Raw genomic sequence first — 72,089 nt, 5'->3', positions numbered from 1 at the left:
AGGTGTTCCCGGTGAACCCTCAGGGAATGAATGCAAGTCTGGAGAAACTGCCATTTCAGTTGGCCAGATCGAGTTTTGGATATTTGGGAATACATACATAGAACAGTACAGCACAGAACAGGCCCTTCGGCCTTCGATGTTGTGCCGAGCATTGTCCGAAACCAAGATCAAGCTATCCCACTCCCTGTCGTTCTGGTGTGCTCCATGTGCCTATCCAATAACCCCTTGAAAGTTCCTAAAGTGTCCGACTCAACTATCACAGCAGGCAGTCCATTCCACACCCTAACCACTCTCTGAGTAAAGAACCTACCTCGGACATCCCTCCTATATCTCCCACCCTGAATCTTATAGTTATGCCCCCTTGTAACAGCTACATCCACCCGAGGAAATAGTCAACTGGGCATTGTTGCATAAGCTAAACCTGTCTTGTGTGGTAGATGGTGGCCGGGATTCTCCGATCCTGTGGCCAAGTTCTGACGCTGGCATCAAAAGCGGCGCATGCCATTCCGGCATCAACAGGCCGCCAGGCCTGGGTATGCACCCCTTCCTCGGGGGCTAGTATGGCTCCACAGTGTTGTCGGCTGGTCCGGCGCTCGGAAACCGGCGTTCCACGGTCGTGCGAGTCCGCGCATGCGCCCCATGGCCGGAGCGAGTCTGCGCATGCTAGTGGGTTCCCATCTCCGCGCCGGCCCCCGGGCAATGTGGTGGAGCCGTACAAGGGCCCGACGCGGAGGAACAGGCCCCTCATGGAACTAGCCCGCCCGCCAATCGGTAGGCCTTGATCGCGGGCCAGGCCACAGTGGAGGCACCCCCCGGAGTCGGAGCCCCCACCAGGACAGCCCCGCAGCCAGAACTCCGAGGTCCCGCCGGGAGGGACCATACGTAACCCACACCGGTGGGACTCGGCCTTACTCGGTGGGCACTCGGCCCGTCGAGGCCCGGAGAATCGTCTGGGGGGGCGGCGCGGCGGTGATCCCGCGGTTGGCCGAGAATCGGCCCCGGAGAATCGGCGGGCCGGCGTCGGGACGGCGTGGCGTGATTCTCCCGCCCTCGCCCCTCACCCCCCGCCACCAATTCTCCAACCCAGCGTGGGGTCGGAGAATCCCGGCCGGGGTGTTTCAAGAGGTGGAATGCTCCCTGATATTTATGGGCAGGTGTTGGAGAGGGAGAGGGTTACACTGGAGGAGATAAAGAGAAAATGGGATGAAGAGTTAGGCTGTTCATTTGAGCGGGGTGTGTGGAGTAAGATCCTACATAGGGTAAACTCTAGCTCCTTGCATGCGAGGATGAGCCTAATCCAGTTTAAAGTGGTGCACAGAGTGCACATGACTAAAATGCCCATGAGTGTTTTCTTTCCAAAGGTAGAAGATAGATGGGAGTATTGTTCAATGGGCCGGCAAACCACTCGCACATGTTTTCACCCTTCCCATAAATTAGGGAATTTCTGGCAGTCCTTTTTCGAGACCATGTCAGAGATTTTGGGGTGAAGCTAGCACCGTGCCCACGAGCGGCAATATTTGGGGTTTTGGATGAACCGAAGCTGCAGGAAGGGAAAAGGGCTGATGTTTTTGTCTCTGCCTCCTTGATAGTCCGGAGGAGGATTCTGTTGGGGTGGCAACTCCGGAGTCGCTGAGGACGACGACTTGGGTGGGAGATCTATAGGAGTTTTTTTGCATCTGGAGAAAGTTATGTATGTCATTAGGGGGATCGAAGGAAGTGTTCTATTCAAGCTGGAGGCTGTTTATCTCCTCCTTTAAGGATAGGTAGTCGTCCACAAGTAGTGCAGAGGTTAGATAGTGCGGGGGTGGGGGGTTGCACTAAATGGGGGATTAAGGGGTGGGTTGGTGGGTTTTTTGTTGTAAAAATTATATAAAGTTGAGGGATATTTGTGTATATTGTAAAATGGAAAATGTCCTGAATAAACATATTTTTTAAAAAGTCAAGAACAGGAAGAGAAAATGGTCAAAAATCCAATACAATGCTGGCCTTTATACCTAGAGGAATAGAATACAAGGGACAATAATTATGTATCAGCTATTCAAAGCCCTGGTTAGACTATACTCACAGCATTCTTTTTTTAAATAAATTTAGAGTACCCAATTATTTATTTCTCAAATCAAGGGGCAATTTAGCATGGCCAACCCATCTAACCTGCACATCTTTGGGTTGTGGGGGTGAAACCCACACAAACATGGGGAGAATGTGCAAACTCCACACAGACTCCTGGGGCTAGGATTGAACCCGGGTCCTCAGCGCTGTAAGGCATCAGTGCTAACCACTGCGCCACCGTGCTGCCACTATGCCGAGCATTCTGAGCAGTTCTGGGCACCACATCTCAGGATAGATATATCGGTCTTGGAAGGAGTGCAAAGTAAATTGACCAGAATGACACCTGGACCCCAAAGGTTAAATTACAAGGAGGTACACAAATTAGGGTTGAATTTCCAGGAATTTAGTAGGTTGAAGCGCCATTTGATCCAGGGTTTCGGGATTATAAGGGGATAGGATAGGAAGAGAGAAACTCGCTTTGCTGGTTGGGTATCTAGGACTATGGGTGTGTCAGCCAAAATTGGAAACAAACCTTACAAGAATGACATTAGGAAACATTTCTGCACACGAAGAATGGTAGAAATTTAAAACACCCTTCGATGAATGGCAATTGACGCCAATTTGTAATTCTAAATCTAAGATTGATACATTTTTGTATAAAAAGATATGAGGCAAAGGGTATATGGAGTTGGATTGCAGATCAGCGATGGGTGTACCTTCACCAGGTGGACTGCTGTGGTTCAAGAAGGCAGCTCATCACCACCTTCTTAAGGGCACTTATGAATGTACATTGCTGGCGTATTCCAAGGAGCGATCCAATTAGTTCTACTTCTCTGCATTCCCTCATAGCCCTTTAATTGGAAATAGTTTTCCTTCACTTACTCTAGCCAACTGCTTCATGATTTTAAACACCTCTATCAAATCCCTTAACAATCTCTGCTCACGGGAGAACAACCAGTCACTACACAGGCTGCATTTTATGGAGGTGACCAGGGCCAATAGTGAGGGAGCAAACCCACTTTGGTGGTCACAGGACCTGGGATCACATTTAGCAGCGGCAGTATGAGGGCGCATCAATGGAGACCCATCCCCAAAGTCACCTAGTGGGGTCTAGGGGTGACAGGAAGGCAGCTCACCACCACCTTCTCAAAGGTGACCATGACGGTCAATAAATGCTGGCCCAGCCAACAGTGCCCACGTCCTGAAATTTTGAAAAACTTAAGCAGCTCAGCTGTGAGTGGGTCATCTGACACCTTTCCTACCATTGACTAAATAGCATGGCGGCGGCAAGACAAAGGGCATATGTCATGCCCCACCTGCCCGTGCTATTTTGCCAGCCTTCCTGCATCCCAGTCTGTTCCCAAAGGGCTGGTAAAATCCAGCGTAATATCACTGTGATCTTTCATCCTTGGAATCATTCTGGTAAATCACTCCTGCACTCTGTCCAAAACTAAGATTTCTTCCTAAAGTTTCTGCGTGGAATCAGGTGCAATCCTTCTGCTAAAGCCTAACTAGTGGCTTATAAAGGCTAGCAAAATCCTCGCTTTTGCACTCCATGCCTTTATTCATAAAGCAGTCTTTATTCATAAATCTGTCTTTTTAACGGGCTTCTCAACTCTTCTGCAATTTTCAAAGATTTCTGTACACAAACACCTCTTTGTTCCTGCATCATCTTTAAAATTGCTTCTGTGGCGTCTTCTCATTCTTAACCATCTTGGCCATCAGTCCTAACCTGCCTTAAAGATATGTTTTGTTAAAGACACTATGTAGATGCAACTTGTCCTTTCTTTCATCCTCACCACCTTAAACTTCATCTTTATCCACCTGATAGCTGCCGTATTGTTTGCTAGATCAATTAAATTGAATTGAAATCAGCCTTCACCTGAATACCTTTTTGTGTGCAATTGTTTTTTGCCCTTTCCCATGATCATCTAAACCGTTATCCACGGTCCTTCCACATGCTCGATTTGTTCCATTCAGTTCCCCCTGAATTAGGTTCCGCAGCGATGCTCTCCTCGTCTGGCCGAAAGTACAAAAAAGAATTAAAACAGGGCTCGTCCGGGATTTGAACCCGGGACCTCTCGCACCCTAAGCGAGAATCATACCCCTAGACCAACGAGCCAATACGATGAGATGTTCTACCGTTATTCCATTTTTAGTATTATCCTGCGATGTTAATATTCCTGCAATCTGTATGTGCTAATTAAATGCACCTAGTTTTGTTGAGTGATACTGGTTGGTGTTGGCGGGGGAGGGTCCCGTCGCAGGGCAACAAAATACTGTTCCTTCCCTAATCCAGCGAACACCACGAAATGTGATCACGTTTATTATTTGAATTAAAGTCGGTAAAGAATGTTTTGCAATTGTGATTAGATCTTTCCCATGTGAACAATTGGTGCATGTAGCTGGGGACAGAGAGCAGTGTGCTGCATTGTACTGTATCCTCAGCAGCTCCTCAACCTGGGACTTGCTGTCACTGCAGCAGCTCCCAGTGCTCTGAAACAGCAGCTCCCAGTGCTCTGAAACAGCAGCTCCCAGTGCTCTGAAACACCGGCTCCCAGTGCTCTGAAACACCGGCTCCCAGTGCTCTGAAACACCTGCTCCCAGTGCTCTGAAACACCGGCTCCCAGTGCTCTGAAACAGCAGCTCCCAGTGCTCTGAAACAGCGGCTCCCAGTGCTCTGAAACAGCGGCTCCCAGTGCTCTGAAACACCGGCTCCCAGTGCTCTGAAACAGCAGCTCCCAGTGCTCTGAAACAGCGGCTCCCAGTGCTCTGAAACAGCGGCTCCCAGTGCTCTGAAACACCGGCTCCCAGTGCTCTGAAACACCGGCTCCCAGTGCTCTGAAACAGTAGCTCCCAGTGCTCTGAAACACCAGCGTGCTGAGAGTGTAGGGCAGCTCCCCACAACCGGATGCTGCTGCTGCAAGTCCAACCCCAAACCACTATTTTAATTTAACTGGGTTTTTCACTGATATGGGAATAACCCATATCAGTTGCCAGAACATTAATACTGTCCCCGGGACTGAGAGTGCGACGCAGAGTGTATTACAAAACAACACAAAGCTAATGTTTCCAATGTTGCCGGAGTTAGTATCATTAAAAATGCAACATTGAGCCCTCGCCCGGAAATCGGTGTGCGGGACCCGGACAGTGAGTGCTGCAAAGCTGCGGTGTCCTCTTACATTCATCTACTTCTTTGCGAAGCAAGCAGCAAAAGTCCCGTTCTGTTGATATTGTAGTACCGTTAACTTTAGCACTGCGGTGCGATTTCTAGGTCGGCTCGTTGGTCTAGGGGCATGATTCTCGGTTTGGGTCCGAGAGGTCCCGGGTTCAAATCCCGGACGAGCCCTTATTTTCTAGAATTAAACTTCCAATAATTATTTTCAAGGGGCCTTTCTGATATTTTTTAATTGATAAAAAAAAGAAAAGAAAAGCAAAGGCTGTCGGGGATTTGAACATAGCATTTATCATACTGTAAGCCGGCACGTTACCCCTAGACCAACACAGTCGATACATAATGCAGACTCGATTTTAGTCCCACTGGGGATTTGTCATTCTATTGTTATGTTGCAATGCTTGTTCTGCAATGTTGGGCTCAGCGCTGGCGATGGGCTTCCTTCTGTGCTGTAATAATTCTAAGATTTGATTCTATTACCGTTCAATCTGAATTTAACGCCTTGTGATAACACTGCAGTGGTGTTTATCCATGTAATGGTGAGACATTTTTGCACAGCAATTCAAACTCGGAGCGGCACTTTGTTATGCAGCGCCTGTCACAATAGCATGTATTTTAACCACTTCTTTGTCATTATTTTAATGTAAAATTGCAACTGCGAGGATTTTAATGTAACCCCACTTTCGCTCCTTTCTTTTTCAAATGCATGTTTAATTTGTTTTTTTACCCCCTGTTTTAAGATGCAAGGTACATACAGTCCAGTATTTTTTCGTAATTTCTGGAAACGCTTGAGCAGAATCTGTTGACTTTGAGGAGAAATGTTGGAGTGTCGTTTCAAGGCGGCAACCTTTGATCAGACCCAGGTCAGCCGAATTTAACAGCACGTCCCCCCCCCCCCCCCCCCCTCTTGTTATGTAGTAATTGCAAAATAGCAGGTCCCTTACTCCAAACCTACCCTATCCGCGCTGTAGTTATTCAACTTATTACTGACACAATTTATCAACTTTACAATTAAGGAAACATTTTTAAAAGTATAAGAGAAAACTGAGGTTCATTAACTGATTGATAATATCCACATTCATGTATAAAATTGGTCAATTTTCCCAAAATGTATATCATGTTGATAAACATCTGAGCGGGCATTCATACGAATGGGTGGCACGGTAGCACAGTGGTTAGCACTGTTGCTTCACAGCACCAGGGACCCGGCTTGGTCACCGTCTGTGCAGAGTCTGTACGTTCTCCCCGCATCTGCGTGGGTTTCCTCCAGGTGCTGGGGTTTCATCCCACAGTCCAAAGACGTGCGGGTTAGGACACTAAATTGTCCTGTAGTGTCCAAAAATTAGGTGGGGTTGCTGGGTTACGGGGATGGGTTGGAGGTATGGAGGCTGAGGTAGGGTGCTCTTTCAGGGCCGGTGTAGACTCAATGGGCCGAATGGCCTCCTTCTGCACTGTAAATTCTATGACTATCTATGGTGACTAGCAGCTGCCCTGTGAAATGTAGCCATGCTGGCCACGCAAAATGGACACTGAGCCACACTAAAATGGAAGACAGCAGGGAAAGCCTGTTTAGTGAGAACAGACAGCCTGCTCTCAACTAATTAGCATTTTGCAAGCAGCAAACCAGTTTTCTGGCCAGGTGCAGATCTCCAAGCCAAAGGTGTTAATGGCAAAGCGCTTAACATTCTGATGAGGCGGCCCAGATCCAGGCACACACAATGGCAACATTTCCATCTCAATGTAGCACTTAATTGGTGGAGCAGACAGGATGGCACCAGAGTAACGAATATCGAAACCACCCCCCAACATCGAGGGAAGCCCCGCATTGGAGGATTTCGAAGGTAGCCGTTTGGAAACGTTCCAATCGGTACCGAAAGGTAGAGCCCGCCTAGAAGGGGGCAAGGACATTAGAGAGGGGTATAAAAGCAAATTCCCCACAGAGCCCGGTCTGTTAAACTCGTGCTCCGGCTCTGACTGACATCTTGCATCCTGACTCCAGCCGTTGAGCACCAGCCGCCGAAACCGTAAGTTCAACGCTCGCTACGCGATCCAAGCCCACTAGACTCCCAAGTACCAGAACGCTTGCTGAAGGCTGCAGTACCAAACCAGGACGAAGGCCTCGTTCTCTGACCTTGCCTGTTCCTGTTAGATAAGTATTCTGTTCACTTAAGTTTAGTTATAGCTTAGTCTCTTAGTGTGTGCGTGAGTATTTATTATAACTGTATAATAAATATTGATCGTTTGAACTTTACTAATCGGTGTATCGTCTTTATTACTTTGAACTTGACCTTGGAATACTTGTGACGTTGCCTATACGGCAACTGGCGACTCCAGAGCTAAATAATTACATAGAACAGAGCCTAGTAGTGTTAAGCACACGTCGAACTCGGAGGCGTGTTAATACACTCCAATAAACGCGTTTTACGCCCATAGTAAAACGTGCAACATTTAGTGGCGACTCCGCCGGGACACGGTTGTAAGTGGAAACCCCACACCGTCCAGGACCCTGAAATTTGAATTAGAACTCCAAATTGCAGAGAAAGAAAGAGATCACAAGTATTCAAGGTGTTCAAAATAATAAGCGAAATTCGGAAGTGTGTTTAGTGCATGCGTACTAACAGGGCTGTAAGGTAAAACTGAAAGCTTTTTGTTGCGACAAACTTTCGGCAGTTTTGTGATCGGAAAATAGCGTAAGCCGTACCCGTTTCTCGAAACACCACCCCAGCAACCCCCTGTTCCAAATTATAAAAAGAGAGTCAGAGGAAATGGCCATGCAGGCAATGGAACGTCTGATGGATCCAGCAAAGTTTGTGGTCGCAGCGACCAGCAGCAGTAGCAGAGTAGGCCAGTGTCCCACGTGGGAGCTGGAACTCCGCAAATATTTACAAGGAAAGGGTTGGCCCCTTTGGAAAGAGTTTTGTGCAAATGAGGAGACAGGTCCCGGAAGTATAGGTCATACTTGGTGGGAGAACCTCTCTCAAATACACAAAAAGAATTTAGGTAAAACACGCAAGCCGATGGCGATTGTGTCCTGCTTGGCACAGTTGCGAGGCGCAGAGGAGGTCATCAGGACGCTCCGGACAGATTTAGAAGAGAGGAATAGGATGAGTAAGGTCGATGTCAGGGACATCGAGAAAGAAAACCTGGAATTAAAAGGGAAGTTGGCAGAGAAGGATAGAGAGGTGGATGATGCCAAGAGGGCTCATCAGTCTTGTCTAGCTCATCTGAACAGTTCCCAGACCCAGTATGAGAAAGCCTATCAGGACGTGCAACGTGCCGTTCTGATAAGACAGGAATCGGAAAAGCAGGTGGAGGCATTGCAGAGGCAATGTTCCGATCTCAAAGCAGCTTTGAGAGCACTCCATGCTGCAACGACCGAACAAAGACAAAGCACAGTTGACCACGCGAAATGCAGGAAACAGATTGCGGAATTGCAATCTCTGCTTTCGGTGCAGAATGGCTTCCAAAGCACCTTTGGAGCACAGTTAGATGGAGAAAACGCCCCAGATTGGCAGGAATTAAGCGAGACAGCGCAGCGTTATGTTCAGGGAACATGTGCGCCCGTAGCTCAGCAGAAACGACAGGCACCCCAACCCCCCACAGCTCAGACCATAACCGCACCCATGAATCCCGTAACCACGCAGAGAAAAGCCGAATCCGAAGGCGCCCCAGACATAACTTACACCACCCCTTTAACAGTAACCCAGCTAAGGGACGCTTGTGAAAAGATCACTCCGTTCCTCCCCACCGCAGACCCCCACCAGTTTTTCGCTAAAGTAAAGCAGCAGGCTACCATGTACGGCCTGGATGAGAGAGAGCAGGTTAAGCTCACCGTGCTGAGTTTAGACCAGAGTGTAGTAGCAGCCCTCCCCGACCCACAGAACGTGGCAGGAGGCAGCCTAGAGGAGATGCACACCGCCATTTTAGATGCCATCGGGTACAATAGAGGTGACCCCGTAGAAGGATTGAATAAGTGCAGGCAGAAGAGATCCGAACACCCCACAGCATTCGCAGGACGGCTGTGGATTCATTTCAGCGCAGTTTTCGGACAGTTAGATAGAGCGCATTTAACCCGTGAAAACATGGTTAAGTGGACGCGCACAATTATCTCACACGCAACAGAAGCAGGACAGAGCGCTTGCAATAGCTATGACCCCTCAGAAGAGGCCCATAACGAAAAATGGGTCCTGAAAAGATTGTCCCGCGCTTGGGAGCAATCGCTTCAGGGAAAAGGAAAAGTTAGATCCCCAGAAGAGGCTCAGGCTGCTGCAGATATCCAAGCAGTCAGAGAGCACCAGAAGCCCGCATGGGTAAATGAAGGCAAGAGCAGCCCTCAGCAGAAAGGACAGGAATGCTATAACTGTGGACAGTTAGGGCATTGGGCAAAAGAGTGTAATGCACCCCAGCGATCTCAGAGAGGCCAGCAGACAGGCACTCTGAACCGCAGTAAGGCAAAACCCATCCACAATGTAGCAGTACAGTCAGGACCCACCAATGTGGACGAGACGAACTGACGGTGTTCGGGCTCCCCCACTTGGGTCTGTGACACACTATGGGACTCATCAGGGAGGCCCGTAGTCACGGCGAAAGTCAAAGGGAAGCCCATAGAGTTACTGTGGGACACAGGAGGATCCCGCACCACCATTAACTCCACAACCACGGCACACTCAGACACGTGGCCGACCACCTCCACCATTACACTTAGCGGGTTCACCGGACACTCGCAGCAGGGACATATCACAGCACCCGTAGCGATCCAGCTAGGGAACATTAGCACAAGGCACCCCGTAGTTCTAGTAAATCTTCCCCGGACAGCAGAGCACATCCTGGGGATAGATTTTATGAACGCTCATAGCTTGTCGTTCGACCCAGTGAACCAGTGTGTCTGGCGAATGGCTAGATCAGACAGAGCCCCAGCCACCCTCACAGTAGGAGACTACGCTAATCGGATTAGCGCAGTGGGAGAGTACTCATTCGACCTGACTACACTCCACACCGACCGACAAATTAAGGCCCTACTAAACAAACACAGGACAGCATTTGCAAGTCACCGTCATGACTGTGGCAGAATGACTGGACAAGTTCATGTTACCGGACAGGACCCCCGACCGCAAAAGCAATATAGATTTCCCCTCGAGGCAGAGGTGGAAATAGAAAAGGTTATAGTTAGCTTGTTGGACCAAGGTGTACTGAGAACGGTAGCCTCCACCAACAATGCCCCTATTTGGCCAGTGAGGAAGCCCGATGGATCATGGCGTCTGACCATCGATTATCGGGAACTCAACAAAGTAACCCCCGCAGTAGCCCCAACGGTAGCTACTAGTCCCGAGACCATGCTCAAGCAGGGTCTCAACGCCAAGTACTTCACGGTATTGGATATCAGTAACGGATTCTGGTCCATACCATTGGCAAAAGCGTGCCAATACAAATTCGCATTCACTTTTAAAGCTCAGCAGTACACGTGGACATGCCTCCCACAAGGATTCCACAATTCACCCTCCATTTTCCACCGACAGCTGGCAAGTGGATTAGAGAAATTTTCCCGACCCGAATGTCTGGTACAGTATGTAGACGACCTACTACTGCAGACAGACACAAAGGCAGAGCACATTTCGCTTCTGGCCGAACTCCTGGAACTCTTGACTGAAATTGGCTGTAAAGTTAACCCGAAAAAGGCCCAAATATTGGAAAGTAAAGTGATGTATTTGGGATCAGTCATCACGCACGGCAAACGCGAGATCGAATTCAAAAGAATTGATTCGATTGTCAAATTGCCCCTTCCCCAGAATGTTTCAGCCCTCCGGTCGTTTTTAGGACTGGTTGGCTATTGTCGGAACCACATAGACGGATTCGCGACAAAAGCCGCCCCACTTTCAGACCTCCTTAAGAAAGGAGCCCCCTGGGAATGGCTTCCGCAGCATACAGGCGCTGTGGAAGAGTTAAAACGAGCCCTTAGTGCAGCACCCGCGCTGCTAGTCCCCGACCAACTTTCCCCGTACGCAATCGAGGTAGCGAGCACCGATCTGACCCTCTCGGCCGTGTTGCTTCAGGAACGGCACGAGCAGCTAAGACCAGTGGCTTATGCCTCCCGACTGTTAGACCCGGTAGAACAAGGATTTTCAACCTGTGAGAGGCACCTCCTTGCTGTCTTCTGGGCAGTACAGTACTTTTCATACATAACCGGACTAAACCCCATCACCATTCTAACCGAACACACACCCACACAGCTACTACTAGACGGTCGACTGAAGGACGGTTCAGTTAGCCAGATTAGGGCAGCTAGGTGGACCCTACTTTTACAAGGACGGGACATTACTGTAAAACGGACACGCACCCACACATACTTAGCAGACAACCTCCAATACCCCGGACAGCCCCATGACTGTGAAATTGTAGCTCCCCTGCATAACACAGGACCCTTTTTAGCAAAAACACCCCCCAGGAAGATAGGGAACCCAAAACAAAGCCCCCAGCCCACAGACACGTGTGGACCCTTGAGGATTTATGTAGACGGTTCCTCCACAGTTTTAAATGGTGAGCGTATCACAGGATGCGGCATCTACGTAGAGGACGCGCAGGGGCGCGCTCTCGAAGAGATAGCTCTTAAGTTACCAGGTCACTTAGGCGCGCAGGCAGCAGAGCTAGCAGCCATAGCGTATATAGTGGACCACCCCGATTCTTTCCCCAGCCCAGCAGACATATATTCAGACAGCTTATATGTCTGCAATAGCCTAACAGATTTTCTGCCCCTGTGGAGGACACGAGGTTTTGTCTCCGCAGACGGAAAACCCCTTCCATCAGCCCCCTTACTCCAGCATATCCTAGAGAAAGCGAAGGACAGGACCTTCGGCATAATAAAAGTTCGCAGCCACCATAGGTCATCACCCCCTGGGAATGTAAAAGCCGACGCATTGGCTAAGGCAGGTTCCAGGAGAGGACACTTATGGACCCCCCCAGCTAGCGCACCTGTGAGTGCAGTACAAGTCTCACAAACAGAGGTTAAAGATCTCGTAGCAGCACAGAAACAGGACAGAGACCTCAGGGAGGTTTTCAAGGGAAACTTTGTGCCTGCGTACGAGCACTTTAAACACACACTGACCACACATGAGGGTGTGATCATTAAGGACCAACTTTATGTGGTCCCGAAGCAGGACAGGAATCAGATGATTGCCTTGTTCCATGACGGACACGGGCATCAGGGAATTGATGCAACAACGAGGCACCTCAGGCAACTCTGTTGGTGGCCTAATCTCAGGACTGATGTCACACATTACATTGAGAATTGCCTGATTTGTGCTCAGAATAACCCGGAGCGGTATTCTAAGAAAGCACAACTTCGGCATACTCGCCCAGTTAACGGCCCTTGGACAAACCTCCAGATCGACTTTATAGGTCCATTGCCCCCTTGTCGGAATGGCTATAAATACGTTCTGGTGGTGATAGATACCTTTACCAAATGGGTAGAGGCATTTCCCTCACGAACAAACACAGCAAAGACAGCTGCAAAGATCCTGACCCACCACATCTTCACGAGATGGGGTTTACCCCGAAGTATCGATTCGGACCAGGGATCTCACTTTACAGGACGGGTCATGAGGAACGTCCTGACAATATTCGGAATCAAACAGAACTTCCATATTGCGTATCATCCACAGTCCAGCGGGATTGTGGAGCGCATGAATCGGACCCTAAAAACTACCCTTAGGAAAATGGTTCAAGAGAATAATTCCACATGGGATTCAGTGCTCCCCTTTGCACTTATGTTCATAAGGAACACTGTCTCCACATCGACAGGATACACACCACATACACTCATGACCGGACGCCCTATGAAAGGTACAGAATTCCTTTTAGGACTGGACATGACAAGCCCCGAAGTGACGGCCCTCACACATGAAAAGGCAGTTAAAGATCTAGTTGAGACTGTGAGGTCTGCACAGCTCGCAGCCGCAGTCCAGCTAGGGAAACGCCGACAGCAACGTACTGCCTGTTTCAATAAGACCGTCCACACCACAGAATTCCAGGTTGGGCAACAGGTAATGTTATCTGTTTATAACCCCAGCAGTTTTTTGGCTCCAAAATATTCCGGTCCCTACTCAATTTCGGACAAAATTAGCCCCTCCGTTTACAGGATCAAATATCCTAATGGGAAGACCGCGTGGTTCCATATAAACCAGTTAAAGGCATATGGAACACAGGCCAACCATGCTCACCATGTCCTGCTGGATGCAGCAGAACACTTCACTCCGCCCACCAGAGACACTTTTCCACCATCCCCCTCACAGACCAGTTCATCCACGGACTCGCCCAAGACTCCGCCCCCAGACCACTACAGACCACGCCCCGACACGCCCACAAGCTGCCACAGCAGAGACAGTAGGACAGACACTGACTCTGAAGACAGCGACAGCACACAGCCATACAGCCCACACTGCACCAACTACGACCCCGACTCCAGTGACCCCATGGAAGTCACTTACCTCAAATATCCAGAACCACCGCCCGACCCCGACTACCCCGACAACCCACTCGACACTACACAATGGCACAGGGACAATTCCTACAGACTTGTCCGCAATGATGAAAGTGACCCCCGGTCACACAATTCCAAAGTTTCATGCCTGATCCACACAAGGGTGTGGGATCCGGGAGAGCAGGACGACGCAATGTCTGAATCCCGACACGGCAACCCCTTTGTGACCCTGTTCACAGAGGCAGAATCAAAGTGAGGTGTCCAGATGATGTAAAATAGGAATCGTTTGAGGGAAACGATGTCCTTTCTGATGGAACCTGCACGTATGTTTGTCTTCGTTTTATGTTTGTTTGTCTCAGGATTGTACATTGTTCAGCTGGAGGATGGACATCTTCTTTTCAGCTGAAAAGATTGTGACCACCTCACATACACGTTAGCTTGTCCGCAGATACCTTTGAGAACTTCGGTTTGATTGGAGATCTTTTCCAAAGTTGTAAGGCCACACGCCACATAGTTTATCTGCAGATATCTCTGAGAACTTCAGTGATGTCCTCAGTTGGAGCATCTTGGCTCCCTTGGTTTTTTAGGTGCCCCTCTATTCGGCGAAATAGAGGCTGCAAGTCATGGTCAACACATTCGTACCCGTTTCTTTCCAGGTTACTCAGGCAGTGGACAAACGGCACTGAGGACCCGCCCTGTCTGAGAAACAACCCTTGGTCAGCCAAGCTCGGGTATGGCACAGCACGCCCTACCCGGGGATCCCATCCAACTCGTACCCGTCGCGGCCCATACGCAACTCATTCGGATGTTTGTTTCAAAGTTTGTTTTCATTTTACGTTAGGTAGCCCTTCGGCCACCATCCCACATGCTATTTACATCCGGGAACATTCGGATGGTAAATCAGCAAAGCCTGCGAGACGGCTCGCAGAAGGAAGGATTGTTAGGTGTATGCTGGTCTTTAAATTTGCTTTTTGAAAAAAAATGAGGGGAGTCACAGGGTGTGACTTAGCCAGTCATTTTAAAAGGGTCAATTGGGTTTTGAAAGACAGATGCACTAACAAGTAAAGGTCTTAAACTGTGTATTGACAGATACTGTGCTTGATCCCAAAGGTTTCAAAGGACGAGACAGAGGTCGAAGCCAGGATTGTCAATACCGGAGGAAGAAGGAAGAGAAAGAAGAACAGCAAAATGATGGAAGCCCACTTATTACTGTTTAATGTCATATGTATATGTGTGGAAACAAGACACGTTTCCCCCACAACCCCCATCGTAAATGTTTCAATTACAGCAAACCCCCAGTGCTCAGCTCTGATCAGCGAGGTTCAGACCTGGTGTACTAAATTCATGACGTGGTACTCCATGTCCTATATAATCGAATCACTGTTGGTGATCGCGATCCTCATCATACTAGTGCAGACCCTCAGGTTGAGGAAATGGAAGAGGAGAGCCTCTCGTTCCAGCACCTCACCCATCTATAGAGTTCAATCCCCCATCTTCGGATTCCACCAAACCCCTCAACCCCTCACTGATTACAACACTCTGTAAATAAAAATTCAGCCATGTATTATATTGTTCCATACTCGACTGCCGAGTTGGGAAGTGTGATGTTGTGGTGTGAATGGTTAAGATTTTAGAGTGATGAAATGTTAAGTTAAGGTTAAGGTTAATAGTGATAGGTAGAGGTTCCCAGTTGTAGTAATGCATGTCCCTTTGACATAGGGCCAAGTAGAGATGTTAGTTAAAAAAAAATTTCTTCTTCCCATAGTTTAAGATAGAGTAGAACAGGAACTGGCAAGAGGTCAGAACACAAGGAAGGCAAAGTACATAGGTGATCCTTCACAATAGTATGATTGTGAGGATCACAAGGAGGGAATGTAGCCATGCTGGCCACGCAAAATGGACACTGAGCCACACTAAAATGGAAGACAGCAGGGAAAGCCTGTTTAGTGAGAACAGACAGCCTGCTCTCAACTAATTAGCATTTTGCAAGTAGCAAACCAGTTTTCTGGCCAGGTGCAGATCTCCAAGCCAAAGGTGTTAATGGCAAAGCGCTTAACATTCTGATGAGGCGGCCCAGATCCAGGCACACACAATGGCAACATTTCCATCTCAATGTAGCACTTAATTGGTGGAGCAGACAGGATGGCACCAGAGTAACGAATATCGAAACCACCCCCCAACATCGAGGGAAGCCCCGCATTGGAGGATTTCGAAGGTAGCCGTTTGGAAACGTTCCAATCGGTACCGAAAGGTAGAGCCCGCCTAGAAGGGGGCAAGGACATTAGAGAGGGGTATAAAAGCAAATTCCCCACAGAGCCCGGTCTGTTAAACTCGTGCTCCGGCTCTGACTGACATCTTGCATCCTGACTCCAGCCGTTGAGCACCAGCCGCCGAAACCGTAAGTTCAACGCTCGCTACGCGATCCAAGCCCACTAGACTCCCAAGTACCAGAACGCTTGCTGAAGGCTGCAGTACCAAACCAGGACGAAGGCCTCGTTCTCTGACCTTGCCTGTTCCTGTTAGATAAGTATTCTGTTCACTTAAGTTTAGTTATAGCTTAGTCTCTTAGTGTGTGCGTGAGTATTTATTATAACTGTATAATAAATATTGATCGTTTGAACTTTACTAATCGGTGTATCGTCTTTATTACTTTGAACTTGACCTTGGAATACTTGTGACGTTGCCTATACGGCAACTGGCGACTCCAGAGCTAAATAATTACATAGAACAGAGCCTAGTAGTGTTAAGCACACGTCGAACTCGGAGGCGTGTTAATACACTCCAATAAACGCGTTTTACGCCCATAGTAAAACGTGCAACAGAATGCAGCCCAAATACCAAGTGAAGCTCTTGAAATCATTGGGATAATGCGGAATTAAACCCTCTGGGAGAGATGTAAACTCACCTGATTACACCTGATTTACATTTAGTATGAGTGTTAAATGGTTTTTGGCTTTGGACCAATAATAAACTTATGGAATGTGAGTTCGCCATAATAAAGAACAATTGACAAGCACTGCAGCCTCACAGCACCAGGACCCGGGTTTGATATCAACCTTGGATGACTGTGTGGAGTTTGCACGTTGTCCCCATGTCTGCATGGATTTCCTCCGGGTGCTCCAGTTTCTTCCCACAGTCCAAAGATGTGCAGGTTAGGTGGACTACGATGCTAAATTGCCCCTTAGTGCCCAACGGTTGGGTGAGATTATGGGGTTACAAGGATAGGAGGGTCTTTTGGAGGGTCTGTATGCACTCGATGGGCTGAATGCCCTCCTTCTGCACTGAAGGGATTCTATGAGGCCGCTGAGTGACCTGGCATGAAAATAATGACTACTGTCCTTACTCATTGGTTCTGTCAGGGACTATGATTCTCATAAACCAACCTCCTGTATCAGAAAAAGCAGAGTAATAGCTTCAATGTGCCTTGAAACACATGACAACTTTATATAGTGCCTTTAACATAGGAAAATGTCCCAAGGTGCCTCATAGGAATGTGGTCAGATGTAACTTGACACCAAGCCTTAGGGAGGATAAATTGGAATGGGTGAATAAAATGTGGTTGGAGGGGTAGGTTTTACGATAGATCAAAGTAGAAAGAGAGAGATGGAGAAGCAGAGAGGTTTAGGGAGGGAACCTTGGAGCTCAGGATCTGCACAGCTGACAGCACAGATGTCAATGCTGAGGTGATAGGGGTGAGGGATGAGCAGGATCAGAGTTGGAGGTGCTTTGAGTTCTTGAAGGATGTTACAAATATAGGGAGGGGTAAGACAATGGAGTGATCTGAACTTGAGGATAGGAATGTTTTAAAATCAAGGTGTAGCTGGACCAGGAGCAAATGTGGATCAGTAAATGCGTAGTGATGGGTGAGGCGAACCTGGTGCAAGTTGGGGGCAGCACGGTAGCATTTGGATAGCACAATCGCTTCACAGCTCCAGGGTCCCAGGTTCGATTCCGGCTTGGGTCACTGTCTGTGCGGAGTCTGCACATCCTCCCCGTGTGTGCGTGGGTTTCCTCCGGGTGCTCCGGTTTCCTCCCACAGTCCAAAGATGTGCAGGTTAGGTGGATTGGCCATGATAAATTGCCCTTAGTGTCCAAAATTGCCCTTAGTGTTGGGTGGGGTTGCTGGGTTGTGGGGATAGGGTGGAGGTGTTGACATTGGGTAGGGTGCTCTTTCCAGGAGCCGGTGCAGACTCGATGGGCCGAGTGGCCTCCTTCTGCACTGTAAATTCTATGTAAAAAAAAAAGTTAGGATGTGGGCAGCAGTTTTGAAGGTGGAAGATGCAATGCCAAGCAATAGAGAAGACGGAGGTAAAATGCAACAGCAATGGTTTTACCAGTAGATGTGCTGAGGAGGGGTGAAAAGTATATTTTAAAACTGAACTTTTCCCTATAACACCCTAAAATATTGTATTACAGAGGTGGAAGCTGATGATCTTTGTGATGGAGAGGGTAAAGATGGAGAAGCCCAGCTCATGTTAAATGATATTCTGAAGTTGATAAACCCTGGTCCTACAGTTTAATTTGCTGAATTTACTCCTTTTTGGTGTTTACCTTCTCTTTATTTCCTTCCTACCTTCAAAACCGTCTTCTTCAGTTGTGTCTTCACTTACTAAGCTTCCCATTATACTATTTCTTCCAATCTGCTGAGCAACCATTGTTTTATTTTCCCAGAGTTATAAAGCGCTTTAAGAATGCATTTTTATTCATTCAAGGTATATGGGTGTTGCTGACTCCGCCAGCAATGATTGCCCATCCCTAATTATCCTTGAGAAAGTGGTGGTGAGCTGCCTTTTTGAATCACTGCAGTCCATGTGGTGTAGGTACACCCAATGTGATATTAGGGAGGGAGTTCCAGAATTCCGGCCCAGCGACAATGAAGAAACGGCGATATATTTCCACATCAGCATGGTGGCTTTGTAGATAACGCGCATTGCAAAAAATGTATGTACTTCCATATCTGTAAGATCTCTAGTCGGCCACTCCATTTCTTGCTAAAAGTCCACTTATTTCATGTCTTTCTTCAAAATCAGTCCTATGACAGTGGCAATCAGTCCCACAGTATCAAAAGCTTAAATATTTGGCTTGGGTATCATTGAGTACACTGTACGCTGATCAAAGTATTGTACAGTTTAAGCATATGTGTCCATGTCTCTGACCTTTCATACTGACTTCCTCCTTCCTGTTGAGTACCTCATGCTACTGCTGCACATTTTTCCAGCTGTATTTCTCAGTGCACTGTCCACCCTTCCAAGCTAACTCTGGTCTTTTTTTTTCTGTGTCTCCCCTTCCTCTAATTCACTATGGAGGCCGAGCCTTCACTTTGATTCACTAGAATCCCTTTGTAAATGGTTCCAGTTTACCACAGTTCTCTTCAGAACCTTCCCAGCCATATGCTGTTGGCCACCGACCCCAATGCATCCCCCATATTTCTGTTTGAGCTTATGGAAATTTCTGTCATCCAATCTCTCCTTTCACATCCCAGCAGGCATTCCCCTCCATTGCTACGAATGTAATGTTTATTATGTATTTTGTATCCATTGGGATGTCAAAGGTATTTTCAGATGATACAGCTGAAGAATGTTCCTGGTGCTATAACTGTGTACTAAGCCTTGAGGGCGCTATATTCCTGAATTAATCAAATACAGTGTGGCCCCCATGAAAATAGGAAATTAGACTTTGAACAAAGACTAAAACAAAAGTTGAATGTGCATGATTTTTAAAAGCGCAGAGAATTTAAAAAGTAGCCTTCCAAGGTCGGTAAAATTGCTTCCAGAAATTATTCCCACAATAGAAGTTGATTCTGACTAACCCATTTCCCCTTCTGCACCAAGGACTGAACATAATGCCAGTATATACAATGACCTTCATGAGGCATGGCCATTTATCTAGATACATTGATATTACATTATTAATATTCCCACCCAGATACCTGGCAGAAGCTATTATTACCCAAACGCTGCTAGTTCAGAAATAGTCTTGACCGTATCATCTTTAACAAATAAAAGTAAGGATGTACACTGAAGATGCATGTCAGAAGTTAAGATGGACTCGACATTCCATCAATTTTACAACAGAGTAGGGCAACACGGTTAGCACTGCTACCTCATGGCGCCGAGGTCCCAGGTTTGATCCCGGCTCTGGGTCACTGTCCGTGGAGATTGCACATTCTCCCCGTGTCTGCGTGGGTTTCGCTCCCACAACCCAAACATGTGCAGGCTAGGTGGATTGGCCACGCTAAATTTCCCCTTAATTGGAAAAATGAATTGGATACTCCAAATTTTTTTTTAAATGGTCACAGAGTGAGAATATCTAAAGTACAGAAACATGCAGCACTGGTGGAATTAGAAATGACTGAATACAGATGGGAGGAAGTGCCTGTGATTTATTTGTTGTAGTCCAAATAGCATTTTTGTTCTAAATTTACATAAAGTAACACAAAGTGCTATTCAATTGGTCCTGAAAGGGAACTGCCCCAAGGTCTATCGATGAAGCATCACCCGCTATGGTGGGAGGCAGGATCGGGTCATAGTGACCAAGGTGTCGGTGGAGAGCAACATCTTCCTGATAAGAGTGAACACATGCTTTTATTGGGAGCCCCAATTCCACGCCTTTTCTTTCCTGAGCAGGTGTCTCAATGTGCCAAGCAAGGCAAAACTTCACCACATGGTTTATCATCATAGGCGATGCTGGAGTTCGGGGAATTGATGGGAAAGTTGGTGATCACCTTGATTTAGTGTGGGTCTGCTGTGACATTTGTATTGCTAACAATGTGGCCCAGGAAGTGGATGGAAGCTTTGGTAAATGCACATTTATCGTTCAACATCAACCTTGCTTCTTGCAGCTGCTCCTAAACTGCTGTGAGCCGTTCTCATGTCTTTCCAGCGTGATTCTGTGAAGCAAGATATTGTACCAGTGGCAAATGGTTCCCTGAAGACCCTGCAGGATGTCTGACATAATGCGTTGGAATATCTTCGGTGCCAATGTAAGCAGGAGGTTGAAGCAAAATCTTCCAAAAGGGGTAATAAATTTAGTTTCGGAGGAGGGAGTCCTCATTGAGGGGAAGCTGCCAGAACCCGCTGTTAATATTTGGTCGAGATAATACTGTGGCCCATGAAAGCTTAGTCAGGTTTTGGTCCATTGAGGGGCCTGGGATGGACCTCCCGGGTTATGTTCTTGCTAAGCTGTATGAGGTTGATGCAGATATGGAGAGACTTATTCAGGTTTGTCTGGGACTATCTCCCGAGCACCATGTGGCAGGTTGCTTGACTAGGGAAATGACTCCGGTGTTGAGCTTGTTGTTCAGCTGTTGCCACATTCTCCTTGAGGGATTCTTTGTGGAATGAAGAGGCATTCTGAGTTGGCATCACCCCTGAGACTAGCCCTCCATCCAGCCCTACTGCTCTACCCCCCCCCCCCCCCCCCCCCCCCGACACCCCTCTCCCCCACTCCAGTCCTGTGACAAGCTTTGGAAACTCTTGTCTGTATTTGGAGCCAGGCCCTTGTCGGTAGATTCAGCAAGAGGCTAAGCTCGATACAGGCATTGCAGCTTTACAGAGCATAGTCCTGATTGTGGACCACAAAGAGGGCTGTTTGGATTGTTTTTTTTGTTCTTGTCCCACAGAGTGGTCTGCAGGGAGCCCTTTCCTGGAAGGTGGTGTTCTCCTGGCATGTGGGGCCGAGTGTCCATTGTTCAAAGTTTGAAATCTTTTAGCCATGGATCATTGGCTGACATGACTATCATGCTGGCTTAAAATCTAATTTAAAATTAGTTAGATGACCAGGATGTCAGCATTCCAAAATGGAGTGCCATGGTGGATGACCTTTGGCCTACCTGTGAGGTACTTGCACAGTAGTGTCACAGTCAGTTTAAGTAGAAGTATTGGGCAGTGCCCGCAGGACACTGATATTTCCTAATGAGGGTGCTTTGTATCGCACAGCCGGTAAGGTGACTGCTGAGCGGCTGAGGAACTGCTTTTCCTTGACCTGGATGGTTCCTGGTGTTTCTGTGACCTGATGGGGTGGACTTAATGTTGATTTCCGCCCCAAGTAGCGTTCACTCTGCTTAGGATGGTCCTGTGTTGTTCACCCATCTCACACAGGGTTGTCGTGTTCCGAGTAAGATAGTCTCTATCTTACAGGTCTGCAGAATCTTTCCTGAAGCCTGGAGAAATGGTGTCCCATAAATTATATCCCTCCAGTGACTCCAATTCTGTGACTGGGATTGGAAATGGCTGAATCCCAATGGAGCCTCAAGTGTGAAATTGTGATCCATTTTGAAGATTTTCAGAAGTGTGGGTACATCTATCGCTGGCCCTACATCCAACCCGACTGCTCCACCCTCACAGTCACAACAGTATAAATATCACCCTATTTCCAGTCTTCTTTAGCTTTGATGAAGAGTCTTTCACACTTGAAATGTTAGCTCCCATCTCTCTCCACAAATGCTGTCAGACCTGCTGAGATTTTCCAGCATTTTCTGTTTTTCTCTCCATACATCTGTCCATTTCTAGACTGACCCTGGCACTGGCTCTTGGTCATGTGCCTCTTACATTGGTAAAGTCGCCATAGTCCCAGATGACCATCGGCTCCTTTCCCCTTTGAGAGCTGACTGGTGGCGGTTTAACCTGACGATCACCACACAGGTCAGGCAAGGGGCAGGTTTGAGAAGGAGGGACCTTCATGAATAATCTCAGCCTGTACAGGAATTGAACCCGCACTGCTGGCCTTGTGCTGCATCACCAACCAGCTGTCTAACCAACTGCACTAAATCGGCCGCTTCTTACATCACTGTGTGGGCAGTGCTGCACTCAGTCCTACATTAATCCTATACGCACCATACCCTACCACAACACCTGAGGCAGTGTCCAATCAGAGACGGAATTAGTGCCCAAGGAATGGAGTTTGTGGCTGAAGCTGAAGACAATGGCATCAGTCTTCCTCGTGTTTCATTGGAAGAAGTATTGAGTCGCCTCGGACTGGATGTGGTAGGGGCAATTTGACAACAAATAGACGCTGGAGAAATCGAGAGAGAGTTAGTGATGAGGCAGGGCTGAGTGTCATAAATGTACACACGGAATGTAATGTGTTATCAGATGATGTTGGCAAAACATTAATTTACCTCTTCCTCTTTTAGTTGTTGATCAACCTGTTCATTTCAGACATTTTCTATTTTTAAAACCTTAAGGCACATGAGGTTTGCTATTTATGTTGGCCATAATGGTGCAGGAATACTTTGCATGTTTTTATGATATTCCTCTGTGCAGTATTGTAACAATGATGTTGACCTGTTAAAATAGCAGAGAAGAGTCATGTGAGCACACTGATCATTCATCTGCTATTTCGGCAACTGAGAGAATGAGCCTATCTTGCTCTTTTGTCCTGTTAGGTAAAATAAACCTTTTTACGTGTACGCTTTTAAAGAATCTAGATGCCACAAAATCAGAAACCGTCATCAGCACTCTGGAGGATCTGACTGACTGTCCAGTCTGAAGTTCACAAAATTCCTATTGATTGATAGTCTGACTGAGTACATTTCCTCACATCTTCTGAAACCAGACAGTGTGAGCTTCCTTTCCACAGTGCCTGTACTGTAGCAAAGGAGCTATCGTCACAGCCTTCATTATCCCTGCTACACATAACCCCCCCCCACACACACACCATTCACGACCATCCAACTCACTCCCTCAGGCTGAAACAGACCTTCAATTTCACAGCATTCAATTTTATATATCTATTATGAAGTTCACATTTACTGTCTGTACTCTCACACGAACAATGGCATGTGGGACAGCTATCACACTTTCAACAGTTTACTTGTTTCCATGAGTCAACAAATGTTGCAGAAAGAAAGATTTGCATTTGTAGAGCACTTTTCACTGACACAGGCTATCCCAAACTATTTTACTGCCATTGAAGTACATTTGAATTATAGTCACTGTTGTTTTGTAGGAAATGTGGCAGCCAATTTGTGCACAGCAAGGTCTCGCAAGCAGCAAGGTGAAAATAACCGGGTAACCTGTTCTTGTGAAGTTCGTTGAGGGATAGATATTTGCCGGGGCACAAGAGAGCACTTCCTTGCTCTTCTTCAAAATGGTGGCATTAAATCTTTTACACCCATCTGGGAGGGCAGAAAGTTTACCAACCATCTGAAAGACAGTCCATCTGTCAGTGCTGCCCTCCCTCAGTACTGCACTGGAGTCTCAGCCTTGATTTTTGGGTTTAAATCCATGTGTATGGAAGTAGCCTTGAACCCATCAACCTGTGTCACCACTTTTCTCCACAAGAATGTAACAATTCTAAAACCGCTCCTTTTCTCAATCCCCATTCCCTTAAATATTCCTCTGTTTTGTATATGCTATACGTCCATGTTGAATAAATTGAGTGACTTAGCTTCACCAACAGTTTGTCACAGAGAATTGTTTTGTTATCATCGCCCCAATCAGTGGAAAAAATCTTTCACTGTGAACATAACCTGACCGTTCCCAATCCTAAACACCCTACAAGTTTTTCTTTGTTGTAAAAAATATTCTTTATCCATAAAATATCTGAAAGAACATTATAAACATTTCAAAGTGGCCATCATTCAAAGTTCAATGATATTCAGGTTCTCCACATAGATCATATTGTAGTCTGAGGTGCTTCAATACAATTCCAATCGTAATATTCACCGTTTACCTTCAATGTGAGTCATACAGCCCGAGAGGTCGATACAAATTCCAGCCACTCAGTGTACTGAAAGTTCAGATAGCGACCTTCCCCCTATTGTGCCTCGAAGGCCCTGACAAGTTGTCCTTGTCTTTCTCAGTTCTCCTGAATTAAATTCTCTAATTCTTTAATTTTCTAATTTCTAAAATAATTTTTCATAATAGTAAACCTCTGCCCACGTTAACATCCGAGTGAATCTACACAGCATGTTTCAATGTTTTTATGTCTTCCGTACAATTGAGTGCGCAAAGCAGCACACAATATTCAACCGCACATTAACAAAGGAATAGTTTAGCATATTGTTTTTATTTGATACGATTTTCTGTTTCAGTCATGTAAAGGACAGTGATATATTTGTGTGGTAATTACAATTACTGGAGTAAAATTGTAACATCATACTTCTGGATTTGTTTTTCATGACCAGTGACCCTTGTGAACAACGTACTGACAAATCTGTATAATGCAAGAACAAAAATACTTACATTTTGCCTGAGAAATGCAATGGTCCAGATTTTGTCAGAAGGGCACCAACCTTTGGCCTCTGCACACACACACACACACACACAGTGTAAATGAGGAGGTCAGTGTCCAATTTGCCCAGCCCTTCTACACATTGTGCTGCACCAGTATTTTGCCAAGGAATCCGGATTTAAAATACATGAAAGGAGATGAAATTTGCTGTACTTTCCACTGACTGCATAAACATCCCAAAAAAAAGTTAAGGTGTCTCCATTGAAATACATGTGATTTTATGTTGGTGTAATAACTCTTATTTACTACCAAATACCATCTCAGTCACTGAAAAATCACAAGTGTGGAGTCTGATCTCTACGGATTTCAACTATTGTGAATTTAAAAATAAAATTAAATATTTACTTCTGCTTTTTTCATTTTTCTTTATTATTTCTTTTTTAATCTCACCTTTACTTTTCCCTCTATGGGTCACTTCCTGTACATGAATTGAAGTTTTCTCTTTTTCTTGTATTATATGTCCTGGTTTAGACTGTGTGTCTCAGTGATGATGCTGCAATCTGATTGGTTGAAGAGCCTCATTGTAGTTTGTCCTTTTCCAGCCGGTAAAGATAGCTTGTTCTGGGCAAAGCCCTGTACCAGACACCCAGTGAGCATAAGTTGCTGCTGAAAAAGCCATGAAACGTTTGTGGGGCAGCTGGAAGCTTAACGAAAGGTAAACATCATTCATCACTGGCCACAAAGTCAGGTCAATGTTATTCACACAGCAGTTTCACAATGATTGTGAACAATGCAATTCATTCAACAATAATAGAAACATTTGGCACTTTTTAAATGGAAAACATCCCCAGATGCATTACAGAAGCTTAGATAAAAATCGATAGTGACTCAAACAATGAGGCAATGTAGACATGGCTGAGAGCTGTGTCAAAGAAAAAGTTTTCAGGAAAGTCTTAAAGAAAGCCAAAGGGCAGCACGGTGGCCTAGTGGTTAGCACAACCGTCTCACGGCGCTGAGGTCCCAGGTTCGATCCCTGTCACTGTCCATGTGGAGTTTGCACATTCTCCCCGTGTCGGTGTGGGTTTCGCCCCCACAACCCAAAAATGTGCAGAGTAGGTGGATTGGCCACGCTAAATTGCCCCTTAATTGGAAAAAATAATTGGGTAATCTAAATTTATTTAAAAAAAAGGAAAGACAAGGAGGTGATGAAGTGCGGGATTATAGGGGAAATCAAAAACGTTGAGCCTAGACAACTGAAATAATGGCTGCCTCTCATGGGATGAAGGGAGTGGGGATCCACGGAAGCCAAAGCTGGAGGAACGCAGTTGTTGCTGATTTCTAGGGTTGTACAAAGATGGATAGGGCAAGGCCATGAAGGGATTTAAACCAAGGGTCTAGACTTTGTGGTAATAAAAAAATGTGAAGCTATCAGTATTTGCCATTATTATGGAGAATGTCACACAGAACATTTTTTAAAATATAAATTTAGTGTACCCAATTAATTTTTTTTCAATTACGGGGCAATTTAGCGTGGCCAATCCACCTCGCCTGCACATCTTTGTGTTGTGGGGGCAAAACCCACGCAAACACGGGGAGAATGCGTAAACTCCACACAGACAGTGACCCAGAGCCAGGATTGAAACTGGGACCTCGGCGCCATGAGGCAGCAGGGCTAACCTACTGCGCCACCCTGCTGCCCTCACACAGAGCATTCTGATATCCACATGTGCACAGTTAAATGTCCGAGGTACCTTGTTCCACTACAAGCTTGATTAATAAAATAAATAAATAATCTTCATTGTCATAAGTAGGCTTACAATAACACTGCAATGGAGTTACTGTGAAAAGCTTGATACTTCGTGATAGACTAGTCATTAAAATGCCTTTAAGTGCATGAATTTGCAGTACCTACCCACTAGTTACTCACTACAGAAAGGGTTAGGTTTATCCATTCACTGCAGGTGCGTTTTTAACAAAGTGATAAGTCTTAATAGTTACTTCTTTTGCACTGAAAATTTACTTTCAAAAGAATGGAGTCTCATTCCTTCAGATTTTAATTATTGTTGGAGATTTCTTAATTATCATAGAATTTACAGTGCAGAAGGAGGCAATTTGGCCCATAGAGTCTGCACTGACTCTTGGAAAGAGCACACTACCCAAGGTCAACACTTCCACCCTATCCCCATAACCCAGTAACCCCACCCAACACTAAGGGCAATTTTGGACGCTAAGGGCAATTTAGCATGGCCAATCCACCTAACCTACACATCTTTGGACTGTGGTAGGAAACCGGAGCACCCGGAGGAAACCCACGCACACACGGGGAGGATGTGCAGACTCCTCACAGACAGTGACCCAAGCCGGAATCGAACCTGGGACCCTGGAGCTGTGAAGCAATTGTGCTATGAACAATGCTACGGTGCTGCCCTTAATGTTTTTGATCTTTTTATGCCTCATATTTTTCTATTAATTGCATAAAGAAAAAAGGGAAGCTTATGGCAGATACAGATACTCAAAACAGTGGAATCCCTAGAAGACTACAGAAAGTGCAGGGGGATACTTAAATTAAATTAGGAGAGCAAAGAGGGGGCATGAAAAAGACACTGGTAAGCAAAATAAAATAAAACCCCAAGGCATTTTATTAGTATATTCCGGCTTGGGTCACTGTCTGTGTGGAGTCTGCACATCCTCCCCGTGTGTGCTCCGGTTTCCTCCCACAGTCCAAAGATGTGTTGGTTAGCTGGATTGGCAATGCTAAATTGCCCATCGCGTCCAAAATTGCCCTTAGTGTTGGGTGGGGTTACTGGGTTATGGGGATAGGGTGGAGTTGTTGACCTTGGGTAGGGTGCTCTTTCCAAGAGCCGGTGCAGACTCGATGGGCTGAATGGCCTCCTTCTGCACTGTAAATTCTATGATTCTATATTGAGGGCAAGAGGATAACCAGGGCAAGTGTAGGCCCCATTCAGGACCAAACTGGCAATCTATGTGAAGCTAAAAGACATAGGTGAGGTATTAAATTAGGTTTTTGCATCTGTGTTCACTATAGAGAAGGATGATTTAGGTATAGAAATTAGAAAATGGAGCTGTGATATAATTGAACAAATTAGCATTGGAAGGGAGGAGGTATTAGTGAGTTTTAGCAGGCTTAAATGTGGATAAATCCACATGTGATGTATCCCAGGCTGCTGTGTGACCATAGAAGAGGTGCCAAAGGCCTGGAGAACAGCTAATGTGGTGCCATTATTCAAGAAGGGGAGTGGGAAAACCGGATGATTACCGGGCAGTGAGTCTAACATCTGTGGTACGGAAATTATTGGAAAGAATTTGAGGGACAGGATTCATCTCCGCTTAGAGAGGCAAGGATTCTTTAGAGATAGACAGCATGGCTTTTTCAGGGGGATGTCATGTCCAACAAATTTGACTGAATTTTTTGAGATGACAAGGTGCGTAGATGAAGGCAGTGGTGTTGATGTTGTCTATATGGACTTCAGTAAGACTTTCGACAAGGTTTTGCATGGGAGACTGATCAAGAAGGTAAGAGCCCGTGGGATCCAGAGCAATTCGGCAAATTGAATCCAAAATGAGCCTATTGGCAGGAGGCAGGGCTTGATGGATGAAGGTTGTTTTGTGACTGGAGGCCTGTGCCCAATGGTATACCACAGGAATCGGCGCTGGGTCCCTTGTTTGTAATGTACATTAATGATCTAGACGTGATTGTAGGGGGTATGATTAATAAGTTCACAGATAACACGAAAATTGGTGGTGTGGTAAATAACAAGGAGGAAAGTCTTACATTACAGGAAGATATAGACTGGCTGGTCCCATGGACAGAATAGTGGCCAATGGAATTTAACCGTGAAATGTGTGATGTATTGCATTTTGGGAGGGCAAACAAGGCAAAGGAATACACAATGAATGGCAGGATGCTGGGAGGTACGGAGGACCAGAGCAAACTTGGGGTGCATGTCCATAGATCCCTGAAGACAGCAGGAAGGTAGATAAGGTGGCTAAGAAGGTATTTGAGATACTTGCTTTTATTAGCCAAGGGCGTGATCTTGCCAAAAGGGAACAACGTTCCCTAGCGAGCGTGTTTAGCCGCCTGTTTCCCAGCACCCGCAGTGCCGAGAAACACATGGCTATTCAATGCTACTCATGGTGAATAAGGGGCCTGAATGGGAAACGTGAGCTCAAGGGCGCACAAAGCCTCGTTTTTTTACAATGGGGAGCGCCGCTCGCCGGAATTCCCCGATGTCGCGAGAGATTTCCGAGGCCCACCAAAAAGAACCCGACCTCCACAGTCCCGAATGCATCAAGGTAAGGTCCCCCGCACCCTCCCACCCAAACATGCCCCCCCCTCACCCTCACCCCAATATCCATGGTGGGCAACCCCAGCCCAATCGTGCGCACTCACAAAATGCCAGCTTGGCACCTTGGCAGTGCCAGTCTGGCACCCTGACAGTGCCACCTGGGTGCCACCCTGGCACTGCCAAGGTGCCCAGGTGGCACTGGCATGGTGCCAGGTTGGCGAGTGTCAGGAAACACGCAGTTAAATGCACTCGCAAGAGAACTTTGTTCTCTTTTAGGAAGATCGCGCCCTAAGTCTCAAACTGAGAATTCGTCCCAATGACTCTATTCCTCTATGCACCTTGCTTTCAGCGTATGCTTTTACATTGAATTAAACATTCTCACTTCTATTTCTAATTTCTCAGTGAAGACCCTTCAATATAAATGGTTGGAGAGATACATTGTGACTTGTCCTGCTGTGGGGCTGTACAAAGTTTCTGGTCCTGTTCATACAGGTCCCAGATGCCCTGTAGCAAGTGCCATGCTGTTCCAGATGCCCACCAATTGCAAGTAGCCAGTCAATAGACCACACACAGCCTGTGGGCTGTGTAAGCGAAAGAAAGGCAAACACCATACCATCAGCACTTATTGATCAATACCCCTGATTGATCACCCTGAGGGGTGAAGGAAGAGAAGCCATTGCATGTCATACTGTGGCCACATCTGGATATTTGTGTGGACTCGAGTAAGAAAATTATCACTGAGCTGGCTAAGGGAGGGAAGGTGGTTGAAACGACTGAACCAAGAGCTTCAGAGAGTTCAAGAAAGGTTAGGAGGGATCATCCCCATTGCGCCTGTCACAATTTAAACATGTCATATCGTGACTGCTTACACTGTTGCTACATCTCTCTTTGGAGAGATTCAACAGATGCAGTTGGAAAGTTGAACGCACCATTTGGGTGGTGACACGTTCAAGACTTTGGAGAGGAACTGGAGTTTAATGACGAAGCAATCGAGGACCGGGTGCTGATGGCGATTTAGAAATGGATGAACGGGTGTGCCAGAGGAGGGGGAATTTTTAACAACACGATCTTACATTAACATTTAAAACGTGAGGTTACACGAATCAGTGCATTTCCGTTCAGAATGTCTTCCTTACTATTGCTCTGCCTCCCCCCCCCCCCAATAAACTAAAGGTTTTGGCATTTCATTTGCACAATAAGTTTTGGTTGAAGTTTTCCCTTCTGTAACCGTGAAAGGGAAACGAAGATGGAAAAAGATAACAAAAGCCATTTCCCCCGCTAAATTAAAGTGAATCTTTCAACATCTCTTTTCCAGTCGGGGGAATGTGACAAGAATTTACCTTCCTTTACAAAGATATTGCACCCCCCCCCCCCCCCCTGCAACCTGTCTACAGTTAATCTGGTCAGAACAAATACTGATATTGTTAATATGTATTAGATGCTGGGCATGTCTGCTGCTTTTCACTGTGATAACACCGCCGCTGTTTGCTTCATCTCTGGGCCATTCTCATGCTAATTCCGATCTTGACAACCTTCAGTTCAAAGACACTTCAAAGGTACAACTAGCAGATCAGAGCAGCGCACCGCGCTCATCCTTCAAAGCGAGATCTCCCAAATCTCTCTTGCCTGACACAGATATGTGAGATAGAACTTGTGGGTGGGGCAGGGTCAGATATAATGCTTCATATTCCCATTAATTGGCTTATGCGGGATCCCCACTCACTGAACCCGCCAGATCATAACGATTAATGAGGCAACTGCACTGGAAATAGCCCTTCTCGCAATGGGAAAGACGCCTTTCAGTTTTAGTGTGGTCCAGGGGCTGGTAACTGCCCATAAAACATAGGAGCAGAATTAGGCCGTTCGGCCCATCGAGTCTGTGCCATCATTCAATGAGATCATGGTTGATCTCATATAATCCTCAACTCCACTTTCCCACTTTATCCCCATAACCCATGATTCCCTTCCTGATTAAAGATCTGTCCAACTGGGTCCTGAACATACGTAACGACCCAGCCGCCAGAGAGCTCGCTCCACAGATTCACTACCCTCTGAGAGCAGAAATTCCTCCTAATCTCTGATTTAAATGGGTGACCCCTTACTCTGAGATTATGCCCTCTGGTCCTTGACTCTCCCACAAGGGGAAACAATCTCTCAGGTTCCACATTGTCAACCCCCCTCCCCGCCCCTTGCGTGGAGCCCCTGGGACTGTAGTTCTTGGCTGCAAACAGTTAAATGCACCTCAGAGGGCAGTATGTAGAAATTGTGAATGTGGTGGCACTTTCCTGTTATGACAACTTGATATGTTTTCTAATATCCTTGTAGGTGTTTTATGAAGAAAGTATATTTTTACAACAAAAAAGGCAGTTCCCTGGACTCCATTCTCACAAACCTGACACAAAATAGCCCAAGAGGGACATTGACTGTGGAGCAGTTAAGCAGGGTTACTGTTTGGATTCAATACCGCTTTAGTCAAAAGTGGGAACGGACCGAAATCCTCATTTTGTCTGTCACTAACAAGGAGATCTCTTTAAAATAGGAAAAGTAGAGGAAACTAAACAATATTAACATCGGACAACTTCAGTCTGGTACTGGGAGCGATTGCGGTGATTTTTCTGATTGTAAAATACGGAAGATAGTTAAAGTGTGTGTTTGGGGGGGGGGGGGGTTGTTTAACTTGCTCTTCACACTAGTTTGTATTAGAGGAACGGGGGGGGGGGGGCAGTGCAGGGTACTGGCCCTCTTATTGAAACGTGCTCTCTGACTAATAGCCGAGTGCATCCGAGTGCTTTTTGCAAACTGTGAATGAATTTCAAAGTCAGATTCCGTTCCTCTAGAACAATAAACAGAAGGTCTTGTCCTGGGGCAAACCCCATTCGGGAGGGGGAGGGGGAGGGGGAGGGGGGGGGGGGTGACAGGAGCTGCACTTTGTGTATTTGCCCTGTGCCAGATTCAAATGAACAGGAATCCGTGTCTCCCTCCCAAACCTTTGATGTCCCGCAGCTGCCGTCAGCCCCATTCATTCCACCTGATCCCACATGGTGAACGGGAATGGGAGACAGCTCGCGTCACGCTCAGCTATAAAAGCAAGGGAGGAGGGGTGAGGAAATCCCGGGCTACTTCCAAACTTCATCCTTGTCACAAGCTGACCCGCGCTCCGCGAGTACCGACCTCCCTTCGTACCTGCTGCAAAAATCCACCGGACCCACAACTGCACTGGGCGAAAGTTCACAAAAAACATCCACGCAGAGGAAACTCCAAAATCCAAGACTGTTGCAACTGGGGACACGTTTTGCAGCTGAATCAATCGGGCAGAGAGAGAGAGAGACATTGGAGAGCGGGACTGCATCCTTTCCCATCTCCTTTCATTGGGATATTGATCAGATATTGATCACCGGCTGTTTCAACAAGAGGGGTAATAACACTTTGCTGTGTCCAGCCAATAAACAAACAGGGGGTCAGGGCACCTCCTGCACTTATTTACAAACTTTCTCCATTATTTCCAGGTCTCGCTCGCCCCCTCCCCCGCCACCCCCAGATTTTGGACCGAGACAGCGAGCTTCTCGCCAGGTCAGACTGAAAATGGAGATGGGAACTGGCTGCATGTTTCTGCTGCTAGTGTTTGAGTGGCGGCTATGCGGCGGCATTCAATGGCTGTGAGTACGCCAGCTTTTATTAAAATAGGGGCAGTCTGGCTTTTTTGGTGCCCTTTCCCCAGGGAAGTCGGAGCATTTTTTTTAACGGGACCGCACGCATTTGTAACACGGTCCTTTCTGTGTTTTGCTTTTAAAACAGTGGCATCGCTGTGAGCGGCTGGAACCAGACTCAACATTGCAAACTGGCGGCGCTAGTCCCGGAGCAGCAGCAGCTCTGCCGGCGGAACCTGGAGCTCATGCACAGCATCGTCTTCGCGGCCAAACAGACGCGGCTGGCGTGTCAGGAAACCATGTCAGACATGAGGTGGAACTGCTCCTCCATCCACTTGGCACCCCACTTCAATCCAGACCTCAACAGAGGTAAAGTACATGATTGTCTCCCTGATTAGAGTAAGCGGCAGTCCTCCCAGTTAGAAGGGTGAAGGTTTTGTTCTCAGCACCTTTGAGCACATGGTCCATAAATTTAAGAGTACCCAATTCATTTTTTTCCCCCAATTAAGGGGCAATTTAGCGTGGCCAATCCACCTAGCCTGCACACCCTTTTGGGTTGTGGGGGCAAAACCCACACAAACATGGGGAGAATGTGCAAACTCCACACGAACAGCGGGATCCAACCCGGGACCGTGGCGCTGTGAGGCAGCAGTGCTAACCACTGCGCCACTGTGCTGCCCACATGGACCCATTTAGACATCCAGTTGCTGTATTCAGGTGGTGAGGATACACCAGAACAGGCTCGAAGGGCCAAAAGGCCTCCTCCTGCTCCTATTTTCTATGTATCTGTGTAACATTGAACAATGGGCCTGTGGTGTTAGTAAAAGACGCGCATATTTCACATCTCGGGACACCTAACCCGCTTTGCAGCCGATGAAGTACATTTTGAAGTGTAGCCTTGTTCAATATAGGAAACGCACAGCAGCTGGTTATTCACCACAGTGAGATCTCCCAAAAATGAGACAAAGGCAATTTTATTTCAATAATATTGGTTAAGGGGAAAGTATTGACCTGATTCCCTTTGCCAGTCCCCTGCCCTTCCAATAATGACCTGGAATCTACCAGACGAGGCCTCAGTTGGGCAGCACGGTGGCACAGTGGATAGCACTGCTGTCTCTTGGTGCCATGGTCATAGGTTCGATTCTGGGTCACTGCCCCCGTGTTTGCGTGTGTTTCGCCCGCACAACCCAAAGATGTGCAGGGTAGGTGGATTGGCCACGCTAAATTGCCCCTGAATTGAAAAAAATGAATTGGGTATGAATTTAATGAATTTAAAAAAAAAGAAGAGGCCTCAGTTTCATTCTGCAGCACTCCCTCACTGCTTCACAGGAATACCAGCCTAGATTGTGTGCTCGCTGTCCTTGGGGAGAGAGACTTGAACTCTTTTAATAAATTTAGAATACCAAATTATTTTTTTTCCAAATAAGGGACAATTTATTGCGGAGAATGTGCAAACTGTACACGGACAATGACCTGGGGCTGGGATCGAACCTGGATCCCCGGCACCGTGAGGCAGAAGTGATAGCCACCGGGCCGCCCTTTGAACTCTTAACCTTATGAGAGTACTACTACTGACACAAGGCTGACACCAAGGAGTTAAGCACTCCCAGGATATATTTTGAAGATAGCCATGATGTGGAGATACCGGCGTTGGAGTGGGGTGAGCACAGCAAGAAGTTTTACAACACCAGGTTAAAGTCCAACAGGTTTGGACTCACCTGATGAAGGAGTTGTGCTCTGAAAGCTAGTGATTCCAAACACACCTGTTGGACCTTAACCTGATGTTGTGAGACTTCATATTTTGAAGAAGGGCAGGGTGCCCTCCTGGCTATTATTCCACGATCAATGTTATTAATATCTTTCATGTCTCTATGGGACTTTAATTTATATAGTATAGTGCCTTATGGGCTCAGTATTTCATAGAACCTCATCATTATTATCTATTATTTAATTTATTCAATAATTATTGTGTACAGCACTGAGTACAGCAGCCAATTGTACACAGTAAGCTTCAACAAACTGTAGATGAAAACATTGTTTTTTGGCAGTGTTGGTTAAGGGAGGAGTGTTGGCTGGGGCATTGGGAAAGCTTGCTGATCGTCAGATATTGCCACCTGGGAACTTCAAAATTATGTTGAACAGATGGTTGGGTCCTTGTCTTTTAGCATCTTTAACATAAAGGTAGCACAGTTGCGTCACCACTCCAGTGTCCCATATTCAATCCCCGGCTTGGGTCACTGTCTGTGCGGAGTCAGCACGTTCTCCCCATATCTGCGTGGGTTTCCTCCGGGTGCTCCAGTTTCCTCCCACAGTCCAAAGTTGTGCAGGTTAGGTGGATTGGCTGTGCTAAATTCTCCTTCGGTTCCAACAAATAGGTTAGGTGGGGTTACAGGGATAAGGTGGAGGTATGGGCTTAGATGCGTTGCTCTTTCCAAGGGCCGGTGCAGACTCGATAGGCTGAATGGCCTCCTTCTGCACTGTAAAATCTATGATCTTGCTCATTATCACTTGCAGCTCCAATGCTTCAGCTGCCAGCCAACCCTCTTGTCACTGAGCTGTAAGGTTGTGGGGTCAAGCCCCTCCCTAGGACTTAAGATGCAAAGTCAGAACTATACTTCAGTGCAGTACTGAAGGGGTGCTGCACTGTCAGAGCTGTAGGGCATAATCTATCGGCCGCATTGTGCCCGATTCAAGATGCAATTTACCCAGCTCGCTGAGGAGGCCTCAGCCATGTGCCGCTTTGCACTAGTCTCCACAAACTAGACCAAATGGCATTTGGGGGAGTCTCCCAGGTGATTGGAGGCCTCTGGCACTGCCTGGCTGCCCTGGTGGCATTTTGCCATGCTGGGGGTTGGACCTGGGAGTGCCCTCCCCTTATGAGGCAGCGGATCTGAGGATCGCCCGATAGGATCAGAGCTCCTCAGTGCAGGGAATTACGGTAAGTGTGGCCTCAGCGTGGCCTTGCCCACTGAGGCCCCAGAAATAACAGTCCTGTTCCTGGCGCTACAAATGCCGGGAAATGTCCCACTAAACCTGCCGTCAACGAGACTTTTTTTTTTGTTAAATCGCACCCGTAACCTTTTTAATGATACTTTAAATCAAGGCCCCCTCCAGTGGATGTATGGGATTCCATGGCACCATTTTGAAGAAGAGCAATGGTGTTCTCCCCACTATCCTGATCAATATTTATCTCTCAGTTAATATTAGGAAAATAGATTGGTCATTATGACATTGATGTTTTTTTTTTTAAATTTAGATTAGCCAATTATTTTTTCTAATTAAGGGGCAATTTAGCGTGGACAATCCACCTACTCTGCACATTTTTGGGTTGTGGGGGCGAAACCCACGCAGACACGGGGAGAATGTGCAAACTCCACACGGACAGTGACCCAGAGCCGGGATCGAACCTGGGACCTCAGCGCCGTGAGGCGGTTGTGCTAACCACTAGGCCACCGTGCTGCCCTATGACATTGATGTTTTGGGGATTTTGTTGTGCGCCAATTGCCTGCAGCATTTTGTGCATCACACCTATAAAGTCCCTGGGATGTTGGAGGCTGTGAAAGACATTAAATAGATTAAAGTCGTGCCTTTTCCAAAAATGCAGCACTCACAACTTGAATTTATTCAACATCTTTAGAACAAAGAACAAAGAAAAGTACAGCACAGGAACAGGCCCTTCGGCCCTCCAAGCCTGCGCCGACCATGCTGCCCGTCTAAACTAAAATCTTCGACACTTCCGGGGTCTGTATCCCTCTATTCCCATCCTATTCATGTATTTGTCAAGATGCCCCTTAAATGTCACTATCGTCCCTGCTTCCACCACCTCCTCCGGTAGCGAGTTCCAGGCACCCACTACCCTCTATGTAAAAAACTTACCTCGTACATCTCCTCTAAACCTAGCCCCTCGCACCTTAAACCTATGCCCCCTAGTAATTGACCCCTCTACCCTGGGAAAAAGTCCCTGACTATCCACCCTGTCTATGCCCCTCATAATTTTGTAGACCTCTATCAGGTCGTCCCTGAACCTCCGTTGTTCCATTGTGAATAAACCAAGTTTATTCAACCTCTCCTCATAGCTAATGCCCTCCATACCAGGCAACAGCCTGGTAAATCTCTTCTGCACCCTCTCTAAAACCTCCACATCCTTCTGGTAGTGTGGCGACCAGAATTGAACACTATACTCCAAGTGTAGCCTAACTAAGGTTCTATACAGCTGCAACATGACTTGCCAATTTTTATACACAATGCCCCGGCCAATGAAGGCAAGCATGCCGTATGCCTTCTTGACTACCATCTCCACCTGTGTTGCCCCTTTCAGTGAACCTGTACACCAAGATCTCTCTGACTGTCAATACTCTTGAGGGTTCTACCATTCACTGTATATTCCCTACCTGTATTAGACCTTCCAAAATGCATTACCTCCCATTTGTCCGGATTAAACTCCATCTGCCATCTCTCAGCCCAAGTCTCCAAACGATCTAAATCCTGCTGTATCCTCTGACAGTCCTCATCGCTATCCGCAATTCCACCAACCTTTGTGTCGTCTGCAAACTTACTAATCAGACCAGTTCCATTTTCCTCCAAATCATTTATATATACTACGAACAGCAGAGGTCCCAGCACTGATCCCTGCGGAACACCACTAGTCACAGCCCTCCAATCAGAAAGGCACCCTTCCATTGCTACTCTTTGCCTTCTATAACCTAGCCAGTTCTGTATCCATCTTGCCAGCTCACCTCTGATCCCGTGTGACTTCACATTTTGTACCAGTCTGCCATGAGGGACCTTGTCAAAGGCCTTACTGAAGTCCATATAGACAACATCCACTGCCCTACCTGCATCAATCATCTTTGTGACCTCCTCAAAAAATTCTTATCAAGTTAGTGAGACATGACCTCCCCTTCACAAAACCATGCTACCTCTCGCTAATACGTCCACTTGCTTCCAAATGGGAGTAGATCCTGTCTCGAAGAATTCTCTCCAGTAATTTCCCTACCCTTACACATGGAATCTTATTGCAGAGGGGCCTGTAGGCAGGGCTATCAATGGTAAGATGTTGGGATAAAATTATAGAATCCCTACAGTGCTGAAGAAGGCCATTCCGCCCATTAAGTCTGCACCAACCCTCTGAAAGAGCACTCTACTTAGGCCCACTCCCCAGCACTATCCCCATAACCTCACCTAACCGGCACATCCCTGCACCATAAGGAACAATTTTACCATGGCCAATCCACCTATTGGGATGGGGTGATGGACAAGAGGAATGGAATTTTAATAGGCTATCGTAGGAGTTGATTAAGCCATAGAGATGAGAAGGGACACGGCTATGAAGGAATTTAAACGCGAGGATGAACATCTGAAATCTGAGGAATTGGGGACTGACAGCCAATCTAGGTCAGCTAGGCCGTGTGATGGTGAGGTGAGCTTGAGTGTGGGCTAGGATATGAGCAGCAGAATGTTAGTTCAAAGGAAGGTTTAAACGTACAAAGGGTGGAGGTTATTTACTAACCAGTAGGATGCTGGTTATTCTTTGAAAGACGTTATTCTTTGTTTGGTGCTAGTTTTAAAATGTAATAATATTTTGGCTTGCCAGCAAAATTAAAGCTGACGTGTTAAGAGTAGCAGCATGGACACTAAATTGGCTAAATGGTAAGAAAACGGACAGTTGTCGGGATAGGCTGTATTTTGGACCATGGGAGGCACACAGTGTTGCTCCCCACAATTCAATATTGCTGTTTCTGATATGACTTGGACTTGGATGTCAACTTATAGATGACCCTGAACTTGGAACTGCAGTAAGCCACGAAGAAAAGGGCATAAATGAGTTGAAATGGGTGGACTAATGATGTGTAGAAGTCAATGCAAAAATGTATGAGGTGATACATTTAGGTAAGAAGAATGAGGAGAGACAATATGAGCAAAATGATACAACTTTAAAAGGGGGTGCAAGAGCAACTTGCACAAATCCTGAAAGCCATTCCAAGTTAGTAAAGCATCTGTAATCCTAGATTTTATAAATTAACAAAGGAAGTTGTGCTAAATCGATTTAATTCGACTCCAGGTGGATTATTGTGCCCAATTCTCGGCACCACACTATAGGAAGGAAGCGAGGGCTTTGGAGAGGATTCACTCGAATGGTAGCTGTGAGGAGAGTTTGGAGAGGTTGGGGTTATTCTCCTTGGAACAAATAAGGCTGTGAGGTGACTTAATTGAGGTGTACAAAATGATGAGGGGAAGAGTTAGAGTGGACAGGATAAAATAGTTTCCTTTGGTGTAAACTTCTAGAACCAGGTGACATAGATTCATGATAAGTGGCAGAAGGTGTAGAGGGGACATGAGGAAGAACATTTTAATGCAGAGGGTAGTGGAAGTCTCAAGTTCGCTGCCCGAGTTGGTGGTGGAGGCAGAGACCCTAAACTCTTTTAAAAAGTACCTGGATCTGCACCTTAAGTGCAGGGTAAAGCTAAAGGGTAATGGACCGGGCACAGGAAGGTGGGATTAGAAAGGGCACTTGGGTGTCCTTGGGCTTGTCCTTCTCCTTAAGAGAACAGAAAGCTGAACAGGAGTTTTGAGGGATGTGTTCAAAATGATGGAAGGTTCAGTTAAAGGAAATAAAGCTAATTGTTTTAAGCAACTGAAGGATCAATAGCCAGAAGGCATAGATTAATGGTTAGCAAAACAAAACAGGCAACATGAAATAGAGCTTTTTTTATGCAAGGAGTGGCTATGATTTGGAATGCACGGCCCCTTAGGGTGGTGGACACGGATTCAATAACAGCTTTCAAAAGGGAATTTGATACATACATGAAGGAAAATAAATTGCAGAGATAAGAGGACTGATAAGGGGCGGAATTCTCCGACCCCCGCAGGGTAGGAGAATCACCCGGGGCCAGCATAAATTGCGCCATCGGCGTGGCCGGAATTCTCCGCCACCCGGGAATCGGCGGGGGCGGGAATCGGGCCCAGCCGGTCGGCGGGCCCCCCGCTGCGATTCTCCGGCCCGCGATGGGCCAAAACCCCGCCGTTGTCAGGCCTCTCCCGCCAATGTGGTTTAAACCTCCTCTGGTGCCGGCGGGAGCAGGCGGCGTGAGCGGGCCCCGGGGTCCTGGGGGGGGCGCGGGGCGATCTGACCCCGGGGGGGTGCCCCATCGGTGGCCTGGCCCGCGATCAGGGCCCACCGATCAACGGGCAGGCCTGTACCGTGGGGGCACTCTTTTTCTTCCACCGCCGTCACGGCTTCCACCATGGCGGAGGTGGAAGAGACCCCACCCCATCCACCGTGCATGCGCCGAGGTGACGTCAGCGGCCGCTGACGCTCCGGCACATGCGCGGACTCGCACCGACCAGCGAAGGCCTTTTGGCCAGCCCTGACGGTCGGCGTGGTGCCAAAGGCCGTTGCCGCCGGATGGCGGAGTGAGAGCCACTCCGGCGCGGGCCTAGCCCCTAAAGGTGCGGAGAATTCCGCACCTTTGGGGAGGCCCGATGCCGGAGTGGTTCTCGCCACTCCGGTACGCCGGGACCCCCCGCCCCACCGGGTAGGGGAGAATCCCGGCCAAGATTACTCTTCGAAAAGACCATGCCGACTCGGTGGGTTTCCTCGGTGCTGTTCTATAATATTCCATGTTACATAAATGCAAGTCAAATATTAATTTTTAAGGTTAGATTAAAATAGCATGTTGATACCTAAACATAGCTTATGAACGTTGTGCACCTACTATTTATTGCTTTAGATAGAATCACACTGAATAATGTCTTTCATCGCATTGTTTGCCACTGAATGGATGTTTTTTTAAATAAAACAAAAGCCTGGTAACCTTTTACACTCTGCAAAGCTGGAATAAGACAGGACATTTAAAACAATGGGTGCATGAGTGAAGTGGTTTTAGTCATGCATGAGTGAAATGGGAAACGTGCTCAACTGTGCCTGTGCATGGGATTTTATAAAGGGCAGCAATCAAAGAACAGACTTTTGTTCTTGCTGTCTGGTTTTATCAAAATCACTGCACAGCCAACCCAGAATTTGGTTGTGACATTCAATTGATCACTGCTAAAAGGAGATGCAAAATAGTCTTGAATGTTCCTGTCAGCGTTTTGAAAGTAAGAGTTTCTTTACTTAAGCATAAGTAGATCCTCCTTGACGGTGGATATTCATAAAACTTTACATCCAGATTTCAGAAAGCTGTGTTCCTGAAATCCGTTCGCTTTTTAAAAACATTGGGCGCAATTCTCCGCACTCACGACGGTGTGGAGAATAGCGTGGCTCGTAAAGTTTTACGACCACGCTAGACCGACGCCCTCCCACTATTCTCCCCCCCCCCCCCCCCCCCCCCACGTCCGACTCCCGATACGAATCGCTGCCGCCGTCTTTTTACGGCCAGCAGCGATTCTCAGCTGTCCGATGGGCCGAGTTCCCAGCCCTTTACGGCTGTTTTTACGAACGGCAAACACACCTGGTCTGGCCGTTCGTAAAAACGGCCGTAAAGTCCAGATTTTTAAAACCATGGCACCGATTGGCACGGCAGTACCACGGCCATGCCAAGGGTGCCATGGGCCCGCGATCGGTGCCCACCGATCGCGGGCAGCGGGTCCGATGCCCGCGCACTCTTTGTCCCTCCGCCGCCCCGCTGTATCACTTCGCGGGGCGGCTGAGGGGCATCCCGGCCCGCGCATGCGCGGGTTTCGCGCAAATGCGAGATGACGTCATCCGCGTATGCGCGGGTTGGAGTCTTCCAATCCGCGCATGCACGGCTGACGTCATATGACGCGTCAGCCGGCGCAAACTCTGACAAGCGGGCTTAACGAAATTCGTTAAGCCCGCGATGCCGGAGTTTACGGCGGCGGCATGCTAGCCCCGACCGGGGACCAGAATCGGTTCCCAGTCGGGGAGGGGGGGGCTGGCGTCAAACCCGCCCAGATTTGACGCCAACCTTACGATTTCTCCCCCTCTAGGAGAATCGCGCCCATTGTACTCATCTCGAAATGCCTCCACGGTCTTGCTCCTGTTGAACCTCCAGTTCTGCACTTAAAAGTGCAATTTTTGGACATTGAGAATTCCAGTTCTCTTTGCACCGCCATCTACAATCAAGCTTCCAGTCATCATGCCCCTGTTATTTGGAATTCCATCCCTCAAATTCCGTAGTCCTTCTGCCGTTCCCTAGACTGAGCCCCCTTATAGCTTCAGTGCTTAAAACTATTCCTTTAAATACATCCTGCCATTTTTCCTGCTGCGATTCTATAAATGCGCCTTGAGATAATTTATTACATAAAAGTCACAGAATACAAGCAGAATGTATTTTTTTATTATTTAAGCTCACGCTGGTGCTTTTTGCTTTTTACCTGGTAAAGTTGCTCCATAGATTAAAATTAAGATTCTCAGTGGGTCAGAATGGAGGCGAGTTTGTGCAGGGGCGTCGGGATTGAAAGCACTAGCAACAGCGCCGCTCCCGATAGCCCCGGGGAAATACACAGGGAATCCGGTAATAATAGCTTCATTGAGAATTTGGAGGCAGTTTCGCCAACACTTCGGGTTGGGGCAGGGTCAAGGGAAATGCTGATTCGGGGAAACAACACATTTGAGCCAGGGAGGTGGGATGGAAGTTTTCGGAAATGGGAGGAGAAGGGGATTAAGAGACTAAAAGATTTGTTTCTTGGGGATTGGTTTGCAGGATTGAAGGAGCTGGAATCGAAATATGGGCTGGAGCAGGGGGAAATGTTTAGATACATGCAGGTTAGCGATTTTGCCAGAAAGGAGATACAGAGCTTCCCGGTGGAGCCGGCCTCCACGTTGCTGGAGGTGCTGAGGACAGGGGGACTGGAGAAGGGGATAGTGTCGGCAGTTTACAGAGCTATTTTGGAAGAGGAGAAGGCACCGCTGGAAGAGATCAAAGCGAAGTGGGAGGAAGAGTTGGGAGAGGATATGGAGGAGGGGTTCTGGTGTGAGGTGCTCTGGAGAGTGAATGCCTTCACCTCGTATGCGAGGTTGGGGCTGATACAGCTGAAGATGGTATACAGAGCGCACCTCACAAGGGCGAGGATGAGACGATTCTTTGAAGGAGTAGATGATGTGTGTGAACGTTGAGGGGGGCCCCCGCTAATCACGTTCATATGTTTTGGGCCTGTCCAAAGCTGGAGGATTACTGGAAGGAGGTTTTTAGGGTAATGTCTAAAGTGGTGCACGTGAAAGGACCCGGGCCCCCGGGAGGCCATATTCAGGGTGTCGGACCAGCCAGGTTGGAAACGGGTGCGGATGCAGATATTGTAGCCTTTGCCTCGTTGATCGCCCGAAGGCGGATCCTGATGGGTTGGAGAGCAACCTCTCCACCCTGTGCCCTGGTGTGGCGGGGGGACTTGTTGGAATTCTTGACTCTTGAGAAGATTAAGTTTGAACTGAGGGGAAGGATGGAGGGGTTCTACAATTCATGGGCATTATTCATGATGCACTTTCAAGAACTGGATAACATCGAACATTAGTTGGGAGGGGGTGGGGGAAAGGGCGGCTGTGTGTGTTAATGGCGAGTATGGGTGATTCCTGATTCCTTTTTGTCATTTGTTTATGTGAACATGCGGGCTAATGTTTGGGGGTTTGGTGGGAGGATGGGATTGTTGTTATTGATATGGGGATTGACATATTTGTTACTGATTATTGTTTAGTGTTGGTGGGTGTAAATTTGGGAGAAAATGTGAAAAAAGAGGAGAATAAAAATATTTTAAAAAAACGATTAAAATTAAATCTGTTGGGATTGGGAGTCCACCTTGTACCAACAGCGTAGCCTTGAAACAACATTCTAAAATCGGCCTCCTTTAGTTTGGGATTTGCCTACAGCAGTAAGCTTTAGACGCCAAGACGGAGTGGCCATTGATGTTAGCAAGTAAATTACAAAGTCATACTATAATGAGGATAATTAATTTGTCCAGAATTCACTGCCCAACATAAACTGCTGTCCGTGTGGAGTTTGCACATTCTCCACGTGTTTGCGTGAGTTTCACCCCCACAACCCAAAGATGTGCAGGCTAGGTGGATTGGCCATGCTAAATTGCCCCTTAATTGGAAAAAAAATGAATTGGGTGCACTAAATTTATAAAAGTAAATAAATAAATAAACTGCTGTCCTACGAGGCCATAAGGGGGCGGGATTCTCCGTCAGCAGACACTGGAGTCACGAAACGTGATCGGGCGGAGAATCTGTCTTGACTCCAAAATCGTGGCGGGCGCCTAGTTCACACCAGATCGCAATTCTCCCGACTCGACAACGGTGTCGATGAGTTCTACTCTGCATGTGGACCTGACCTGGTATTCTCTGGGGCCTCTGTGAGGCTCTGCCTCTGCCGAGGGGCATTCCCACCGATGAGATTCATTTGTGCTATTAAAAATCGGGAAGGAGCAGATGCGGGACTTTGTCCGCAGACAGTTCCCATCCTTCCCACGCCTCCCGCCAATGGGGATCAAAGACAGAATAGTCTCTAGAGGAGAAGGAGGAGAGGGTAGAGGCTCAGATATTTACAAGGTGCTCATGAAGAGTCCCAGACGGAGGAACTGAAACTCAAATGGGAGGAGGAGCTAGGCGGGAAAATGGAGGACGGGCTGTGGGCAGAAGCCCTGTGTAGGGCAAACTCAACCGCAACATGTGCCCAGGCTCGGCCTGATTCAATTTAAGGTCGTTCACCGGGCCCATATGACGGTGGCTCAGATGAACAAATTCTTTGGGGTAGAGGACAAGTGCGCTAGGTGCGCAGGAGGACCAGCGAACCACGTTCACATGTTTTGGGCATGTCCTAAGCTTCGGGGGTACTGGGAGGGATTTGCGGGGATCATGTCCCGGGTGCTAAAAACAAGGGTGGTGATGAGTCCAGGGGTGGCAATTTTCGGGGTGTCGGAAGATCCGGGAGTCCAGGGGGAGAAAGAGGCCGATGTTCTGGCCTTTGCTTCCCTGATAGCCCGGCGACGAATACTGCTGGCATGGAGGGACTCAAAGCCCCCGAAGACCGAACTATGGCTTTCGGACATGTCAAGTTTTCTGGGTATGGAAAAAATTAAGTTCTGGGGCCTGGGGTGCGGAGATGGTGGAGGGTGACATGCAGGGGCAGGGTCCGTAGTGCCAACCGGGACCACCATGTAGCCCTGGACCTGGTTGGGCACGAGGGTACGCATTGTGCTAACACATTGGCCTTTCACCCCTGCAGACAATGGATATTGGAAATCCAACCAGCAATGGTGGCCTTCCTGCTAGTCGCTGCGACCCTGGGGGATGCACTGAGACTGTACGAGCTGGAACTGCTCAAGGAGGAGCCTGCCCCAGAGGAACAGGAGGCAGCCATTGAGGATGGAGAGCCGGCCGCTCAAAGGGCCGAGGAGGATGAGGAAATGCAAAGGAGATGCCGCATGAGGCTTCGCATGTTCCGGCCGCATCTGTCATTCGAGGACCTGCCAGAGCGGGCATGCCATTGGAAGACGCCAGCTGATCAGCGGGACTGTGCGACATACCTGCCTGATCACTGTGCACCTGGCACCCCAGAGGAATTAGGGAAGGACGCCCGCTCCCGGTGACCTTCAAGTTAACGGTCACCCTGAACATCTATGCCAGGAGTTCCTTTCAGGCGCTGAGTGGGGACCTGTCTGGAGTCTCACAGACCTCGGTGCAAAGGTGCATCCGCGCTGTCATGGAGGTCCTATATGCCCAGCCGGCACAATACATCCAATTCAATGTGGACCAAGCCCACCAGGATACCCGGGCAATGGGACTCGCCGCCATCGCCCCCAGATCCAGGGGGTGACCCACGATATTCATGTCCTACGAGCACCTGCAGAGGACAGGCCAGTCTTCACAAACTGAAAGGGGTTCCACTTGATGAACGTGCAGCTGGTGTGTGACCATGAGATGCACGTCTGCGCTTAATACCCAGGCAGTGTGCACGACACCTTAAATCTGGCACAATCGACAGTTCCTGGCCTCTGAGAGATGCCCACATGGTGGGGGGGGGGGAAGTGCCATGGGGATCACAATCAACGGGGTCTCACTTCCTCGTCCGATGCCGACCTCTGTCCCGACAACTGCCCTTTCTTCGGGCCCTCCAACCACATCCTGGACCCTCATTTCTGCTGTGGTGAGGGGCCACAGGTCCCTCTCCACTCTTCTCCCGCTCTCCGTGATTATGAATGGCCTTCTGGGGGCAAGGGGTGAAACAGAATTCGCAGTGTTAGGCAGTCTGACGCATGCAGCCCAGGGAGTGGGTTTGGTGGGCCAGGGCACCCAGTCATGGCATATTGTATGGGTGCCGGCACGTGGTGCAGGGTGGGGGTTTGCCCACCTCCGGGAGGGGGTGGGGTATGTGTGTCTGTGGCGGGGTTTGATGCCAGGGGCACAGTGCCGCTTAGCCACCCTGGCCGTCCTGAGGAGGTTGTGCAGTTTCTTTCGCCACTGCTGACAGGTCCGGACGGCGCTGACAACCTCTGCTACCTGCGCCCAGGCCCAGCGACTGGCGACGGCCTCTTCCCACTCTGGGGTACAAGGTTGCCCACCTCTCCTCCACGACATCCAGCAAGGTCTCCAGTTCTGCATCGGTAAACCTTGGTGCCGCTCGTCTTGCTGCCATCTTGTTGGCTGGGATGGTGTGAGTGGGGGTGGGAGGGGGGGTGGGGGTTTGCAGTGTAAATGTGGCTGCGGCTTGTCAGCCTCCTGAGTGTCAATCCTGAACCCGGCGAATCCCGCACCATTTCTCACTGGAATCGATCGTGTCCTGGCGCGGTGCCAGTTTTGCTCTCGTAGAACTCCACTGCCCCGGTGTCAACACTTATCCGGCCCCCAATTTTCTGCAAAGTCCTACATTGAGGAATCAAGCAGCAATCTCCAGATTGCAGCTAAAAGAAAAGGGAGGTATTTGATGTATTTCAAATTTAAAAGAAAGCAGAATATCCAGGAGCTGGTTGTTGAAATCATGGCAAGGAAATGTCAGCGTGCTGCTGTTCATTCTCTTTAGTGTATACTCTGTATAAATACCAGTGACTCTTTCATGGTATTGTTTATTCTGTATCTGATCACATTTTATAAGGACTGATGTGGAGATTCCGGCGTTGGACTGGGGTGAGCACAGTAAGAAGTCTTACAACACGAGGTTAAAGTCCCAACAGGTTTATTTCAAATCACTAGCTTTCGGAGCACTGATCCTTCTTCAGGTGAATTCCTCAGGTTTATACGGACTGAAGCACCATACCAAATAACAAGAAATGCTTCACAGGAGAAGGAATACATTCCTGTTACTCATTTGCTGTTGGGATATGTTTTGGCAGCACTTTTGAAAAGCACTAAAAAAACAACTGTTTACGCAGTGCACAAACATCATTTATCCTTTTTATTTTCCTTTGAAACTATTCCCCAGACTGCATTAAGGTAAGATTCAACAGTTACAAGCTAAGTGAATAAACACTTAAAAAGCCGTACTTCGAGTGTATAAAGGAAATTTCATGTTTGGGAGCGGTAGCAAGGCAGCACACATTTGAAGCATCAAAGTAGGGCAAATACATTGCGATAGGCTCAACCTGTTTAATTGCTACTCACATTTTTGATTTACTAAATGTGAACACATCAGAAGTATTGACAAGAATGAGCAGCGTAGGGGCAGAACTTTGATTTGAAAATGAAAATCGCTTATTGTCACAAGTAGGCTTCAATGAAGTTACTGTGAAAAGCCCCTAGTCGCCACATTCCGGCGCCTGTTCGGGGAGGCTGGTACGGGAATTGAACCGTGCTGCTGGCCTGCCTTGGTCTACTTTAAAAGCCAGCGATTTAGCCCTGTGCTAAACCAGCCCAAAGTCATCTTTTAGGAGCCAGCAAATACCACAATGCATCTATCAAAATCACATGATAATTTCTAACAATTGTTTGTCTGACATTTTCCATTTTCAATCAGATTGGTGATGGAGCCAAGAACATTTATAGGATAATCACACAAATATTATATGAACCGGAATGGTACTTGACTCAATGCCTAATATTGATCATTTAGTCATGATGTGGAGATGCTGGCGTTGGACTGGGGTGAGCATAGTAAGAAGTCTTACAGCACCAGGTTAAAGTCCAACAGGTTTGTTTCAAAGTACTAGCTTTCGGAGCACTGCTCCTTCTTCAGGTGAATCATCAGAAGGAAGGAATCATCATGAGGAAGGAGCAGGGCTCCGAAAGCTAGTGATTTGATTTATCATTTTTCCTTTCCAGTTTGATCATTGGATCAGTGTATATAGCTGTAAGCGAGTAAGGGGACAGCACGGTAGCATCGTGGTTAGCGCAATTGTTTCACAGCTCCAGGGTCCCAGGTTCGATTCCCGGCTTGGGTCACTGTCTGTGCGGAGTCTGCACGTTCTCCCCGTGTCTGCGTGGGTTTCCTCCGGGTGCTCCGGTTTCCTCCCACAGTCCAAAGATGTGCAGGTTAGGATTGGCCATGATAAATTGCCCTTAGTGTCCAAAATTGCCCTTAGTGTTGGGTGGGGTTACTGGGTTATGGGGATGGGGTGGAGGTGTGGGCATGGCGCTCTTTCAAAGAGCCGGTGCAGACTCAATGGGCTGAATGGCCTCCTTCTGCACCGTAAATGCTATGAGTGCGCTTATGTTCGCACAATATAGGTGATGACAATCAGGGAAGTGACATGCACTTATCTGGGCGATCTATTGTGAGGAGAGGGTTGTGAGAAAAGGGCAGTAATTATGTTTTATTTACGTAACAAACCTGAAAAATCTTGAGAGTTGGTGGTCAATAAAAACAAATTTAAAGTTGTCTTCAAAAAAAATGTTTGTAACACCTTCCAACAGCCAATAAGTACTTTTGAAGTTCCTGTTTTAATGCTGGAAACATTTTTTAAAAAAAAATTTGGGAGTACCCAATTCTTTGATTTTCCAATTAAGGGGCCATTTAGCATGGCCAATCCAGCTACCCTTCACATAGAACATAGAACATAGAACAGTACAGCACAGAACAGGCCTTTTGGGTTGTGGGGGTGAGACCCAAGCAGACACGGGGAGAATGCGAAAACTCCACACGGCCAGTGACCCGGGGCCAGGATCGAACCCGGGTCCTCGGCGTCGTGAGGCAGCAGTGTTAACCACTGTGCCACCGTGCCACCCATATAATGCAAGAAACATAAGTCAATTTGCACACAGAGAGCAAAGTCCTAATGTTCAGTTAATCTGCTTTAGTACTATTGATGTTGAGGGAGGAAACTGACCTGCTCCTCAAAATAGTGCCGTTATTTTTTTTCATGCACACGGCCAGTGACCCGGGGCCAGGATCGAACCCGGGTCCTCGGCGTCGTGAGGCAGCAGTGTTAACCAGGTTTAATGTCCTCTGTCATACATGTTTGTAAGCTACTAATTGTGAGGCCTGACTGGTCTTCATGCATCTTTGATTTCTTTTATTTTGCATGTATTGCAGGAACAAGGGAGTCATCCTTCGTGTACGCCCTCTCTTCTGCTGCACTCAGTCACTCCATCGCGCGGTACTGTGCCTCTGGCGAGTTGCCAAGCTGCTCCTGTGGTCTCATTCCAGCAGAGGTTGCCGGGCCTGACTTCAGGTGGGGTGGTTGTGGGGACAACCTCCGCTATGGCCTGCAGCTAGGCTCTGTTTTTGCAGACGCACCAGTGAAAGGCAACAGGGCTGGAACACAGGCAAATAGGCTGATGATCAAGCACAACAATGACGTTGGTCGGCAGGTAAATGGTTAATGCGCTGAAGCATATTTTTCCTGCATCATTTTCCAGGGTTAAACTGCACCTTAAAAAATTATGCTAATATCCATCATTATGTATTCCAAATCAGTGCCAGTGTAAACAAGCCTTGTTTCAACACCTAACTTCAAATTGTTGTCAATTTGCAGGTCAAGGTCAAATTCACTCATGTTTTGGAACAGCAAATGCTGTCATTTACTTAATTCTCATCCCATGTCGTAGATTAACTCTTCCTTCCACACAGCATAACCATGGCAACACCCCTCAATTCACTGCTGAGATCATACACCACAACTGGGAAGCTCCACCGAGCCACGAGTTTGAGTTATAAACAAGGAAGTCTTCCTCAATCGGGAGTCAGGTTCACGAAGTTTAACCCGGCAGCTCTACCCATGGACACTTACCATAGGCTTCGGGTCGCTCCATGTACTGAATACTTACAAACCAACCAGAGCAGCTACACTGACTCAGTATGAATAAGTAGAACAAAGTGTGGGCCCGGATTCTGTGCTCCCCGCACATCGTGACATCTTGGAAGCAATCTGCTGACAGGATCTAGTGGTATGAAATCCCCCTTACTCAATGTAATAATAATAATAATGACTTATTGTCACAAGTAGGCTTCAATGAAGTTGCTGTGAAAAGTCACTAGTCGCCACATTCGAGGACACTGCATAATGCAACGGCTCCACCTGCAAGAGTATATAAAGTTCCCACCTATTGAGAGTATAGAGAACAGTTTCACTTACATGGGATATGCAGCATAACCAGAGCACCATCATATACTGAGAATATATAGTGTACCTGGGGTAGTCCCACTCCTGAGTAAGTATCAGTCCTTAGTTATACTTTCCCAGGGGTGCAGCTTACAGAAGTTTAAGAAGGAAAAATCCAAAATCATAAGAGAACAGGAGATCTCTACTGCTCTGAGGTCTGACCTAACAGCCATCACAAGGTTGTAAAAGCATTTACAGAGATCCGTACTCTGAAGTGCAAGGTTACACTCTTGTCACTAAATGGCTAAAACATAATCCAAAATCACAGCGTGTGAGCCTTTGCGGGATATGCCTCAATCCAAAAGAAGGATTGCCAGAGATATCTGGCCTGATCTTCAATTATACTGTCAATGAGGAATAATGAGTCACCTGAGATCGGTACAAATCTAATTTGGTGGAGCAATAGTCTGTGCCCAGGTGGTACTGCCAGGGAGAGTGCCAGGATATCACCCTGCCCTGTTCCCGACCACCCGCAGAGGGCCAGTAGCCTGCGAGACCCCCGGAGATGCCATCATACCTGGTCCATGTTTGTGGAAACCAGCACTAAAGGGTGCTCGGTTGATGTTTTGCATGCGTGGCCATTGTCTCCTGGATGAGTCCAGATATCTAAATGAGATGAATGGCTCATTTAAATATCATTATATGGATCACGCCCAGCGAGGGTGTGATCCAGATCGCGCCGGGCGTAGCGAGTCGGGTAACTCACGATTGGACCAGCACGGAGCTCGATTTAGAGCTCAACTGGGATTCACCCATTGCTTTGGGCTTTGCATTGGGCACAATGCAATGGCTGAACCGTGCCCGGAGGCTGATTCCTTCCTGAATCTCAGATGGTACAAACACTCTGTGACACCAAGATTCCTCTGCCCAGGGACCCGGGGAAAGAATAGGGAGAGAGGATATTGCTTCAAGCACAGTTGAAAGTAAAATAGTGGAGTTGTGAGAATTAATGCATAAGCTTAGTAGTGACTAGGAAGGCTTGTGTAGACCTTTACCGTGGGAGGTTAAATAGGTAAAGTATAGGCTAGATGGCAAGTGGATGGTCTGGGTTTAAATGAGTCTCCTTGGGCGGGGTTCTCCCCTACCCGGCAGGGCAGGGGGTCCCGGCGGGATGGAGTGGCGTGAATCACTCCGGCGTTGGGGCGCCCCAAAGGTGCGGAATCCTCCGCACCTTTAGGGGCCAAGCTCTCACCTTTAGGGGCTAGACCCGCGCCGAGTGGTTTGCGCCCCGCCGGCTGGCGTGGAAGGCCTTTGGCGCCACGCCAGCCGGGGCCGCAGGGACTCCGCTAGCCGGTGGAAGTCCGTGCATGCGCGGGAGCGTCAGCGGCTGCTGACGTCATCCCCGCGCATGCGCGGGGGGGGTCACCTCCGCGTCAGCCAACGTGGAGGTTGATGGCTGCCGCGGAGGGGAAAGAGTGCCCCCACGGCACAGGCCCGTCGGCGGGCCCCAATCGCGGGCCAGGCCATCGTGGGGGCATCCCCCGGGGCCAGATCGCCCCCCCCACACAGGACCCCGGAGCCCGCCCACGTCGCCTGGTCACGCTGGTAAGGGTTTAATTCACGCCGGCGGGACCGGCATTACAGCAGCAGGACTTCGGCCCATCGCGGGCCGGAGAATTCGGCGGGGGTGGGATTCACGCCTTCCCCCCGACGATTCTCTGACCCGGCGGAGGGGTCAGAGAATCCCGCCCCTTATTCCAACTTAAGTAACTCTCCGCAGTATTGGTGTCTCTTGGAAAAGAATTGCATTGTTACTTAGCCTTGCTAACATGCATTTTCTCTTACCAGACATTGATTAATTCTTTGGAAACCAAGTGTAAGTGCCATGGTGTTTCTGGCTCATGTTCAGTCAAAACCTGTTGGAAGGGATTACAGGAACTAAACAAGATTGCTGTGAATCTGAAGTCAAAGTACCTGGCAGCCACGAGAGTGATTCACCGTTACGTTGGCACCAGGAAACAGCTGGTACCAAAAGAACTCGATATAAGACCAGTTAGAGAGAGTGAACTCATATACCTGGTGGGCTCACCGGACTACTGCTCAACAAGTGAAAAGCAAGGTTCCTATGGTACACATGAGAGGTAAGGGCTTCTCGCGCTGTCTTCATTTTCTGTATTGATTCATTCTCTACTGTGCTAATCCTCTCCATTGGGATTTAGTCCTGCTAAATGCAATTCTGAAGGTGCCCTTCGCCCATCCAGGTCCCCACCCAATGCCCATTCCTCATGTGTGAGTTCAGATGGTGAGAATCAACAGCTTATCAACTGACCAACTTTGGGCAATATTTCAATATATCTTGTCCCCTTCTGAAGGAAACAACAATCTAACCAAATTCCCTGCACCAATAACTCAGCTATACACCTTGGAGCAGAACTGGAGATCTCTACTACTCTGAGGTCTGACCTAACAGCCATCACAAGGGTTATAAAAGCATTTACAGAGATCCGTACTCGTAAGTGCAAGGTTACACTCTTGTCACGGAATGGCCAAAACATAATTATTTGCCATTACGTTCCCCGATCTCACAAAGATAGGAATTGCAAAAAGAAAGAGAGAGGAAACAATAGAGAGAAAAAAAGGCAAAATATCTGAATGTTATTTGACCGCCCCTGATGCCCATGTGATAGATAACAGCTTGTGTCTTTTAGCAACATTTGTATAAAACTCATGACTGACAATTAGCAATGGCGAATATGGAATCAATGGTAAGCAGAGACCACGGCTAACTCTCTCTTCGTCAGATGCCTGCACACTTGTACTATCGAACAGGGATTATGAGTTACTGTCCCCCCCCCCCGTGTCTGCGTGGGTCTCACCCCCACAACCCGAAAGATCTGCAGGGTAAGTGAATAGGCCATGCTAAATTGCCCCTTAATTGGGTAGTCTAAATTACTGTTCAGGAGTGTGAAAAATTACTCGCCTACCCCATAATAGTTAAGGGTCACAACAACAAATTGACGTCAATTCCTAAATTCCGATGACCGCACAGACCTGGGATATGTCATTTATATGAGGGTTTCTTTTACCAATTATTAATTCAGGGTCACACATTCAAAAACAGCTTCTTCCCTGTTGTTACCGGACTCCTAAATGACCCTCTTATGGACTGATCTGATTAATACTACACTCCTGTATGCTTCACCCGATGCCGGTGTCTATGTATTTACATTCTGCACCTTGTGTTGCCCCATTATGTATTTCCTTTCCAAGTATTAAATGATCTGTTTGAGCTGCACGCAGAAAAATACTTTGCCCTGTCTCGGTACATGTGACAATAAACAAATCCAATCCAATCCAGACATGGAACTGAGACTGTAGGACGCCTAGTAGCTTTGTTACTCTAATGAGTAGATGAGTCAATGGGCAGCACGATACCACAGTGCTTAGCACTGTTGCTTCACAGTGCCACAGGTTCGATTCCCGGCTCAGGTCACTGTCTGTGTGGCGTCTGCATGTTTTCCCTGTATCTACGTGGGTTTCCTCCGGGTGCTCCAGTTTCCTCCTTCAAGTCCTGAAAGACCTGAGGCGGGATTCTCCCTTTTGGGGACTAAGTCCCCACGCCCGCCGGAAAACGGACGTGAATCACTCCGGACTTTTTCCTCAAAATCCCGGCGTGATTCCCCATTTTTCAGGGGGCTAGCAGGGCTCCGGCGTGCGTCCTGCGGCTCTGGCTGCCGGTGGGGCTCCGCTGTCCAGACCGCGCGGCCGCGCATGCACATGGCGGCCGCAAACGGGTCCGTGCTTGCACGTGGCAGTCCACTTCGGCGCAGGCACCCCCCCGACATGGCGGATCCACACAGTGGGCCCAGGCGGAATAAGGTAGGTCCCCCCCCCCCAGATCGCAATGGCGCCCGATCGCGTGCCTGGCCACCGCTGAGGCCCCCCTCAGAGTCAGAGTCCCCCGCCCCCCCACCAGGACCGTGGTCACGGGTCTGAGCTCCTGCTAGGTGGTACCAAATGTGAACCATGGCGGCGGGAGTTTGGCCGGTCGATCGAGGAGAATCGCTGCAGGGATCTTTTTCAGCAGCCGCCGACAACGGCGCCTAAATCGTGCGCGCGCGACTGGCAGGTCCGCGGAGAATCGCAGAGGCGCCATCGCGTCGGATTTCCGGCATGAATGGCTATTCTCCGCCCCCGCACTGGGTAGATTCTGCCGTGGGGCGGTCGGAGAATCTCGCCCGTACTGTTACGTGAATTGGACATTCTGAATTCTCCCTCAGTGTACTCGAACAGACGCCGGAATGTGGCGTCCGGGGGATTTTCACAGTAACTTCATTGCAGTGTTAACATAAGCCTACTTGTGACAATAAAGATCATTATTATTACCTTGAGTTTTACAGGTCCGGTATGTTGCAGATCGAAATGATTTTTAACCTGCTTTCCTTATTTGCTTCACCTACAGACAATGCAACAAGACTTCTGTTGGCAGCGACAGCTGTAACCTGATGTGCTGTGGTCGGGGATACAATGCATATACAGAAACAATTATAGAGAGATGTAGTTGCAAGTATCACTGGTGCTGTTATGTAACGTGCAAAAAGTGTGAGAGGACTGCAGAAAGGTATGTGTGTAAATAACTGCCAAGTATCTTACTAAATGGCAGCATAGCCTTAGACTAAAAGGAGCAGTATCTAAGAAGATAAACTATAGGGAGAATTTAAAAAGCCTGGAGACTGGTTGCCAAAAAAGACCAATATTCCTTGGATACTGCTGGGAGAATGAGTGGAATTGAGATAAACCTCCGTATTGAAAGAAAAGAGTAGCAAAATCTAAAGAGCCAAGAGAACGGACTCTGCTTATTATCTTCAAAAAGATTGGCAAATGGACACATTTTCATTTATCAAAAAGATTCTTTTGTCCCTTTGCTATGCTCAGTGGCCTGAAGGACCAGCTTAGGATGAATGCCAGCGATTTGAGGAAAGAGAATGGCATTGAGAAAGGGGAGAACTGCGTCCAACAATGATCGATTGTTGAAGGGAAGAAAAACTGAAGCACAAAACCAGGAGAAGTGCTGCTTACTCTGGGAAACATTAAACAGGGCACACTTCACAGCATTGAGGGAATAAATATGGCCTGGAGGCGGACCATCTGTTCTGAATCCTTACACTGAAATGCTGTGAGTAGAGTGCAGCAAAGCAGACCTTGAGCATTACAATAACAGACATTGCACCTCGCTGGGAGTGATACAACAAAGCCTTGATAAGATTACAAATTCCTATGTGCCAGAGCTTATCATAATGTGCAATAAATGTGCCATCCCACCCTGACGGGCAAAATTCATTTGGAAAAGTATTTTTTGTAAAGGTTTCAACATTGCCAAGTACTTGGCCATTCTTATTTATAGAAGTGCGTTTTTTGTGGCGGTGGAGGGTGGTTGGTGTTAGGAGAGGGCAGGCTAGATTTTTCACATTGGCTGGAGTATCAACCTTCGGTGAGGACACTTCCCTACGGACGTGAACAGGGGAAGGCAGCACTGTACCATTCTGTCACTTCTATAACTTTGTAGCAACCAGCTAGTATCTCCACTTTCTGTCTTTGATTTATGTCTGCTTATTATTTATTTTCCTAAATAAAAAAATTCTACTGGTCGGAAATTCTGTGACAAGTCATTTTAGAGGATATGTGAATGGCATTATATGTTATTAATTTATAAAGATGATTTATTTTCCTGTTTACCATGCTAATTATAAGGTACCACAAGCTGTGGAACTACGTTGTCCCTCTTTCACTTTTCTGGGATAGTTAATTACCTCATTGATTAATCCTGTCCTCGGACTCAGGGTGGGAGGTTTGGGAGGGGATGGCAGCCAAACGTGGCATCTTGAGGGATGGCATGGTGTTCAGAGGGCCCATTGCCTTCTCGACTTTCGCCCGCTCAGCTCTCATGCCGGGCAGGGGCAGGAAAGGTCGAGGAGTGCCTTCCAGTCCTTAAGTGAATGTTAGAATGGTGGGCAACCTAAAAGCTGGTGCCGTCCTGCAAGGCTCAGTAGTGGGTGGGGGTGAGGGGGTGGGGGCTCCTAATCGAGCGCCCTGTGGTCCATGGAGAACCTCGCCAATAGCAACTGCAGCTTTCTGAGAAAGGTTCCCACCCTGCCCTCAATAATATCCCCCCCTCCCCCACAACTGCAGCTACTGGCTCAACGAGCCTGATCCACTTATCTGGGTTCTGTGGCCACCTCCATGGTGGCTACTTCCAGCTATCAGCAGTACCGGCAGTGGCCACCACTCCTGGGGGCACTGCCGGATCTGAAGAACTTGCCCATTATCTGACCAATAGCTCCTGTAGATGGGACCTTCATCCTTAAAGGGGCAGAAGCCCCGATGCCATACAGTTAATTGCCTGATGGCCAGGAAATAGTCATGGTAGCATCGCCCCCCTGGCTTTCTGGCCTGCTGTCAGGACCACCAATGGCTTAATGCCTGTCTTTGCATACCTGTCTGCCATTGGGGCAGAACACCGACTTACCATTGGCCCTGGTCGGTCATGTGCCTCTCGACCGATTGGTCGAGAGGCTGAGTTAACCACGCCTCCTTGCCGAGGTATAAATAGTCAAACGCCCGGCGGTCGTCCATTTTATTGTAGACAACCGCAGGGCTAAGTTCTAGTTTATTAAAGCCTAACTTTTGTAAAGCAACTCGTCTCTCGTGCAATTGATGGCACATCAATGCCATTACATTATGGCTTAATGTCATCACATTAAGCACCATGAGTGCAGGTGTCGGTCCCTCCTATAAGCTGCCAGGGATCATTTAAGCAGAATTCTTATTGGCAATTTATCCCTTTCAGCGCTTTGAGCAGGCCATCAGCTATGGCTCAGTGGTAGTGATCTTGCCTCTTTATTCAGCATGTTCAAGGTGTGTGAAGGAGCCTTATGGCACTACCTTGACGAGAAGTGTCCCTGTTGACCTCACTAATACTCATTTCTCAACCAACATTTAAAAAAAAACTTATCTGGTCATTATCACCGTGATGATTGGAGCACGCTGTGTGCAAATGTGTTTTGGGTCTCCTCCATTAAAAACTTCAAAATAGTTTCATTGGTTATAAAATGCTTTGAGCCATCAAGATGCCATGTTTATGTCACAGCATAGATAATGTTTGTTATACGCATCGCTCTCTTGGTTCCTCCACATATTGTCTAAAAGCATTCTGAAGGGACGACGGTGCAATCTAATGTCTCACCTGCCCAGAGGAATACGTTTCTAAATGGCAATTCAAATAAAAAGAAATCAGAAAAAAGAAAATGGTGGAAATACATAACAGATACCATCAGTATTTTCAAGGAAAGGGGAATACTGCATACTCAAACCTAACCCACGTTTTTCTCCTTTTTAGATTGATATTTTTTTAAACGAGTGTGTGAAGTAATTTGCTTGGAGGAAAACATTGGCCTTTTGTACTGCTGCCTATAAAGTAACCAGCATTATAGAGTTACCAATGTAAAAAAGTGCAATTCAACAGTGATGTTCTGGTGATGTCTAAACGCTGTGAGGAGATTGAGCATTTCACACGTGCGCACTTTTTTACACAGCAATTTGCATTAAAGATATTTTAAAGCAACTGTCCAAATAAATAAAAAAGCTGTAATGCAGTAGGGAACAAAAAACAATCGGCTTCCTTGCGCTGTCAGTGATTAAAGCAGTATATAGTGCGGCATTGAAAGTAATCAGATCAGGAAGGTACTGTGTATACGCAGTCTGATTTGGGTGGTATATTCCCAGTGACATTTAAGGAAGGAAGAGGAAATTGCGGCAGGGTTTCTGTTGCTTTCCAGTGACTCCTGCCAGATAGTACATAGGTAGGGATGCTTCTGACCAAGGACTATGCTTCGTTCATGTAATCAAACTACAAGCTGACACTCAAATAACCCGCATTTATTAAAAAATAAACTTTTTAAATATATCATCTTTTCATGACCACCGGGTGTCTCAAACAGCTTTATAATCAGTAAGTTGGTTTTGAAATGTAGTCACTATTGCAGTGTAGGAGGTCTGGCAGCCTGCATGTACACCGTAAACCCCCACAAACAGCAATATAATGATGGCCAGATAATGTTTTCATGGTCATCATAGGACTTTTAATTCTAGATTTGTATTGAATTCAAATTCCACCATATGCCCTGGTGGGATTCGAACCTATGTCCCCAGAGCATTACCGTGGATTACTAGTCCAGTGACAATACCACTATGCCACTGCTTTCCCCAGTTCCTATTGGGCGGGTCTCCACCCACTCAATAGGGGAACTCGCATTCCACAAACCCCATGGGGAGACCAACTGACTCTCCTCCAAATCCTTTGTGGTCATCATAACATCCCTTCACCTCAAGTCGGTTTCATCTCCGGTGAGTCCACGATGAGGGGACCATTTCCAGCTCTTTGCACTCAGCCTTTAGTCCAGAGTGGGTGGAGCTGGATCAGGAAGTGTGAAATAGATCTGCGATCTTTGTTTCTGTAGGGAGCGCCTGAGGGTCACCGATGTGAGTTCTTCTTTGGAATTGGCTATTGGGGACAACGTGATTCCTCGGTCTCCATGTCCTCACAATCGGGAGAGACAGACATGGGGTACTCTATGGTAGTCCTGCACCAGTGACGGTCACCACTGGAGTCAACAGGGGCAGTGTCCCTACTTCTGAGGTGGTCTAGGTGCTTCCTCAGAACCTTGTCGTGGACCTTGACCTTTTAGGATACAGGCCCCATTTTCTCTCTCAATACTCCAGGGGCACAACTGGACTCACCTCTGAAATTCCTTACATAGACTGGCTCACCAGTCTTGAACACTCACGGATCTTACGACATTGTGATTTATTTTTTGATTTTCCTGTTGGAACTCCAACTTCCCTGCCAAGTTTGAATATGACAAGTTTAACCTGGTGCAAAGCTGTTGTCCCATCAATAGTTCTGCCAGGGCAACACCCGTTGTGGTATGGGGAGTGATCCTGTAATCAAATAAGAAAAATGAAATGAAATGAAAATCGCTTATTGTCACAAGTAGGCTTCAAATGAAGTTACTGTGGAAAGCCCCTAGTCGCCACATTCCGGCGCGGCTGTTACGGGAATTGAACTGTGCTGCTGGCCTGCCTTGGTCTGCTGTCAAAGCCAGCGAATTAGCCCTGTGCTAAACAGCCCCTAAACAGAAGCATGCCAACCTATTTTCTATACATATGGCCAGCTGCTTCTTCATGCCATTCTTGAAGGTCTGCATTACCCGCTCTGCCAGTTCAGTGGAAGACGGGTGATTATGGTCCCAACCTAATGTGCTTGATGCCATTTGACTTCATGGAGGCCTCGAACTTTCCACTAGTGAAAGCCATGCTATTGTCGGAAACTAAGACCTCCAGTATGCTGTGGTAAAATGCTCTTGAAAGTTTCTCAATGGTAGCATTGGAAGTTGTAGAGGCCATACGATGTGTACCCATCCACTTGGAATGCACATCCACCAAGATAAGGAACATAGATCCCAAAGAAGGCCCGAAGAATGCTAGATGCACCCACACCAATGGCCTGCCTAGCCACTCCCATGGGGGTTGGGAGGCCGGGGATGGGGGGAGAGAGCTTCTGGTTTTCCTGGCATAATTTAAATTATTCAAAAAGTCCATGTTGAGCCCAGGCCTCCAAACGTAGCTCTTGGCGAACATCTTCCCTGGAAACCTCAGGGTGGCCGTTATGTAATTCCATTAGGATTGGGCACTGCCCTGGGTGAGGAACAAGTACCCAGCATCTCCACAAAATTATAAGGCCCTCGACACTGAGTCCATCTCTCTGAGTTAGTATAGTTTCATGTCATCAGTGGGTTGTCATCAGATCCTGCTTTGATAACGTTGCATCCTTCTGTGTCCAAGCCTTGATTTGCGTTGCCGATACTGAGAGCTGTTTGTTCCACTCTGAAGGCCGCTCGGGAATCTCATTTATACCCCTCATCGCCAATGTAATAACTCCACCAAGGCCAGGCTTCATACGAAAACTCTTGCTTATTCAAACAATGAAACGAACCCCTGCCACGGTGTAGAGTGCTGGCTCCCCAGCCCGGGGACCACCAGGAACGCCGGTCCAGGTTCGGGTTGCGGGATTTAAACTCCTGCCGAAGGATTCCTCTCGGGCGAGCCTCTGCCCACTCAATCGGGGAAGAAGCATTCCATGAACATCTTGGGAATATAAATCAACAATCCCCCAAATCCTTCATGGTCGTCATAATAGATGCAATGAGTGTGGTTGTGGGAGGGGGTCTGCTGCGAAACAGCACAGCAAGAGAGGGGAGAGGTAAAGTTTTTAAAAATGTCTGGCTCATTATAATGATAAATAAAACTGTACAATTATTTATAATTCTTATTGCAGCACCACCAAGTGGTCTATTGAAGAGTTACAACATCCCAGACGTTTTTTCTCTTTGTTTGATGTGCGGGGCTTTTATTCAATTCCGTATTATTCCAGTCTTCTCCCCTTTCCTCATGAAGGCACTGATTTTCATGGATGATTGGCAATCGTTAACATGCGTTGTGGAGATGGTCCACTGCCATTCCCTTCACTGGCTCAGCAATGGGCAGCACGATCAAACCATCAGTGCAGCGTTCAGCGCCCCTTCCCCGCCAAAGTCTGAATTGCCACCATATATGCGGGGCCTTGAAGTGGGTGGTCCAGGCAGCCGGGGGCCACAGGGCGGAGGCTCGTTGGCCCCCAAAAAATTGAGGTCCTGTGACATCAGTCGGACCCTAGCACAATTCTGAAGTACCAATGGATGGAGCAGGGACGGTGCCTGCTCCGCCTGTTGCTACCCGACCCGGAGTGACCTAACCAGCTGGTCCTTAAATGGGCTGGTTTAGCTCACTCGGCTAAATCGCTGGCTTTTAAAGCAGACCAAGCCAGCAGCACGGTTCGATTCCCGTACCAACCTCCCCGGACAGGCGCCGGAATGTGGCGACTAGGGGCTTTTCACAGTAACTTCATTGAAGCCTACTCGTGACAATAAGCGATTTTCATTTTTTTTTCATTTTAAAGGGACCTCCACAGACGTTTCAGAAACAATTTAAAGCTGGGTTTGCAATTATTTTTTATGAGGTCAAGCAGAGCACTAAAGAAGAATCAGCCATGATAACTCTGAGGGTTCTGGGGAGTTGGTGATGAAGGACGTGGCCACAAACTGCTTCATCGTCTGAGGAGTTATGAATGGTGCTGAATACTGCAATCATGAACAAATGGCCTAATAAACTTTACTGGTTTCTAAAAATAATCATATGGTCTTTTGGAAAATATTGTACCATTGACACAGATTAATAGCATATCACTGTCAATATTGCTACCCAATTCTACTTCTGCTGAGCGTCACAGGAACTGTTACAATTTACCAGTCAATGTCATTTGGTTCCTGTAGCCACCTGGGGTGGCCACGTCCCGATTCCAAAATGGATACTCGCAAAGAGTGCAGGGAAAAATGGACAGCACTAGAAAAACAAGCAGGTGGATTGGAACCCGCAGAACCCAGACAGAACTGAAACTACCAGCAATTAGCATAGTAATGAGCTATCTCCGGGGACAAAAAGAAACATTTAAACAATCGAGACCAGGACAGACTTCCCAGTGCCAGTGGAAGCCAAAACAAAGGCAGGCCAGTGGTTACATAGAGTCCGCCCAACGATCAGGGAACGACCCCGGTATTGGAGAAAATCGATCCGAATGATTGGGACATGGTCCAATTAACTGGGACCAAGTCCAGGGTCTGCCCAGAAGGGCCCGAAACCCCTGGGGGCTATAAAACAGTCCCCAAGGTCAGTTCGCTCTCTTAGAAGTTCTTGGAAGAACTCTTACTCTTACTCCTCTCCATCTTCAACTTGGCATTTGGATCTCAGTGACGAGAGGCTCGCCAAGCACCAGCCAAGTAAGTCTAAGGTCAATGCACGCTACAAGATAGGCGCTCCTAGCTATTATTCTATACCAGTTCGAAGCCAGCAGTATCAGAACCAGACAACAACCATTGTTCCTCAGACTGAGTGGGCACTCGAAGCTAAGTATAGGCTTTTAGTAGTAGTTGTAGTTTAGTGAGTAGAGTTTATGCCTGAGTAATAATTGACTGTGAGTAAATAAATGTGTATTGATTTCAAACTTACTAACTGGTGTATCGAGTCATTGATCAGTATTCGACTTTGAACCCTGTGGTGGTATCAGAAAGATACCTGGCGACTCTTGAGCAAAGGTTATTAAAACAGAGCAAATTAAGGGAAAGCATAACGAGCAACTGTTCCTGAGGCTGTTCTCACACGGAATCTACATTTTGAGTAATAATTGTGAGATCAGCACCTTTAGGTAGGATTAGCTGGTGTCCAAATGCTGACAAACTGGACGAAAGTAAATTGGCACGGATTTCCTTTCAATGAGGTAGCCTGCAATTTTAACCTCTGATTTATCCGCGGTTACTACTCCTCAGATACAGGGTGATACCCGGCCCTGTGTGTTCCTAGACGTGATGGGTGAGGGGTTAGAAAATTCAGGCAGAGTTCCCAACCCTGATCACATTGATTCCCTCATGGGAAGCGTATGCTTGGACCAATCAGAGTTATGATGTACGCATAGTTCAACCCGTTGACAGCTAGAGTATGGTCATACGAAGAGTGACCACAAATACATTTCTTGAGTCAGAGAAATAACACAGAAAGTAAGTATTAAGCAGGTGAATGAGTTTGGGTTTTATGCGCACTTGCTCCCCTCAATCAAATCCAGTTGTGTCCTTTCCTATCCTATGGTGCTGACTCTGACCAGAGTATGGTTCCCAGGGTGCTGGCAGCCATCCAACCTGCCCAGGAAATAAGTTTGCACACTGAGTCCAGCCAGGCAGCCTGCACTCCTTCCTACCACACTGGATGGTCACCTTCTGTGACCATCAGAATAATTCCTCAGATATTCTGAAGGAAGGAGATCTTCTGAAGGTTTGGCCAGATTATGGGGCAATATCAATAGAAGCAAGTGTGTTGCACTCCAACTTGAATGGAATTTGCGCTTTTATGTCACGGAGGAGGAGAAGAACAAGTAATTAAATAGGAACACAGCAAAGCAGCAGGAGAATTAGATCTCAGAATTCATGTGGCTGTTTTCCCTGAGATTCAGGAATCCAATTTTGCACTCAATCTTCCCTCTAAATTAAAAAAACTCCTGGCCATGACTAACCTTCTCCCGGCTTCTCCCACACTCTCCCAGTTTGTTATAGTGATACTGAAACTGTTTGAACATTGTGTTTGGCGGAAACTATTCCACCATCCTACTCTGGAGCAGCCAAGCAGGAGTGTAATAAAAGATGCTCATTCTGTTGGAAATGAAATGAAAATCGCTTATTGTCACAAGTAGGCTTCAAATGAAGTTACTGTGAAAAGCCCCTAGTCGCCACATTCCGGCGCCTGTTCGGGGAGGCTGGTACGGGAATTAAACCGTGCTGCTGGCCTGCCTCGGTCTGCTTCCAAAGCCAGCGATTTAGCCCTGTGCTAAACCAAGGTATCTTATTAAACAATTGCAAGCTCTGAGGATACAGTAGCTGTCGAGCACAATAACAGAGCTCACGTTTTATGGAACGCATACTGTCGATACTGAAAATGTTTGGCCAGAGTTCCTTGGTTGATAGCGGCCGGCGGGATATTCAGGTCCTGCCGGCAGTGCACCCGCCCCCCCCCCCCCCCCCCCCACCCGATCAGCCATGATCGTATTGAATGATGGGGCAGGCTTGATGGGCTGACTGGCCTACTCCTGCACTTATGTTCTTATATTTCTAGCATAGCCTAGCTACTCAGACAGTAACTTTCCTTTATGTGGCCACACTGTGACAGCCATTGACCACTGTTGCCTTACTTTGGCTCATTGAATATATTCAAGGCTGATTCAAGTGATCGACAAGGGAGTCAAGCGTTATGGGGTGCAGACAAGAATTGAGGCCACGATTAGACCAGGTATGATCTTATCGAATGACGGAGCAGGGTCTGGGAGCTGAATGGCCCACTACTCCTAATTCTTAAGTACCACATGCAAATGTCAGTCCAGTGCCCTGGAAGAATGATCTTTTGTCAGTGCATGTTAATACTACTTCTGTGAAAAGCCATGGGGAAGGAGGTAGCAGACTCTGGGAAGCAGCAATAATTGCCAGAGGTGGCCCCTTTTAGAGAGTGGGCCAAGTAACGGTCCTCTGTCTTATATTCCATTCCTAGAACTCACCTTTTTTGGCTTTGTTCTCTCCTGTGTCTACAAAGCCACAACTCCTGCTGTCCTCAGGCACTGCTGCCCCATTCATTTTGTCCGACCTCCCCAACCTCACGTCCTAGCTTGTAGTGTTCCTGCTGTAGTGCTGACGGGATTTTCCTTGGAGCTGAAGGTTGCCTCCCTATTGGCAATGGGAATCCTGGCAAGAGTCTGTAGTACATCAATAATAAGCCCTAGCCCGGAAAATGGATTTGGTTAGTGACAGGCTCGAAGTGGTGAATGGAAATTTTGTTCTGCCAGAATTCGACTCTCAAGAGGGTGGAATACAAATTGGCTCCTGTTGGGCCAGTTTTACTGATATAAAAAGGGACACTGCAAGGGTCAGTTTTGGGAATCAGCACAGTTCCGATGAGCATAATTATAAACACTGCTACATTGGCATTGAGAACTGCCCATGTGCCCGTGGTGCCAGCCTGATATAAATGTTAAGGTGGAAATAGCCCTGGGATGTTCTGTGGAGCTGGTTCCACTATGTTTGGTGCTGCCTGCTGCTTGCTCTGCCTGTTGCTGACCAATTTAGTGCAACACCTTTATCCCGGCACCCCCACCCCCCCCCCCCCCCCCCCCCCCCACAATTATATACATATGTAAGAGGCTTAACATTTATATCAGGCTGGCACCACGGGTACTTGGGCAGTTCTCGATGCCAATGTAGCAGTGTTTATAATTATGCTCATCGGAACTGTGCTGATACCCCCCGCGCGCCCGACCTTGACCACGCGCACAAACATTGCCCGGCCGCGTATAAAGCCCCACCCCGGCCTCCGAGCGTGCCCCCCCCCCCCCCCCCCCCCCCCACCAGGGTGGCTGTGGATCGAGTCCGCAGCCACAACACTAGTTTCCCGACCGACCGGACCATGAGTGGTCCACGCCGTCGGGACTTCGGCCGGTGGGGAGCAGAGAATGGCGGAGCGGGCCTTCAGCAATGGCCCCAGGTAGGTGCTGGGCGGAGAGTACGCCCCTTTTCGGGCCCGCAGAATCGGGGAACCGGAGCCGGTCCGATTCCGTGCGGGGAAATGGATTCTCCACCCCGTCGGCGCCGGCTGCGATTTTATGCTTCGGAGTGTGGAGAATCCAGTCCCAGGTTTCCAATTCAATTGAAGGATGCATTATTCAGCTCATTTCCCGAGATTACAACATTAATTTGAAAAATTAATAAACTTCAAGAGCATAACAACTTCATGTGTATGGGATATCTATTCCATTTTCATATTACAGCAACTTTTAACAAGCTGATTTTAAAAAATGGACAAAAAATTGGGCATTCTGACAAATTACTTGTAATTTCTTCAAATCACGGGATACCATGGCGCAATCCTACAGCCACACTTAGCCAGAAAAGCAGCTCTCCGTGGCGCAGCGTGGCCGTTGAAAGCCAGGAGACTCTGCTCCTGACATCTACCTGGCTCGCAATGCCTCGCAAGATTCAACGCAATCTTGCGGGACGTTGTGAATGAATCACGCCCACAATGGACAGGGTCAAGTTTTCGCAAATCTCCATATTTAGAGTGAGGCAGTAAGCCTCACTCCAATGTGCAGATTCCTGAGCTGCCTGAGGCTTTGAGATTCAACCCCTTCACCTCAGTGACCTCGGGCAAGCGCCGCCTGGTACTGGTCCCCACAAACGGGCACCCTGGCACTGCCAGTGCCGGGAAAGATGCGGCTAAACGCGTTTGCTTGGGGACTTTGTTCCCTTTTGGGAAGATCACAGTACACATGGCTTTGGCACAACATGATAAATGGTTTCAAAAATTTAACAAGCTGCAACAATTTCAAGGGAGGCAAGTATTCTTGTCCACTTTTGTTTCTACTTTCTCTGCAAAGCATTTCCCAGGATAGGATGTTGTTAATTTCCCCCCCTTTTTTTCAGGCTATCACTTGTTGTGAAGCAAGTGAAAATATTGGGCCAGATTCTTTGGCTTCCCTGCAGCGTGTTTCCCGGCGGTGGGAGGCAGCCCGCCATTGGCCGGTGGTGGGATCTCCATTGAATCCACTTCACATATCTGAGAAACCCGGGGCGGGGCGCGCTATCGGCGAGACAGGAAGATCCCATCGACTTGAATAGCCAGAAGCCCTCGTCCAAAGTTACAGAAAATAAGCCACTCCTTGCAACAATAACACAATAAATTGTAATTGATCTACTATCCTTGGATGCTCATTATGGGATATTGGGGTACATTGGGTTCTGTGCAAAGTTAAAAAAAGTATTTTTAACAAGCAATTGTGAGCCCACAGTTGTTTAATAAAAGATTTTAAAATATTCACTCACAGAGGAAAATATCCCTCATTGTTTCATTGAAAGAAATATGCTGTGTGCAAAGACAGATTCAGTACTGAGCCGCTTTAAAAGGAGTTTGAGGTGTGTTGCAGGGTGTTGACTGATATTCAGTTAAAAATTTTTTGACAATTCTGAATTAGTCTTTGCAAATCAGCAAAAGAGTTGCAGGCTTTCAATAAAGATTCAGCTGTGGAATCTCTTGGTGCCTCACAAATAAATGTAATATTCAGTACAGACCTAAGCCAGATTCTGTTCTGTTTTGGTCTGTTTTCAGTCAGCTGATGTCAGGGTAGTAGTGGGAGTTTTACAATTGTCCTCAGCATCCTTGGTTAGGGAAGTGGGATTAAATGGGGGTTACCATTTTTGCTCCCGCTCAACATTCGGTGATCCCTGTTGGAAACTATTGCTCTGTGGACGTTGCACTCTGAGAGAACTGGGATTTGGACTCTGAGTACCTTCTGTTATGGGTCAGGGTTTAGAGAGCCCCAAAGTGTATCACGGAGTTCACCTGACCCACAACTTTTACTAGATTGTGGTATGGGGAGCAAACGGCCCACTCTACAGGGTGTGGTACAGCAGAAATGGAAAAGTATTTTTTAAAGCCAAACAATGTTTATTCTATGAACTCAAGTTAACCTTTTTGAACCATACAGTGAACATCTTAGCAACCATTAATTCAAATACAACCCCCAAAGAATACAACACTAAGTAATCCTTTAAGCTTTCCTTTTTACATCCATAAGACTTAAAACATCTTTTACCAGAAGCACATCAGGTTAAAGTCACTACTGTTATTAGTTTTAAATCACCAGGATCGATTTACAGTCTTTAGATTACAGAGAGAGACTCTAATGCACCTTCTGATATTGACTGCAGCTATCCAGCTCTGAAAACGAAAGTAAAAATCTGACAGACAGCCCAGCTCCACCCACTCTCTGACATCACTACAGTAGTAAACGCCCATTTCTTAAAGCTACTCTCACTACAGATATTTATATACACACCCATTTATAAACACCCATTTCTTAAAGGTACTCTCACATGACACTTCATCATTAATTAGTCTAGGTTCACAAACAAAAGTGTTTCTCACTTCAGTGAGGAAGGCTGATGCCAGTGGAAATACACCGAACAAATGATCAGCACCTTCAGGAAAACGGAATGGGAATGAATGGGCTGCAAAATTGAATCGAGTATTGGTTTACATCACATAACTATTTAATGGGCCAGAAAGGAAAATATTCAGATTTATTTTCACCAGCATTCAAATCAATATTGTTTTTCCTCATCCTTTACATCTCAGCCAAAATTAATTAAGTATAAACCACCATAAGGAACTTGCTGCCGGAGCAACAGAAAGGGACCGCCGACCCCTCCACATTGCTGACAATGCTGCTGAAGTAATAGAGGGATCCCCCAGGGAGAGGGAAAGTATGCTTACCTCCTTAACCTTGGCCAGCTGCCAGAATGCTAATTTTCCTTAAATGAGGCTCTCAGTCAACAAGGCCAGTGCACAGCAGGTAGGTGGGAGCACCAGTGCTGGAATTGAAATCTAGCAGCCACAGAGGCGTTGGAAACATGCCCCTGTCATAGTTTCAACAGGCACTTACGGCACAGAAAATACATACATGGGCCAAGGTCAAATCTGGTCAAACATTCGTGAATGCAAAAATTGGTCTGTGTAGCTAATTAAATTGGTTAGAGGTGAAGCCATACAGAAATATTTGTGAAGAACCACATTATGTTATAGTGTGCAGTGACAAGAAAGGAAAGCACTGTGAGTAAAAGCATCTCTATCTCCACACGAACTTAGATTAGGTTGCTTTAGCTATAAGGATTTTCGGCTAAATGATCAAACAGCCTCAGTACAATTTCTCATGGGAAGCTTTTCATAGCATGAAATGTCTCATGATTCAGCACCAGCTACAGGGCATTAGGGTTCAATCAGTGAGGGCTAAGAATGATAATATGGAAAATGCATTCTTCTGAGAATGCAGTTGAGCAGAGTGAAGGAAACTTTACTTTGTATTTATATGACAAAGTTTGGGAAAGATTTCACTTCTCTCATTTGGATAAGCAGAAAATTCACCCCCCCCCCCCCCCCCCCCCCCCCCGAACAGGGCAGAGGAGGTTGAGCTTGGCAAGGCTTGATGCAACCATCAATTCATTCAGAGACACAAGTTGAAGTAAACTGTGGCTTTAATCAGCTTACAACTGAGCCTGCCTGCAACTATGCTGAACTAAGGGCGGACTCTCAGGACCGCAGCACTTATACTTCCTGCTGGGGGCGGAGCCAAGGGCGGAGCCCTGTACATGCTCCTCATCTCCCCCTGTGGGCAGAGCCGCGCAAAGGGTTCACAGATGGAGCCCACAGGGACACAGTAATGTACAGTGTGAATTTATAGTGGTTACACATTCACCACAAGGCTCACCTGATTTCTCACAGCGCGTTCCACATCTGTGCGGAAGCCCAGGTGGCAAATCACGCCAGACCCACCTTGCTGCCTCAGAATGATCAGTTCACAAACCCAGAGATTGAGGTCCAGGGAAATAGGTTTTGGTGGAATATGATGGGAACATGATATGGGAAACCAGCTTGGGTGGGATTTTTCAATGGCAGGATTTCTTGCCCCGCCATCCAAAGAGTCATGAGGAACGTCTCCCCTCGAGGCATTAATTGGCTGGAGATGGAACCTCTGCCCCTCCCTCAGTAAGAAGTTCCATCTCAGAGAGCTGCCAGTCAATCTGATTGGCCAGCAGCTCAGTAATCCCAGAAGTACCAGTCACATAGTGACCAGGACTGGGACTGATGTGTTATGTACTCTGGGATAACACAGGCTGCAACTGGATGCTTTAACCAAAAGATACTCCAGACCTTGAAGTTAGTTCAATCTAATTTATTGAACCAGTAGCACAGCTAGCACAGTGAGTTTGACTCTCTGCTAACCTAAGTGTGGTTACTCTGTCTGACTGAACCAGACTAGCTCTTAGCCACGTGCTGGAGGTGTGATACTGTACATACACCCTGACTCACTCTGTAGATGTTCATCAGTGGAAAGAGGCGGAGTGTGAGTGCCTCGTGCCTTTTATAGTGAGATATCACCCCTGAGTGTCCTGCCTGCTCATTGGTCATGTCCTGTTCTCTGTGTTAATTAGCCGCCTGCCTGTGCCTGTCTGTATATCATTATCTGCATGTCTGCATATCATGACAGGGACTACAGGCCAGATTCAAAATCCTGGAGTTCACGACCAGGGAAATGTGGGTGGTCTCACAGCACAGGGTGGAGGTGAGCGCCCATGGAGACATGGTGAGGGGAAGGGGCAGCAAAAAGGGTTGGAGGTCTTGCTGGGGAGGCAGGCGGGAGGAAGCACCCATGGGTGGTCACAGCGTGTTTTCTGTGTGGGTGGTGCCCAATGCGGAAAGGAGGCAGTTGAAGGAGGGCTACCCCCTCACCTTCCTACCCAACGCCCTTCCCACCTGCAAACTCGTCAGTGGGGAAATGTAAAATTCAGCCACCCTCTCAGTTAGAAAGGCTAAAAAAAAAACTAAAACTTAAAAGATGGGAATATGAACACGTTTACAAAGAGGTGGCAATTGTACTGAAGTGATATTTTTCCCAGCTGGGGAGGTAGGGAGAAGGGATCTTGGGGTACAGTGCACATTATAACATTTTGTTTATTTTGACTGTGGTGTTAACATCGCCGACTGTTATTAATTCCTCAAATAGCAGCTGAGCTAAGAAGTGAGACTGGTATTTCAGTGCAAGTCAGGTCACTGAGGAGTTGTCCTTCTGTTATTGTTCTAGAATTTCCATAACTCTTAAGAAAAACACACAGTAAGTCCATTATTATCCAGCTTGAATCCAAGCCAGCAAAACTTTCGGGAAACGTCATTCTCAAAGCTTAGAACTCAAAAAAGCGAAAACTAGGAATTGTTAGCAAAATTAATTTTTTGAAAAACATTCAGGATTTTGTAAATGTTCCTGATTATTATTTGCAAAATCTTGGCAGGTTATGGGAATTCATGAAACTAAGGGAGCAGTAAAGAAACAGTTTTGTCTTTCTTGCTTTGCTGCTCAAGCTCTAAATTTGCAACAGATACCAAAAATAGCTGAAAAGAAACATTGGTAGGAATAATGAGGCAGATTAAAGGTTAATAATTCAGACTTGGACTGAAGCTCGAAGTTTGAGTTGCTTGAATCCCACATAGGATTGAGGTGCCACTGAGAAACCGGAATAAAAAGACTGTCAAAAACAACCAGGCTATTTATCATTATAACCTCCAGTTAACAGATATACAGTAAAATGTGTTGATTAAAATCTCCATTGGGAATGTCCAAGACCATAGGTGGTCCTTTCTGATGGATGGTTTTTCCAACAGTGTGCAGGCAGTCATTTCCAAGTAAGCAGCCCTCATACCTGCAGCACACATTTATTAGTTAGCACGTGCAGGTAGTAATAGTTCAATTTTGGCCGGGCCAGTGTTATTGTAGAATCGGTCAAAGTAGCCGCATGGACCAAGCAGGCAGAAAACAAAGGTTAGGCTTATTTACGCCATTCAAGAATCTCTACTCCCCGATGAGGTCTCCCTCCCCGACATCACCCAGATCGTGTTATTTACATGAGTGAGCCTTCCCCTTGTTAAGGGATCAATGCCTGGTCACCATATGTAGCAGCAGGCTAACATATTCACCTTTGACACTCCCGGGTCCATTGTGGAGGTCCTGAAGGAGCGACCAGCATCTGCGCTCGGGAACCATGACGTACGTTCCCCACAGAATGATACGTCCTCGAGTCTCAATTCAGGTATCTTTTTTTAATTTTGTGTACTCAATTCATTTTTTCCAATTAAGGGGCAATTTAGTGTGGCCAATCCACTGACCCTGCACATCTTTGGGTTGTGGGGGCAAAATCTACGCAAACACGGGGAGAATGTGCAAACTCCACACGGACAGTGACCCAGAGCCAGGATCATACCTGAGACCTCGACGCTGTGAGGCAGCAGTGCTAACCACTGCACCACCGTGCTGCCCACTCAATTCAGATATCTTGTTGGTGGATGCCTTCAGGTCCCCTGGCAAAGCGTGGTTTTTGGCCCCAAACTGGGTGATGTGTCGCACCTGGGACAACTTCAGGTCTGTCTGAGTTCAGACACGGATGTGGGGTGCTGTCACTGGCAGGGAATCCATAAAATGGAGGGAGGCAATGACCTTGCTGGCTGACGGTGGTGCAGGCGGCTTGGTGGGGCGAGGGAGGTGGCTCAACGCA

The 72,089-nt window shown here is 47.4% G+C and overlaps 1 protein-coding gene, 1 long non-coding RNA gene and 2 other non-coding genes across 4 annotated transcripts; 3 read left to right on the top strand and 1 right to left on the bottom strand.

Annotated features, from left to right (window-relative positions):
* Positions 1-4,099: 4,099 nt before the first annotated feature.
* Positions 4,100-4,171, bottom strand: trnap-agg. The gene has a single exon. It is a non-coding gene; the product is annotated as a tRNA-Pro (tRNA).
* A 1,155-nt stretch (positions 4,172-5,326) lies between these two features.
* trnap-ugg lies at positions 5,327-5,398 on the top strand. The gene has a single exon. It is a non-coding gene; the product is annotated as a tRNA-Pro (tRNA).
* Positions 5,399-32,307: 26,909 nt separating this feature from the next.
* Positions 32,308-55,857, top strand: LOC119952469 (protein Wnt-11b-like). Its single transcript, XM_038776260.1, has 6 exons — positions 32,308-32,594; positions 32,686-32,835; positions 32,975-33,195; positions 49,245-49,522; positions 52,102-52,394; positions 54,716-55,857. The coding sequence occupies exons 2-6, from the start codon at positions 32,762-32,764 to the stop codon at positions 54,888-54,890; spliced, it is 1,041 nt and encodes a 346-aa protein (XP_038632188.1). The 5' UTR covers positions 32,308-32,594; positions 32,686-32,761; the 3' UTR covers positions 54,891-55,857.
* Positions 55,858-65,374: 9,517 nt separating this feature from the next.
* LOC119951448 lies at positions 65,375-66,811 on the top strand. The gene is made up of 2 exons (XR_005457629.1): positions 65,375-65,478; positions 66,414-66,811. It is a non-coding gene; the product is annotated as an uncharacterized LOC119951448 (long non-coding RNA).
* The last annotated feature ends 5,278 nt before the right edge of the window (positions 66,812-72,089 follow it).

Source organism: Scyliorhinus canicula, chromosome 17 (genome assembly GCF_902713615.1).
Source record: "Scyliorhinus canicula chromosome 17, sScyCan1.1, whole genome shotgun sequence".
In the NCBI taxonomy this organism is placed as follows: Eukaryota; Metazoa; Chordata; class Chondrichthyes; order Carcharhiniformes; family Scyliorhinidae; genus Scyliorhinus; species Scyliorhinus canicula.
This window is presented reverse-complemented; position numbering and strand designations above follow the sequence as displayed.

Coding starts and splice junctions, on each gene's coding strand:
- LOC119952469 (XM_038776260.1), top strand. CDS start 32,762: ATGGAGATGGGAACTGGCTGCATGTTTCTGCTGCTAGTGTTTGAGTGG. Junction 32,836..32,974: donor TGCGGCGGCATTCAATGGCT/GTGAGTACGCCA, acceptor CTTTTAAAACAG/TGGCATCGCTGTGAGCGGCT. Junction 52,395..54,715: donor TCCTATGGTACACATGAGAG/GTAAGGGCTTCT, acceptor CTTCACCTACAG/ACAATGCAACAAGACTTCTG.